General features: G+C 34.7%; 12 protein-coding genes and 1 long non-coding RNA gene across 18 annotated transcripts; 5 read left to right on the top strand and 8 right to left on the bottom strand.

Annotated features, from left to right (window-relative positions):
• Window positions 1-4,668: 4,668 nt before the first annotated feature.
• On the bottom strand, window positions 4,669-7,279 carry LOC108834843 (cyclin-dependent kinase G1). The gene is made up of 3 exons (XM_056988962.1): window positions 5,319-7,279; window positions 5,149-5,237; window positions 4,669-5,052 (listed from the first exon to the last, which is right to left on the bottom strand). Exons 1-3 carry the CDS (start codon window positions 6,870-6,872, stop codon window positions 4,842-4,844), a joined length of 1,854 nt encoding a protein of 617 aa, XP_056844942.1. The 5' UTR covers window positions 6,873-7,279; the 3' UTR covers window positions 4,669-4,841.
• Window positions 7,280-8,263: 984 nt separating this feature from the next.
• Window positions 8,264-10,837, bottom strand: LOC130496933 (4-coumarate--CoA ligase-like 9). The gene is made up of 6 exons (XM_056989650.1): window positions 9,677-10,837; window positions 9,235-9,424; window positions 9,021-9,166; window positions 8,863-8,930; window positions 8,666-8,768; window positions 8,264-8,564 (listed from the first exon to the last, which is right to left on the bottom strand). Exons 1-6 carry the CDS (start codon window positions 10,715-10,717, stop codon window positions 8,439-8,441), a joined length of 1,674 nt encoding a protein of 557 aa, XP_056845630.1. The 5' UTR covers window positions 10,718-10,837; the 3' UTR covers window positions 8,264-8,438.
• Window positions 10,838-15,983: 5,146 nt separating this feature from the next.
• Window positions 15,984-17,153, bottom strand: LOC108809062 (heat stress transcription factor A-4a). The gene is made up of 4 exons (XM_018581187.2): window positions 17,023-17,153; window positions 16,829-16,888; window positions 16,459-16,721; window positions 15,984-16,368 (listed from the first exon to the last, which is right to left on the bottom strand). Exons 2-4 carry the CDS (start codon window positions 16,878-16,880, stop codon window positions 16,147-16,149), a joined length of 537 nt encoding a protein of 178 aa, XP_018436689.1. The 5' UTR covers window positions 16,881-16,888; window positions 17,023-17,153; the 3' UTR covers window positions 15,984-16,146.
• A 1,435-nt stretch (window positions 17,154-18,588) lies between these two features.
• Window positions 18,589-20,348, bottom strand: LOC108807820 (FBD-associated F-box protein At4g10400-like). The gene is made up of 3 exons (XM_018580062.2): window positions 19,402-20,348; window positions 19,064-19,201; window positions 18,589-18,932 (listed from the first exon to the last, which is right to left on the bottom strand). Exons 1-3 carry the CDS (start codon window positions 20,263-20,265, stop codon window positions 18,666-18,668), a joined length of 1,269 nt encoding a protein of 422 aa, XP_018435564.1. The 5' UTR covers window positions 20,266-20,348; the 3' UTR covers window positions 18,589-18,665.
• A 960-nt stretch (window positions 20,349-21,308) lies between these two features.
• On the bottom strand, window positions 21,309-23,129 carry LOC108825450 (cytochrome P450 94B1-like). Its single transcript, XM_056988529.1, has one exon. The coding sequence runs from the start codon at window positions 23,056-23,058 to the stop codon at window positions 21,547-21,549; it is 1,512 nt and encodes a 503-aa protein (XP_056844509.1). The 5' UTR covers window positions 23,059-23,129; the 3' UTR covers window positions 21,309-21,546.
• A 6,431-nt stretch (window positions 23,130-29,560) lies between these two features.
• LOC130496240 (CBS domain-containing protein CBSCBSPB1-like) lies at window positions 29,561-32,168 on the bottom strand. Of its 2 annotated transcripts, none has more exons than XM_056988163.1 (10): window positions 31,981-32,168; window positions 31,384-31,497; window positions 31,134-31,200; window positions 30,898-31,003; window positions 30,761-30,819; window positions 30,560-30,669; window positions 30,363-30,478; window positions 30,208-30,293; window positions 30,022-30,111; window positions 29,561-29,952 (listed from the first exon to the last, which is right to left on the bottom strand). In XM_056988163.1, the coding sequence occupies exons 1-10, from the start codon at window positions 32,139-32,141 to the stop codon at window positions 29,758-29,760; spliced, it is 1,104 nt and encodes a 367-aa protein (XP_056844143.1). In that variant the 5' UTR covers window positions 32,142-32,168; the 3' UTR covers window positions 29,561-29,757. The 2 variants fall into 2 exon arrangements, with proteins under 2 accessions (XP_056844143.1, XP_056844144.1); XM_056988164.1 differs by having other exon boundaries at window positions 31,977-32,123.
• Window positions 32,169-33,268: 1,100 nt separating this feature from the next.
• LOC108805630 (gamma carbonic anhydrase-like 1, mitochondrial) lies at window positions 33,269-35,369 on the top strand. Its single transcript, XM_018577558.2, has 2 exons — window positions 33,269-33,701; window positions 34,792-35,369. Exons 1-2 carry the CDS (start codon window positions 33,320-33,322, stop codon window positions 35,166-35,168), a joined length of 759 nt encoding a protein of 252 aa, XP_018433060.1. The 5' UTR covers window positions 33,269-33,319; the 3' UTR covers window positions 35,169-35,369.
• A 357-nt stretch (window positions 35,370-35,726) lies between these two features.
• LOC108807821 (egg cell-secreted protein 1.4-like) lies at window positions 35,727-36,059 on the top strand. Its single transcript, XM_018580063.1, has one exon. It carries the CDS (start codon window positions 35,727-35,729, stop codon window positions 36,057-36,059), a length of 333 nt encoding a protein of 110 aa, XP_018435565.1.
• A 1,088-nt stretch (window positions 36,060-37,147) lies between these two features.
• Window positions 37,148-39,189, top strand: LOC108811738 (uncharacterized). Of its 4 annotated transcripts, none has more exons than XR_008935343.1 (5): window positions 37,148-37,835; window positions 37,967-38,116; window positions 38,217-38,295; window positions 38,388-38,465; window positions 38,570-39,189. XR_008935343.1 is itself a non-coding variant. In XM_056988145.1 (4 exons), the coding sequence occupies exons 1-4, from the start codon at window positions 37,523-37,525 to the stop codon at window positions 38,729-38,731; spliced, it is 732 nt and encodes a 243-aa protein (XP_056844125.1). In that variant the 5' UTR covers window positions 37,152-37,522; the 3' UTR covers window positions 38,732-39,189. The 4 variants fall into 4 exon arrangements, 2 of the variants coding, with proteins under 2 accessions (XP_056844125.1, XP_056844126.1); XR_008935342.1 differs by having other exon boundaries at window positions 38,213-38,295; XM_056988145.1 differs by lacking the exon at window positions 37,967-38,116 and having other exon boundaries at window positions 37,152-37,835; window positions 38,117-38,295.
• A 2,358-nt stretch (window positions 39,190-41,547) lies between these two features.
• Window positions 41,548-41,880, top strand: LOC108807822 (egg cell-secreted protein 1.4-like). Its single transcript, XM_018580064.1, has one exon. The coding sequence runs from the start codon at window positions 41,548-41,550 to the stop codon at window positions 41,878-41,880; it is 333 nt and encodes a 110-aa protein (XP_018435566.1).
• A 1,215-nt stretch (window positions 41,881-43,095) lies between these two features.
• LOC108806533 (F-box/LRR-repeat protein At5g63520) lies at window positions 43,096-45,643 on the bottom strand. 2 transcript variants are annotated; one of them, XM_018578675.2, is made up of 10 exons: window positions 45,398-45,643; window positions 45,156-45,260; window positions 44,978-45,070; window positions 44,797-44,910; window positions 44,539-44,640; window positions 44,418-44,457; window positions 44,124-44,279; window positions 43,852-44,042; window positions 43,660-43,781; window positions 43,096-43,589 (listed from the first exon to the last, which is right to left on the bottom strand). In XM_018578675.2, the coding sequence occupies exons 1-10, from the start codon at window positions 45,593-45,595 to the stop codon at window positions 43,196-43,198; spliced, it is 1,515 nt and encodes a 504-aa protein (XP_018434177.1). In that variant the 5' UTR covers window positions 45,596-45,643; the 3' UTR covers window positions 43,096-43,195. The 2 variants fall into 2 exon arrangements, with proteins under 2 accessions (XP_018434177.1, XP_018434178.1); XM_018578676.2 differs by having other exon boundaries at window positions 43,852-44,039; window positions 45,398-45,642.
• A 3,304-nt stretch (window positions 45,644-48,947) lies between these two features.
• Window positions 48,948-49,945, bottom strand: LOC130497111 (uncharacterized). Its single transcript, XR_008936134.1, has 2 exons — window positions 49,459-49,945; window positions 48,948-49,314 (listed from the first exon to the last, which is right to left on the bottom strand). It is a non-coding gene; the product is annotated as an uncharacterized LOC130497111 (long non-coding RNA).
• Window positions 49,946-57,052: 7,107 nt separating this feature from the next.
• LOC108811451 (heavy metal-associated isoprenylated plant protein 7) lies at window positions 57,053-60,349 on the top strand. The gene is made up of 5 exons (XM_018583497.2): window positions 57,053-57,237; window positions 57,335-57,623; window positions 58,182-58,384; window positions 59,021-59,111; window positions 59,691-60,349. The coding sequence occupies exons 1-5, from the start codon at window positions 57,229-57,231 to the stop codon at window positions 60,299-60,301; spliced, it is 1,203 nt and encodes a 400-aa protein (XP_018438999.1). The 5' UTR covers window positions 57,053-57,228; the 3' UTR covers window positions 60,302-60,349.
• Window positions 60,350-67,871: the final 7,522 nt, after the last annotated feature.

The raw sequence follows: 67,871 nt of genomic DNA, 5'->3' as shown, positions 1-67,871 counted from the left end.
CATGGCTAGTCCAACCTCATGATGCCTAAAGGCACACATCTGAAAATTCTCTGATGCATTACATTCCCCATAAATCAAAGTGGAATTTATTAAAGTTTTAAGGACATTCATATGAATGGTCTACATATTGAAGCTATAGACAAAGGAAAGAGAGGATTCTTTATGATTTATGAAAATGCCCAAGACCAAAGGAAAGTCCTAGAGACTATACCTACTATATCTATAGGCCATCATTGAGCCAAGATAAATATGATTGTGGGTTAATACCCCAAATCACTTTCCAAAGAGTTCAGAGAAGCCTTTAACATATGGCACGACAAGCTCGGCCATCTAGGCTCTATTATGATGCATAAAATAATCTTGAACTCAACTGGACATTCCTTGAAAGAAAGGAAAAGAGGTCCGACAAGGGCATTGCCTAAAAGGCATTATATTCACCCTATAAAACCCATTGAATTAAGAAGAAAATATGGTTTCCAACAATGGGCAAAAGGAAATAAGAGTACCTAAATTAAAAATCGCCTAAGTGGTCGAGACTACATTCTCTATTGATCTAGAGATCAATATGATATTAGGCAAATAGCCAGGGTAATCATGTTTGATTGACCTACAAAATTTTCACTTAGATGGCATTACCATACTTAGCCATCTGAATTATGATGCAAAGATTTAAAAGGGCACAAAAGCTATCCCATAAGATCTCACGTTTGTGCAATATATATCTATGCACAAGGAAATTTATTGTCCCAAGCACCACGAATTAGAGTATGTTCATGAGGGGGAGTGAGAAAAAATCCCATGATACATGACCATACTAAAATCCGTGAAACATGGTCCACAACCATATTACATATTGGTTGAATTTTATATAAAGACCATTACCTATAAAGTTCAAAATCTAAAAGTCCATATGCTTGGGGACATCATGAGTTATAAAAGATTAACTTGCATCAGGCCATAGATATTATATCAGGCCATATAAGTGATAATAAATATTCCCACCTCATACTAATACGGGTCATGAGTCCAGACATATATCATATTAAGATACTATGAATCAAGATATTATGAATGAATCCACCACAAATATATGTGCCATCTAAGATCATATGATCTTAGAATCTCATAAGGATGATTGGGAATATATGTTGGATATATATTATGAATATACTTTCTCCATAAGTTTAAAAGAAACCTTGAATCAAAATGGGTGATTTAATCATAGGCCAAAGAACAAGGATTACATAAAGTTTATGAATCCCAATATCCAACATTGAAAGGAGAAAAGTAATAAGCTGGTAAAGAATGGTATCAACCATCATTGTCTTGGCAAAGATCCTCGGACTAGAAAAGATTTATAGACGTCCATATGTTACAATGATAGCAAAAATAAATGCCAGACACATTGACCCGAGAAAGAATGACTATGTCATCCCAGCTTAGCACCACACGGTTTTGATGTCTTAAAGACACAACCAAATTGATACAGAGTCTAATATAAAACCGAATTGGTTCCAAAGATAAAAGACCTTGGAAATTAAAGAAAGGTGCAAAAAGAAACCGAGGTCATAGATTATCCAGACAAGGCCGAAATGGACATGCCTAAGATACCCACTAATGGGGCTCGGGACGCTGAGCCTCTTGGTACTGAAGACATTGATAATGAGATCTCAATTAATTATTTGATGTCTGGAAATGGAAGGAACCATATATATATAAATGTGTCGACACATACATTCATAGAAAAAGTGCAAACATGTAGCACATGAATAATGAATCGAGGATCATGAACCCACGCAAGAGTACTCATAATAATGAATAAAGAAAGAAACGTGGGGTTTCTAAAAGTGATATATAAAGGCGTGTTGTATTGGCCATAAATATGTAAACGCCATATGATGCCCAGTGAATAGATAAATCCTGAAAGAAGGATAAAATCTTGAGACAGACCAAAGGAGGTCTATATAATCCAAAGTGGTGGATAATACTACATATGTCACTACATATAATGTCTGGAAGAAATTCAAAAGATGTAGTATGTTATATATGACTCACTGGATGATAATAATATTATTGGTACCTAAAAGGTTTACCAAAATGTATTGAGCTCAGAATCATAAGATGAAAAAAGAAGTTTTCATGAACAGCATTTTCCTAAAGCTATCCCGGGATTGAATTAAATTGCTACATATAAGCAAATGAAGAGTTTTATAAGAACAATTCAAATCAGTCTATAGAGGAATTTTAAATTCATTGTGTTATACTAACCAGCCTAAGATAGGTTAAATGGTTATTCATTAAACCTTAGAAAGGTTATAGACCATCACCACAAATTAGCCAAATTTGGTAATATTTATGGTTGGTCAAAATTCTCAGCATGAACCAACCAAGCTGTGGTATGAATGAATAAGCTATCATAAAGATGAGCTATAAGATCAAAGTTCATCTTTGAACAAAAGGGTGTAGGACCGTATTATGTGTCTATATGCGACCAATCGAGTCCGACCATATTATAAGATTTGGTCCATGATAAAGCTGTAGATCATGGATGTCATTAGACATAAATTTGAGGATCAATTAGATCAATTCTATGTCATGACTATGTCCGGCCTATATCAGTCCAATCGTCCATATATATGTGTGTAAGAATTGCCGGCACACTAAGACTGGAAAATGTCTTAGATCGATCATAGATCATCTATGGACATATGTAAACAAGGATCATGATCTAACCAACATGACCTATGTATAAAGTTGTCTATGGCAAATAATATTATACTCATAAAGCTAAAGGCATGTCCATAAGTCCTAAAGAGATAAGTAGCTCATACTTGATATAATGATGATCCATATTATATAAAGGATCTAAAGTACTAGCCGACCAATATTATGGAAAGGCATATAAAAGTGATTTGGTCAAGAACCATAATCAAACGATCAGAGTATAAAATAGTATATTTTATTTAAAATACTTAAGTGGTCGATACTAAAGTGGTACATTTTCTAAAGTACCATCAGGATTCTAAGAGACATGATATGTCTGAACAATACAAGATTGTTCAAATAAGAATCCATGAACATCTATTCAGCAAGTGATGTTCAAATCAGGAGAAGTAGTATGTGTTATACTCTTTTTCCTTAACTATGGTTTTATTCCAATGGGTTTTCCTAGTAAGGTTTTAATGAGGCAACATTAAGCATATTATGAACTCATATGGTTATGGTATCCAAGGGGGAATGTTATAATATCTATTGTGTGGATGGACCATAACCAAGTACTAGACAAGTCTAACAAATACAAGAGGAAGTCCAAAGAGGTTTACATCTGGTTTACTTTGGTCCGTCTACATTCCGGTTCGAGATCAGAAGACTCAGTTAACCTCGTTATCATCACCTTGACCAAGTCTTCATGTATGACATCAATGTAGTCAAGAGTAGTTAATGTATAGATTTACTTCTTTGTAAAACATTTGTAAACCTTTGTATAAATCACTATATAAAGTGGTGTTGGTTAATAAGAAAGAACATAACATTCCTCATAATTCACTCTCCACATTTCACACAGATTATAACAGTGGATTTGTTTTCTTTATTTTAACTGAACAAATATATATCACTGTAATATTTTAATAGATTCTTATTTTAGTTTATAGCAAACTTAAAACTATCATCTTTCTTTGTTATTATTTTATAAATCAGTATTCATGTTATTCACACTAGTAATTGTTTTTGTGAAGGGATTTAAAGTGGTATTTTATCAATGAAATCATACCTATAATGGTTATTGTAGTCGTTAAATTGTGACAAAATTTATAACTACGATTGACACACAAATACAATTAGGAAACGTGGATCTACCTATTATATCATATTAAAAGTGAGAAAAAATCAAATAAAAATGGAAAATAATAGAACTAAATCATTACTCCCTCTGTTTTTTAAAGATGTATGTTTTAGAGTTTTCACACATATTAAGAAAACACATTAATCATGCATTCTTTTTAGAAATTACCAAATTTCAATGCATTTTAACCAATAGTCTTTCAATAAATTCAGTTAATTTTATTGAAATTTACAATTTTTATATAGAAAACATAAAAAATACATCTTTTTGAAACAAATATTTTTTCCAAAACATGCATCTTATAAAAACAGAGGGAGTATTATTTAGTGAAAGAATCAATTGCTTTGTAAAATCAGTGGTAGAGGGAGTAAATAAAATTATATTTTAGGGATCAAAATTAGATAGGATCCTGATAGTAACAGTTATGAATCTTATGATTTTAATGGATACAGTAACAGTTATGATTTTAATGGATACAGTTTTGATCTAAATGAAAGTTTATTTTTTGAACTATTCTATCCAAATTATAGTTATGCTCTCTCTGTTATCTCAAAGGAATGTCATCTAAATTGAACACACTTTGAACTTGAAAAAAAAACTTAAAGTAAAATATTAAATACCACATTAAATACAGAGAATAAAAATATGGGAGTGAAATAATTTGTGAAATCATATACTTCTGATTGCCTCTTTGGAATGAGTGGGCTTGATCCTTTTGAAATCTGGACCCGTTTTACGTTTCCAGGCAATGTCAATGATTATATAGAGATGCACGTTGACTCTTTTTTTGGACAAATCATGTCAACTTGTAGACACAAAAGAGATAATCAAAAGGACATTATACAGTTTCTCAGTTCTCTAATTAATGTTTTCTCAGTCTTTTAATCATACGAACAAAATCTAAAAAATCGATCTTTAAAAATACAGTACAGAAGGAACGTGATGTACTCTGAAAATCTAACGCTCTTTCCTCCAAATGATACACAGTGCCTCACATCTAGCGCCTAGGAGGAAACGTGGGCATGAAATCTTGTGATTTTGGGAGAGGGACTTCATGAAACCAACTATGGTTGAGAGCTTCCTCCACTGTTAGACGTTTCTCAGGATCCAAAGTTAGTAAACCATTCAGCAAATCAAATCCACGTTCTGAGAGTATCTGACCACCTACAAATGATATCGCTGGAAACTTCTTACGCAACAAATTGTACCTGTACAACACAAAAGAATCAATAAACATTAAAATCCACAACCAACTGATAGTAAGAGCAAGAAACAGCATATTAAGTAGATAAGTTAGTACTCACGATTGTGTAGGAAACTTGGCTTTGGCATTGGGTAACGATGAGAATCCAGGCCAGATTGACTCGTTTGGTGTTCCAAGGACCGCAAAGATCTATACAAAATACGAAGGATTAGATACTTGATCACAGGAAAAAAACAAAGATAAGGAAACTTTTAAGAATAATTATATTACCTTTTGAAGTTGGTCAAGTTCAGTCTTGCCCGGGAACAAAGGCTTTTGAGACAAGAGCTCCGCCATAATGCAACCTATTGACCACATATCAACAGCCGTAGAGTACTGCTTCGCTCCTAGAAGAAGTTCTGGTGGTCTGTACCACTGAGTGATGACCATCTGTGTGTAAGGCTTGATAGGGCTCCCGTACTGTCTCGCCATACCAAAATCACAAATTTTCAACTCCCCAGTGTTGTTCATCAGGAGGTTAGATGGCTTCAGATCCCTGTGGATGATCCAGTTCGTGTGGAGGTAGTGCACACCCTCCAGTAGCTGCAGCATCAAGCACTTGACCTCGCTGGTGCTAAAAGGCTGTTTCTTTCTTTCCATTAAGCACTTCAGGTCGTGTTCCAAGTGTTCCATGACCATGTAAACGTCGCTGTCGTTCTTCCCTCCGACCACAACCTCCTTTACATTCACTATTGAAGGGTGATTGCATGACAGAAGTATGTTGATTTCCCTCAGAGACGTCAAAGGGAATCCGTACTCTTCTTCGTACTTGTCTTCCTTCATCTTGATCTTCTTGAGCGCCACAATCTCCTTTGTTTTCTCATCCCTCGCTCTGTAAACAATACCGTATGTACCTTCGTTAATCTTGTTTAGCTTCTGAAACCCATTCACAGACCTGCTACCAAGTAGCATGTTCATCACTCCCTGAGCTGGAGAAGCCGGTTCTTCAGCTTCTAACTCGTCATTAGGAGAACTACAATACTCATGATCAGAATATCCATTAGCGCTAAGCTTCTCTACGCTCTGATGCCCACTACCAGATCCAGATGAATTGGATTGCCGTTCTTCAGACACCACTAACTCACCACACTCCGGACTCAAACTGCTCCTGTTCCATCTGCTAGTCTTGGGAACAACATTATCAGTATGAGATACTACCTCCTCATTGTGGGAAGTTAAACCCGTCTCCCATCTTGATAATTTCTTAACAGGTGATATATGTGTCACCTGCTGTTCTTCCTCCAACTGACCCTCCTCCAATTCATCAACAAATTCTTGGGACATCACAACATTGACCTGATCCTTCGGAGAAGTCCTACTAGAAACAGTCACATCAACATCCTGATTAAGTATCCCAGGCCCCTGAGCTTCAACAGGTTCTGGTGACATCATCACGTTGACCTGATCCTTGGGAGAAGTCTTCCTAGTAAGAGTTACATCAACATTCTGCTTACATGTCGGATTCGTAGTCAGACTAGTGAAACTAGACCTTGTCTTCTCCCTAGAAGTAGGAGCTTTAGAAACTTTATCTTCAACGTCGTCCCACAAGATAGGTGAAAACTTCCTCCTCTTCTCAGCGGGTCTCTGACCCTCCTCCTCCCCTTTCTCAGAAACCAACCGTGACCGGTTACGCCCATCAAACCTCCTGAGACCTTGCTCGTTAAGCGGTGGTTTAGTTTGAGGACGCCTCTCACCATCTCCACGAGCACCGTTCCTGTAAAAGTCGTGGTCTTTTTTGACGGAAAGAGAACTTCTAGAGACATCAACTCCTCCCCCTGCCGCCATCGTATTCTTCTCAATGAGATAATTGAATCGTACACAAGAAAAATCAAAGTGATAAAAGAAAAAAGAGAATCAACCCAATCAACGAAACCCTAGAGAATCAAATCACGATAAGCAAGATTCGAATCGATCAATCAACCAATTCAAGAAAAATTTAGAAACCCTAGAAATTCAATTTTCCAGGGATGCGATAGGTTTTTTTGATTTCCCTTGATCTCCTCCGATTCACACAAGTTCCGGAAGGTCTTACCGGAGGGAAGGTAAGAAGAGAACGGAGGAGGATTTGAGATGGAAGGAGATCGATCTACGGAGCCGATGCGATCGCCAGAAGCAACTTCGTGAAGCCTCTCTCTCTCTCTCTCTCTAAATAATTCTTTAAGACGCGTTTTCAATATCAATCGTCGCGTTTCTCTATTACTTTCCCTTTCTTTATACGCCCGATGATATGGTCGGCGGCTGCTTCCAATAATTTCCTTTTTTTAATAATACTGATTTATTAATTTATGACCGTTAGATTCAAATCAGTTAATCCAGGACGGTTTGTAACCGTTGGATTCGATGCCTCCAATAATTTCCTTTTTCTTAATTTATGAGTTGTGTGCGAGTGGTATAAGTATTCATTTATGACCGTTAGATCGCTTTAGTTAGTCTAGGCCGGTGTAGAACCGTTGGATTTTTATAGGTGTACACGCTAACTACGCTTTTATTGGTTTGACGGGTGTAGATGCACTCACGTTTGATCGAACGGTCTGTATTTACTTTAAATCATATTTAACGAAAATACAAACCGCTCACTGTACTTGCTTGACTGGTGTAACCGCAGCGGTTGCGGTTGCGGTTGCAGGAGTTTGCGGGTGCGGGTGGTTGCGGTTTTAAGCGTTTTTTAGAGATTTGTACGACTGGTATAACTGTTAGAAATTGTTGCGTTTGCGGGACTTTTATGACTGGTAAACTACAAAACGCAACATCTGTTAAATAATAATTTAACAATATTTACATTTTATGTAATTATAAAATATTAAAAATCATAATAATATGATAAATATAAAAATTTATATTTATAAAACTATATTATTCAATTTTAAAATTTATAGAAAATATTTTAGTTTTGAATTTTATAATATAAATTGAAATATAATATAAATACATTTTACAATTTCTATTATTTCAATTGAAAAATTTTATTGGATATTTTTAGTATTATTTTTATTTATTCTGTTTTTAAAGAAAAAAAATTTACCCTTCCGCAACCGCCCGCAACCGCAAACGCTAGCTGGAACCAGCTTTTGATTTTAAGAGGTTCGGAGCGGTTTGAAGCGATTTGTAGCGTTTTCTGTGATTGTTTCGAAACGCCAACAACCGTTATAAACCGCAAAAGCTGCGTTTGCGGGTGGTAGCGGGAAAACCAGTCGGCATCTTATTCAACCAGACCAATAAAACGCAAGAAATTACAGATTTGCACGGAATGAAATTGAAGCGGTAAAAGAGAACGATGGATAATTTAAACAAGTAAACCGAGTCCATATTCACTGAGAACCGATAGAATCATAATTAAGCCGGCCGGTTATCTCAAAGCTTAGAGGCGTTGCCACTCACGGCGATTTTGGTTAGCTCCCGACGCAGAATCTTGCCAGCAGGGTTTTTGGGGATCGCGTTTGTGAAAGCAACTCTTCTTACTTTCTTATACGGAGCAACCTACACAGACACAAGTACCATAAGCAAAAACATAACATAAAATCTTAAGACCAAACTAAATTGTTATGTCTTCACCAAGAACAGAATTAAAACGACGTTACTTGTTTAGCTACAAAGTCAATGACTTGTGCTTCGTTGAGATTGCTTCCTGGTTTTCTCACTATGAAAGCCATTGGAATCTCTCCTGCATCCTCGTCCGGAAACCTTGAGAATTAAATCCGTGTCCGTGTCAGAAACACACAAGTTACATAAACTGTGAGTGTGTGTGTGTACATAGTTTTGGTTCTTATATACTCACGGAACAACTGCAGCATCAACCACGTCCGGATTCGAATGAAGAATCTGCTCCAGTTCTACCGGTGGGACCTATAATGATATGCTTATTGATTAGTATAAAAACTCCAAAGAGCTGATCATATTCTTCTTCTTGAGACATTTCACTAATATATAATTTACCTGATAAGCTTTGTATTTGATAAGTTCTTTTAGCCTATCAACAATATATAAAAACCCTTCAGAATCAATGTAACAAAGATCACCAGTCTTTAACCACCCTTCTTGATCTAATGTTTCAGCAGTTGCTTTCTCATTCTCCACATAACCTAATCAGTAAAATAAACTCAGCACACACCCAGAGAATGTGAAAGCTCTAAACTATTCAATCACATACCTTTCATGATGATTGGTCCTCGTAGCCAAAGCTCACCGTTCTTCCCCGGTGGTAAAGCTTCTCCGGTGGATGGATCAACGATTTTCGCCTCTATATTCTCAGAGATACGACCAACTGACCCGTATCTTACCGTCTCTTCCGGTCCAAACGTAGCCGCAGCTGGCCCAGTACTCTCTGTCAAGCCATAGCCCTGTCAAAACATTGATTTATAAATTAGATTCCAAGAATCAAAATTTTGAGACTATAAACCTCTTTTAAGATTTTATTTTATAAAAAAAATTGTTTCATAATTTAGGAGCTTATTCTTATGTAAAAAACTTTTTAAAATATTGGGATTAAAGCTAATGTTTTATTGAGCTGTGTCGTCCGGATCCGAACCAGCAGATCCTATCCGAACCTGCAAGAATCTTATAATGCCAAGTCAAAACTACTCTTTTATCACCTGAACAATATCAACGCCCGGGAACTTCCGCTTAAACCTCTCAGCAATATCTTTCCCAAGCGGAGCACCGCCGCAACCTAATGACCGCAACGAACCGAGATCATACTTCTTCGTAAGCTCCGACTTCACCAACGCCACGATCAAAGGCGGAGACACAGGCATACCAGTGACCTTATACTTCTCCACAGCCTTCATCATCGCCTCGAGCTCAAACCTCCCAAGAAGCACGAGCTTCTCTCCAAGCGAGATGGCTCTGATCATCATCGCGAAGCCGAACACGTGGAATAACGGCAGAGAGAAGAGTCCAACGCGGTCGTAGTCAACGGGATCGTTGATTGTTCGTTGGTGAGAAACAGCCGTTGACGCGATTATGTTGCGGTGTGTGAGGAGAACGCCTTTGACTCTGCCCGTGGTCCCGGACGAGAAGAGAATCGCTGCAGTGTCGGTTTGGTTTACTCGAACCGGAATTAGAGAATCCTCCGGTTTTGTTAACCAAGAGAGAAACTCGGGAGAGTCCATTATAACGACTCCGAGAGGGAAAGAAGATGAACGGAGCTTGTTAACGGTCTGTGACGTGGCGAATGCGATCACCGGTCTGCTGACTTCGACTTGGTGACTCACCTCCAGCTCAGATCCGATCGGATTCGCCGGAGACACCACAACTCCGATCGACATCAGAGCCAAGTAAAGCACCGGCACATGCAACGACGCCGGGGAGAGGACGAACGCGACGTCTCCGGAGGTGAACCGCTTTTGTAAAGACGCGGCGAGGGAGCGAACCCCACGGAGAAGCTCTCCGTAAGTGAGGCTATCGCCGGAGCTCGCGTCGACGAGGTAAGTAGCGGATTCGACGTCTTTTCCGGCGGTGGCCGGCGGCGAGGAGTTGCGGAGGAGAGAGAGGACGTATTCGGAGGTTGAGAGAGGTTGGTCGATGGGAGGTAAGGAGAGAGGGGAGCGAAGGCTGTGGTAGATTCCTGTCCGTTGATCGTAGCCGGAGCGATGGTCAATCGTACGGCTGTCGTTGTTCTTCGTCGTCTCCATTGTTTGGCGGCGGTTAGAGAATGGATGGATGGATGGTCTTTTTTGTTTGGCGGATAGTGTTTGACAGAAGCGATGTTTTTCAATTATTATGATCACGCCGATTAATTAAATTAATATATTACATGGTAACGTTTTAAACCAATCGAAGTTTTTTAAGTTGTGTTTTTGTTATTTTTTCTAGAAAAAGACAAAGAAACGTACAACAATCTTTATGTCGTGAAAATGAGTTTACACGTCTCTTTCTGACGAACCATTGGTTATAACTTATAAATGAGCAATATCATTTTACACATTACTACCTAGTAAAAAATAAATAAAACAAAAGATTTTAGAATTTTAAATAGAATAACAATAATTTATTTTTAAAAATTAAGTGAAATAACGATTTTAAGTTAGTTGTATTTTCTGTTTGTCTAAAAAAAAAACTTAAAAGAAACAAAACAATCTTTATGCCATGAAACTAGGTTACACGTGTATCTTCACCATTGGCTATAGACGAACAATATCATCTTTGACATGACTACTAGTCTAGTCTACTAACTAACTCTCTTATTACAAACGGTAACAATTGAATGTTCACTTACAGTACACGTGGCATACAACGTCTGGATGCAACTGGACATGTCCTAGTAGGTGTTGCCTTCAGGAGCAAGGAACCTGAGCTACGAGAACCCTTTAAGTCCTGAGTTTTGTTTCGGATATTTGCCTTGAGGAGCTACGAACCTGAGCTAGAAGAAACCTATAGACATGTGTTTCCCATGATGGCACATACACTCCGGTACGGGATAAGCCACCACGTCACGATCTCTCCGCTTTCTCTGTGACTCGAGATGGCCGTGAGACTAACCATGAAGCTTCCCAGTCAGACGACTAAGCTACATAGGCTCTGTTTCCCTGAAAGATACTCATTCAACAGCATAAGAGAACATTCAAAATCAAGAACCAGGGAAAACATAAAACTGATCTAAACAAGTAAACAACAGAGAATCACATGTTTAAGGAACTTAGTTAGCACGGATCTAAAACGGAGAAAAGTCTCACGGAATCTGATTCTCAATTGTCAGTCTAGACATAAGATGCGTCGACGGTAGAGAAGAAACAATACGCACGTCTGATCTCAGCGACTCAGCGTCTTCTTGAAATGCTTCACGTCAAAAACGTCTGAGAACCCATAAAACAAAAAGATCACTAAACCTAGAAGATATCTTGACTTGGAAGTTACGTTTTTTCTGTTCAGAAACCCTAGCCGATCTCTTCCCGTAACTCAAATTAAAATCCAAAACAAAGCTTGTGCCCGGAATGTCCTCCTCTGGCCGGTAAGGGAAACAAGGTGGGATAGGCGCGCAAGTCAAATTATGAGATGAAGAAACCGAGAGAGGAAGATGGTGAAGAGACGCAAGTGGAGGTAGTGTATGAGAAACGTAATGCCTGAAAAAAACTAGAGAAGAGGAAGATTTGCTGAGTCGGCGATTGAGTTTGGTGACAATGGTGTATAGCATCTCCAACTCATCCTAATATTTGTTCTCTGTTATAATAAAGTAAAATTTTCTTTGACAAAAGAAGTAAAAATTTTTCTAACCCATTTCTTTTTTTTTTCTCCCTAGAATAGAGGTTGTTATTTTTTTCTCTATATATTTTTTTATTTACACAATAATTTTTTAACTTTTTGGTGATTATAACTAAAAGACATTTTTATGAAGAAATACATTATTGTTACCTATAAACACACAACATTTTGTATTTACATAACAGTTCTTAATTTTTACAGTTACAAATAAAATACATAGATATTATTATTATTTTATTTAAAAGTCTAACTTTTCATGAACAAATGATATTTTAATTTTAAACTAAAATTATTAATTATAAATTTAATTATTTAAAGGTATTCATAGATTTTACATACTGATAACATATTTAAGTTAAACTAAATATAATTTATACAATATATTGAAACAAATTAATACTTTGGTAAATTATTTCTAGATCCATGAAAATCATTAAAATATTGTCTAAATAAAGTGGATGGAGGAAGAGCTTGTTGATTTTGTTACTGGCTACAGTGCCTTTGTAAAATCCATGATTTCATAACTTGGACATTTGGATCTTCTATGGAATTGAAGTTTTTTTTTGTCACTGGATAATAATTCATTAGGGGAAAATAAAAGATTTGAGCCCAAGCTTGGCTCCAACCGAAGTTATTACAATAGGAGATGGGCTTGAAGAGTCCTTTTTGCTAAGCGATCAGCCGAAGAGTTTTCTGATCGAGGAAGAAACGAAAAAGAAACAGATGCAATTACAGAGGAGATCGATCGAATATCGTGAACGATTCCGATGATTTCTTTGGACTGTTGATCGCTGCAAATAGCTCTAACGAGCGTTGAGTTATCAGAGAAGACTCTGAGGGAGGAGATATCAAGGGACGTCGCTACACCAAGAGCAGTTCTCACGGCGAGAGCTTCTACTACAAGGGGGGATCCAATGAAATCTTGGGTCGACGATCCATAGATCGGAGTGTTTAGAAGGGGGCCTTCGAAAATCCAGCCGAATCCTGCTGCCTTCGCTTCACTGTTCCAAGCCGCATCGACTTTGCATGTCAAAGAGGGAGTACTAAGGGCGTCATTCCTTGTACCGATTGCTTTGGGAGGTGGCAGAGCCGGTAACTGCCCATCTTTCTTATTCAAGCCTTGTGATTGGGACCATTCCTGGGCTAATCGAATTCCTTTTGTCGCGGTCTCCTCAGGTGATATTGCTCTTCCTTCGAAGAGAAGTGTATTCCGTGAAGTCCAAATGACCCACAAGATCCAGGGGAGTACACTGTATACAATCCCTGTTGGTGGAAGGCATATTTGGGCTCTGAATAGTGTTAGGATCTCCGGGAGGGTATTGTCTGCAGCTATGTGAACTGCCCTATGAAGAGGAACGCTTTGCCATACCTTAGCCGCAAACGGGCAGGTGAAGAAACAGTGTATTGCCGTCTCTCTTTCTTGGCATCTATTACAATTACCATCTGTAATTCCTCCTCTGATCAGAAGGTTTTTTCCCAGAGGGAGGGCATCTTGGAGGATCGACCATAGGAACGTCTTCATCTTAGGTGATGTATTCACTGCCCAAACATCTTTTATCCATTGTATCGAATTCGATGAGATTGATGATGCTTCTCCTGCAGGGGTGGAGGCTACAAAGTAACCCGACTTTGTAGAGTAGACTCCCGAGTTTGACGCATTCCATATGAAGGAGTCTTCTGCTCCTTTCCGGCTCGGTTGGATACACATGATCTGTGAGGTGAAGTCTGGTAAGAGCTCCTCTATTCTTTTTTTATTCCACTTCATGTCGGATGTTAGGAGATCAGCCACTGTTAGGTCCAGATGCTTCTCTTGAATAGGTCCCGTAGGTATTAGCTTTTTGTCTAAGGAAATCCAGGGGTCTTTCCATAGTTTAGTTGTCTGCCCATTTCCTATTGACTTCCCTAGGTGCTTAACCAGTAGATCGCGTCCCGATAGTATACTGCGCCACACATGTGATATACTCTGAGAGTCAGTCACCTCTAGGAAGCTTTTCCTGTGGCAGTACTTTCCTTTTAGAATACGGGCAAGTAGACTGTTAGGAGCTGTTACAATGCGCCACGCTACTTTTGCAAGGAGGGCTTGGTTAAACAATTTAATGTCTCTGATTCCAAGTCCTCCCATAGCTTTTGGCTTAGTCATTTTATCCCAAGCAACCCAACAAATCTTTTTCTTCCCATCCGAGTCATCCCACCAGAATCTTGTCATACTGACTGAATTCGTTTGCACAAACTTGCAGGGAGTAGGAAGCAGGACATGGCGTAGTTTGGAATTGCACAGAGAACTGACTTGAGCATAGTAATCTTACCAGCCCGAGATAAACGCTTTGAGGACCAACTCTGTGCCTTCTGCCTTATTCTGTCGACGATCGAGGTGAACAAATCCCTCTTTCTTCTACCAAAATGCTCAGGGAGACCAAGGTATTTACCCAAACCTCCTTCTTTAATAATTCCCAACCTTGCTTTTGCTTCCGATCTGATCTCATTTGATGTTTTGCAGGAGAAGGTGATAGAAGACTTCTCTTTATTGATCATCTGACCAGAGGCAACTTCATAGACATGGAGGATAGAGAGGAGGGTGTCACAGCTCTTCCTGTTTGCTTCACAGAAGAACATGGTATCATCTGCAAAGAGCAGATGATTAACACGAGGACTACCGCGAGCTACTCTGATGCCTTGCAGGTCTCCATCTCTCCCCGCCTTCTTGCACAGACCCGAGAGTACCTCGCTGCAGAGGATGAAGATGTATGGAGAGATGGGATCTCCCTGTCTGATGCCACGGTGAGGTTGTACTTCTCCATAGACTGAGTCGTTGATTAGATAGGCATAGGAGACCGTAGAAATGCACTGCATAATCCAGTTAGATATGATTGCATGAAACCCTAGTTTTTCCAGCACATTAGCAATGAATTTTCACTCGATTTTGTCATATGCTTTCGACATATCAGTCTTCACAGCCATTGTACAATGTTTTTCTGCCCTTGATGTCTTTAGGAAGTGTAGCATCTCATGTGTTATCAAAACATTATCTGCTATTGCTCTTCCTGAAATAAATGCAGACTGATTTTCTGAAATGATACCTTCTAGAACCCCTTTGAGTCTTGAGGCTAGGATTTTTGAGATTATCTTGTAATAGGAATTGAAGTTATAGAATAAAATTTTGTTTTCTTCTTTCATTGCTTTCAAAGCATAGTTTTTTCTTTGAAATCTCTAACTGATGTTGTCTTTGTTCACTTGACTTCTTTAATTCCTCCAAAATTGCTTATTTGTTTTTTCTATGGTTTTCGCTTCATTTTTGGATTTCTTTATTCCAAGTGGTCGTGAAAAGGGAGATCCACTAATATTTTCATTTCATCATTTAAATTTAGTGAAGAAAAAGATAACATGGGTGATGCTTGAGTTGGAGAATCAAGATTTAGATTATCTTATTTTAATGATGTGTACTCAACACCACATATGTTAAAGAGAACCAATTTCAAGAGTTTGTAAGAGAGGCAATTGATCTCATAAAAAGGGAAAGCATCAAGTAAGTAACAGTTCAGAAACATAGTGGAAGATCTGATGATGAGAGAGGATCTAAGATGGAAAGTAACAGACATAGCAGAGATCTCTTGTAACATTGCGTGGAATGGTTATGAACTTATGATCCTATTAGCTCTGGTGCAGAAATTGATGAAAGCGACTTAACAGAAAGAAAGCATGTTCAGTAGACAAACCATAAAGACATTATAGTCAAACAGAAGGATAGATAGGTGTTTAAGACACAAGGCAGGCAAGCAAGTATCAGAGTATTTAAAAAAAAAAAAAAAGTATCAGAGTATTTTATTAGACATAATAAGAGTGGTGGTGGTCGGTTCACATTTCCTTACAAGATAGAGAGATTCCTGGCAGCTTTCTGGGCCAGTATGAGAGCCATCCTTCTCTCCCTTATCTCCCTAGAGCCCGGTTCTGGTGGTTTGATGTTCTTAATCGGAGCACACCTTTCCTTGAACTGCCTCTCAATCTCCACAGTGAGCTCAGGTTTGCCTCTCACAAAGTAGTCGTGTGCGTATTCACAGTGCTCAGACTCCTCAACTTTACGGAAACGCTACAAAAAACAAGGAACAATGGGAAATAAACATCCAAAAACATTAAGAAGTTATAACCAAAGTAGTCCAAAGAAAAATAGGTTACTTACATAGGTGACGCTAAGCCGGCCGATGAACGTTGGAAACGTAGTAAGTCCATACTTGGGTAGCAGAATATCACTGCAGAACTTGTCCTGATTCCAAAAGATGAAACTCTTACCGTCTTGGCTCCATGACACGATCGAATCCGTTTTAGGATCATCCACAATCTCATACAACACGTCCGCAAAATAACGGCGGACAAGTCCTTTGTGAGAAGCTTCCAAGGCCGGATACCTGTAGTACTCTTTAACCCTCCCGGCCATCGGAATCCCTATTAAAAAAAAATATTCAAAATCACACAAAGCAATTATATAGGAATTAGATTTCGAAACACTTGACTGAAGCAGAGTAATAAATCGTAAAGATCTAAGATCTCACCTTCCGGTGATGATGATGATGATAATTCTCTTGCGTTAATCTTCCCAGCCATCGGAAACCCTAAAAAAAATTCAAATCACACAACCAATTCTTTAGAAATTAGATTATTATTGTTCATCCAAAACTAAACATTCTAAGGAGGGAAACATAAGAAGCAGAGACAGAATACAAAACGTAAAGATCTAAGATCTCACCTAAAGATGATGATGACGATGATGATCTTGTGTTAACCTATATTGGTATTTTACTGTAAGGCTAGGATGCAGTGGGCCGGATTAAGGTTAACCATTCGAGAATTTAAAAATCTTTGCCGGGTTCGGTTTACTGCAAATAATCGGTTGGAGACCTTTGTTTTACTCAACAATCAACATTATTTACGATGATTTTGTACTAATATAATACGGGAAAATTGTCTTTTAAATCCTGAACTTTTAAATTTGGTTCAAAAAAGCCTGAACTATTGCTTGGACCATTTAAGGCACATATTAATTTTGACAAACCGTTTAAAGCCTCGAATTAATTTGACTAGGCCATATTTAATACGTCGTTATCTCGGCTAACGACACGATTAAACGGGATTAACTTCCGTTTACTGTTCTCGTTAAACCTAAGTTACGTCGTTTTGAAATTATAAAAACTCCTAAATTTCTATCTTCTCAAAATCGCAATCCCTAATTCCCCAAATCAAAAATACAAACTCTCTCTTGATTTCAGGATGAGTTCATCTTCAGAAGAACAATCTGAAAGAAGAGAGCGTGGGTTCCCACCGAAGTGTAAGTGTGGATTACATGTGATACCTTTGCTATTAAAGACACAAAAGAATCCGGGAAACTAGGGATTACAATTTTGAGAAGATAGAAATTTATGGATTGCGATTTTGAGAAGATAGTAATTTAGGAGTTTTTCTGGTTTCAAAACGACATAGCTTAGATTTAACGGGAACAGTAAACAGAAGTTAACCCGTTTAATCGTGTCGTTAACCGAGATAACGACATATTGAATATGGCTTAGTCAAATTAATTTGAGGCTTTAAACGGCTTGTCAAAATTAGTCTGTGCTTTAAATAGTCCAAGCAATAGTTCAAGTTTTTTTTGAACCAAATTTGAAAGTTCGGGATTTAAAAGATAATTTTCCCAATATAATACTCAACAATGCTAAAAGTTATTAATTTCATTAATTATAACTAGAAATGGAGCATACTTAATTATTTCCATTTGTGTCTTCACTTTCTTGGACGACAAGACACAAATGGTAAAGTTCGATTTGGATTCTAATATATAAACGAAAAACTTTTTCTTGGGTTCACCCCCTAGGGGTTCACCAACCAATATGAATTAGTTATTTTAGATTGAGTATCTTTTGAAAAAGAAAACAAAATAATTGTCAAATTATATTATGTTTTAAAATAAAAAAGTAAAAATAAATAAAAGTAATAGTAATTGTATAAATGTATTTTAAAAAAACTATATATAAATCTTAAGGTTTAAAATTTATCTAAAAGTTTAAGATTTAGAATTAAAAATTCAGTATTTTATGATTTAGAGTTTGATATTTATGAATTAGAGTTTATGATTTATCCAAGGGTTTAGGGGTTATCGGGTTTAGGGGTTAGGATTAGGGTTTAGGGTATAGTTTTTTGCTGGCGGATTTTAAATTATTTTTCAAAATTTTGTTTTTTGTTAATTATTATTTTTATTTATTTTAAAAATATAATGCAATTTGACAATTATTTTGTTTTCTTTTTTTAAAAATACTCAATCTAAGATAACAAGTTTCTATTGGTTGGTGAACCCAAGAATAACTCTAAACGAAAACAATCTAAAAAATAAAAAGATCCTTAATCAAATACGAGTCGGCATGTGGCCGATGCTCGGTAGGAAAGTGACAACTCCTTTATCATCTCATACTTTGGAGTATAAATATCGTCAGACGAGATTGTTGCAGTCTTCAATTGACAAGCATTTGTCAAGATGTAAACCACAATATCTTTGTCTTGTGGTATTCCACAGTACCCTGACCAGCTGAAAGTTTGCAAACTCGACATAATACATTTGGGAACAGTGTCCGGTTGATTCCACGAAGCCATATAACCCTTTTTATGATCCTGCCATCGAGCAAAAGCAGTTGATTCAAAACCCAGTACACTACTGTGACTTACACTAGGAGTCTTTTTATAAATAAATAAGAAATATTTAATTAGAGACTATAGTAAAAGTGTAAAAGAAGCTTACTTACCATTTCATAGAGGTCTAGCTCTCGTAAGTTAGGAGAATCTTCGAGTAACCGGACAAGGAGACTAGACGCACAATCAGTGCTTACGCATAGCTCCAAATGCTCAAGCTGGTCGAAAACAAACCTGCCATGATATATAGCCTGCATGGGAATGAAAAATGTAGAAAGTCTAAATATTAAATTCAAAGTTATCTTGAGTTTCCATATTAAAACTAATTGGCTATAACTCTAACCATTCAATAATTTTTCAACAACCCATGTAAAATTTTTATTCATTCACTAACAATTAACAAATGAATCTATAAACGGACTACAGAGTTGCAGTTAATTAACTGATTTACCTCCAAAGATAAGGTAAGCCGCTTGACGGATGTGATTGATCCTATAAGTCTCTCAATATCAGGACACTTAACATCTAGATATGCCTCCTCCACCTGAGGCATATCCTCAATAAGACAAGAGTGATTATTATTATCATAATCCTCAAGCTTCAAATACTTCAAAGACGGGGTATCTATCACTAAACCATCTACAAGACCATATTGAAGACCAGTAGAAGGTATTTCTAGTGATAAACTTAGCAAAGAGGGGATGATAACCGTGATCTTTCCCATATTGACATAACCACCATAGAGCATGACCGACAGATTTTCAAGAACAGGACAGATAGATAGGAGCTTTCGAAAAGATTGTCCATCTAAGAGCTTCAGATGTCGAAGTTGCAAAGTTTTCAGAGAGGGAAGACCAACCATACGAGGAACATCCAAGCGAATGTTGCCGCTAAGTTTCAAAGTCACTAGAGATTTAGAGGCGTACAAGCTACTTGGTAATATGTTGTTCTTGTCCAGATGATCAAGATAACAAACTTCAAGCTCGCGTAAGAAGCGAGAAACTGCGATTACAATCCACAGTTTGATATCTTCAGCTTTACAACCTGAATAAGCTAAATCGAGGCGGAGGCTTTCGATGACCGAAGCTCTATGTAATGGTATGCTTCTGTCAAGAAAACACCGTAGTGAACTCTCGTATTCGGACTTGAAACCCTTGCATTCAAAACATCTGCTAATATACTCGAGTTTTGGTAACCACATCCAAAGACACTCCCATCGTTTAGACAAGATGCTGGTGGAGATTGCAACTTTTGTGGGGAGAAACGATAATATCTTGACCAGCAAGTCATCTGTTAACCTATTCATTAGGTCCATGTCTCTCTACAAACTCTCAAGATACTGCTACCGTCCAAAACCCTAGAAAAAGCTAGATTGGTGGATGGTGAGTTCCTTATTGTCAAGACTCGGGTTTTTTGGGCGAATGATTTATAAAGCCCAGAAACCCTAGTGTCCGGTTTGAATTCATCGGTTTATAGAAAACCGGTTCAAGACTCCGGTTTATTGGTGTGTCCAAAAGAAGGAAGAGTTTTATATTTAGATTTTAGCTCGAGAAAGTAGACATATTGCTTTCTTTTTTGTTCTTATGCTTACGCGACCACTACTCTTTATACAATCCCCTATTATTAGTTTACTGAAAAATCACATTTACAGTTGTCACTTATCACATTTAAATAGTTTAATTTCGGACAAACAAAGACTTGTGTACCTTGATTATTTTAACAAAGCCTTGAATAGGGACCTACATTGATTGTATCTTATTTTCAATCCAAATATTTTATTTCGTCTTTTGTTCTGGTCTTCTGGCCAACCAATCAAAATCGTTTTCATATCTCATCTGTTGCAACATCGCATTCATTGTTTATATAATGGAACTGTTAAATAATTTAAGATACTAACAGTAGTATAACAAAAGATGTGAAGAGGAGTATGATTTGTATCTCAAGCTTTGTTGGTCTGTGTTTACAAGATATAAAGACAAATCAAGAAACTCAAGTACAATTACTTGGAAAACTAAAGCTGAAATAACTTGTGATAATGTTACTTGAGAAATTAAAATAACAAAATAGAAAAAAAAATTTTCAAAATTACAAACTCTAAATAAAAATATGCTATCAAATTATTTTGTCTCCCACTGGTTACTTGTCACTTACAGCAAAAAGATGACCATTGGAGCCAATAGTTTAATAATAGGATTTGAATGTAGTCTAAAAGATGACAGTATTGTGATTTGTGTGTACGTATTTTATTGGACATAGGACAAGATTGTGATGCATTTCTGTTCCATCTCTTCGCTGTATGAACCAATCGTTACTGTAATCTGCCCCATTATGTCCTACTATTTGCTGGATTCTTATCAATTTAAAATATCATGTTAAAAGAATTCATTCATATACATACTTTAACAAATTATACATTTCAATTTCAATAAAAGTCTAGATGATAGAAGAAATACACCCACAAATTGTTTACTTTATAGACACACGTCTATCAAACTGATTACTATAAATTTGGTTTAATGTATCAACCACACATTTTACATATTCGGTGAATATTCTATAAGGACAAGATGACTTGATTAATTAAAAGGGGACATCACTAATGCTTTCTCCTCTTGATTTTAACCTTCAGCCCACCAGCCATGTGAGCCGTTAGAAGAGGAACAAATACCGGTCGGTTTTCGCAAACCGGTATAATCTCAAACCGACTCAAAACCGAACCAACCACGTATTTCATCTGCATAAACGCCATTTCTTTGCCTATACAAACCCTTGGCCCGGCTTGGAACACAGGAAACTTGAACGAGCTCACACTTTTCAAAACCGGTTTTGTACCGTAATTTGGTTCCTCCTCAAACCATCTGTTCGGTCTAAACTCGTCCCAGTCTTGACCCCAAACGTTCTCCATCCTTCCCATACCGTAAGGGAAATAAGTAACCTTGTCTCCTTTTTTCACTGGTGTCCCGTCCGGTAAAACGTCGTCGTTTGCTGCATGCTTTGAGTCCCAAGCCACTGGTGGATAAAGCCTCATTGCTTCACATAGACAAGCTTTCATGTAACTCATTTCTCTCAAATCCTCAACCCCTAACTCCAACGATCCCTTGTTTCTTACTTCTTCAAGAATCTTCTTCTCCACGTTAGGGTTCTCACTCAGCAACCAGAAAAGCCACGTCATCGCCGCCGAGGTAGTATCCCTCCCCGCCATGATGAAGCTGATCACCGAATCTCTCACGGCTTCCTCGTCGTGGCCGGCCGCGAGAAACCTAGACAAGAGGTCTTGCTTGTCCGACACGTCACCACAGAGTTTGAGACTTTTCTTCTTTGCCCGGACGATCTCGGACACGGACACGTGCACGGTCTTGATCGCTTCTCTGAGCTTCCTTTCGCTCCCTACGTTCAACAAACGCTTCAGCTTCCACACGGCGTAAACCGGCTCCGTCGCGCGGCGAGCGCTGATCGCCGCCGCTACGTCAAAAGCCTGGACAAGAGCTGGAACGGGTCGGGTCAAATCAAGACAATTCGGATCCCAACCCAAAGAAACTTTGCAAACTACATCAAATGCAAAACGTTTCAAGATCTCTTGAAAATCCACCGTCCTTCCTCCATCCGCGGAGGAGGAAAGCACGGGGACGAGGCGGGTCTCGACCTCTTCACGGAGGATCTCGAAAGTGAACTCCCTTAGGGAACGCATTGTAAACTCGTGGCTGGCGAGTTTCCTCTGGGAGCTCCATAACTCTCCGTCCGAGTTAAAGATTCCACCACCAAGTAGGTCTCCGAGGAGGTCGGTGAAAGGTTTGCCTTTAGGGAAGTTACAAAAGTTCGTTTTGAGAATATGCTCAACGTTTTCGGGGTTGGCCGTGACAATGGTTCGGCGGTTGAGGAGGAGTTCGACGGTGATTGTTTGAGATGGAGAGAGACGGAGGAGGTCGGTGTACCATTGGAGGAGACGGTGGCGATTTTTTTTGAAGGAGAGGATTGAGCCAATGAGTGGATACGACTTTAGTTTGGTGGAGGGTTCTTTTTGTGGTTTTAGGGCTTTAGTTGAAAACGAGCAGATTAGTATAAACCCTAAGATTAGAAATAGGACGAGAACTGCAGTGAGAATTTCCATATTTGGAGTTGTTTGTTTCTTCTTCTGGTAATTTGAGTTATGTTTTTTGTTGTGTGTTCCTGATCTGTATAGGAACTATTATATATATGATAGGATAATCATACAAGTTGTGGCTCCGACCATATTTTAGTCCAGAAAACGACATAGTAAAAATGATTATTTCATTTCTTATACTATTCATCTAATGTAGTTTTAGATATTTTTAGCCATAAATATATTTGTGACCTTTTAAAATTAGGTTTTTCTGGTATAGTCTCAAACCTTACAAACACATTAATTACTTAGACAAAATAAAATAACTCCAAAATAAATAATAAATTTTATTAACTAACTATATAAATAAATTGACATATCAAAAAAAAAATCGATCATCAAATATTTATCAATCGCCATTATATAAAAAAAATAGAAATGTAGGAAACAAATCATCTGACTAATCACATATTCAATAAATCATTAAGTATCGACAACAATATAAAAAGAAAAACATGCTGGGTAAAATATATAACTATCTATTATGCATACATATATCGAAAAGGAAACAAAAAAAATACAAATGAGAAAGGAAATGGGGGCATCAAACGAATGCACTTAAACTTATACAATCACGTGATTCATGATGCCAAGGTTACTAATTGAGCTAATAAAATATTATTTACAACAGTGAATTAGATTTTTTCTCTATCATTTTTACGCCAATTTTATTTATCATATATATGCCACTTCCAAAAGAATACAACAAAAATGGAAAATGTGTAAGCTCGTTGTATTTGTTGGCAAACGTATAATTAAGCTGATAAAGAAAATATTGAACCACATATTCATAGACGTCGACGCAGCAATACAATCACTCATTGACCCAAAAGGAAATAAATAATACATAGATGTGGACAAGGACAAGCCAGTACTCTCAGCGCACTGGTGGCCAAATCTCCAGCCGAAATTTCATCAGAAAATGTAGACACGCCTCAGACACTGAAAGTACAAAAACGTTTAATTTGTTTTTTTAAGATATTTTTAAACTTATAACTTAATGACAAAAATATGTTACAATATTGAATATAGTGGTTTTTGATTCTCTCAAACGAATTTAGCGGTGTCTCTCAAGTCTCAAGTTAATTATAGTCTAACATATATTTGATGCCAATAGAATAATTAATTTTAGGTGATAAGGTTGTTGGTAGCATGTATTTACAAGCAACATGTGATTAAAAAGAATAATCAAATCGCTTAGCCAAACTGGATTAGTACTGTAAATGTTTATTTAGAATCTCATTAGCTTTATAACCTAATCTCATTAGCTTTATAACCTAATCTCATAACTAAGGCCAGTACGTGATGATGACATAATTAAATGAATGATCTGTCAGTCTTGTCAAATAATGATCTTTGATTCTTATGGCATCCTGTAGATTTGTTGAATGAGGGAATATCAAATGTATAGTTATATTATATGCAATAAACATTTGTTTAGTACATAGTGGAACTGGTCTGTGCAGTGATTTTTTTTTAAATGAGAATTAGATTCTCTTTTATAGGAGAAATTCGGATCTGGAACTGAACCACACAATCTTAGGTTTTTCATTTTGATAAGTTTTCTATCGAATCATCATAGCTAATGGCATATTTTAATCATACTATAATTATCTTTTTAAACTATAATATTTAAATTTGATCTCACAGCTATGTACAGTGAAATTTGGACGAGTGTAGGTTTGACTGTTCCGCCAATATAAACATGGATGTGTCGGATAAGATCAAGCACGTTGATGAAAATTTTCAACCGAAATTTAAAAACAAATAATTGCAAGATATTATTGATCACTTTTTGTGTGACTACTGCTCTACTAGTTATCGAACTCATTGGTAGCATTATTGTGCACATGGTTCTCGTGTTGAGAGTTGAATTAGTCTCATCAAGAAAAAGTCAGAACTAGTTCCGGTGACTTCTTTTCAAGCTCATGTTTCCCAAATACCATCCGCGTATTGATAAAATTTTACCCTCTCTCTCATATATATTTCATTTTTAAGTTTAAACAGTCGTTCAAAAAAAAAGTTTTTGATAAACATATTTTCTTATTCATTCAAAACACATCTACTGTCATTTTATGAACTAATTCGTATTTGCAGAGCTTAAAAACTAAATAAAAGTAATAAAAACAGCAAAACGTAGTATTACTTTCCAAATAAAAGATGATTATATTTGTTTTTGCTAGATCAAAACTGAAACATTTTTATTGACTAAATAGCTTACATTTTCGTGTTCTCTTACGCAACTAACATTTTTTACGTATATGGCATGGAAAAAGTTAAGCTTTTTTTGCATTATAAGTACATACATGTGCTTTCGAAAAAAAAGAACAAGGCATGAAGACGATTAGTTATTATGTATGTGAAATATGAGAAGCTAAACCCCATTAACAAATAACTCATATGCAAAATATGGGAGACTGATCTTTTTCAAAAAAGAAAAATGGGAGACTGATGAAGTGATGAGCCACCTGCTCACGTAGTGAGACAAAAAACGGCGTCGGCCAGAGGAGTGGGTCCAATAATTTCATAACCATTACGACAAGTCTCCATTTATTAAAAAACACTGACCAGAAGTAGAGTTTCCCAGAAGTATCTCTCAAGACCGCTCTTCTTGCTTTGATTTGACAGACAATTATTTGTTTTTATGAACGACAAATACCAAAAAGAATTGCCACTATAAAATAGTAGAATTAAAGTGTTTTTCTCTATATTTCGATCTCACAATTTCATTTTTATCATTTTCACCGTCCAACGAGGCTCATGGTTTATCTCATCATGGGTTTTGTTTTGTTTTAACTAGAGGCTCATGATTTGAGTCCACGGTTTTAAAAATAAAAATAAACCAGACATTTGGCCTATATTGCTACAAATAGACGCAACTCTAATAACAATTGGATATGAAAAATTAAGAGCAATGGAAATAGACGAAACCTTATAGCAAAATCAATAAATAGCTTAATTTCTTTTTATAAATTGGTAAAATAGTTAAGAATATAATTTATAAAGTTCAAATTCTAAACCCTAAGCATTAAGCGGAAAATAGGCATTAAAATTCTTATATATAAATTTTGTTTAGTTTGAGATGAAAATTGGAGGATAAACACAACTTGAATAAACATTTAAAAACATTATTTGGAGGATCATACTTCTTACTTGCGGGTCAAATCTTGTTTTGCCTTATTCTTCTTTGCTGAATATTATATTATCTTCTCCACAGTTCAATTTACACACATTACTATCTCAGTACTATTTACTTTATGCGTATTAAAATACTAATCATTATATTATACAGTTCAATTTACACACATTACTATCTCAGTACTATTTACTTTATTGTGAGTATTATTACTACTAATCATTATATTATGAGCCCATCAGGCATCAGCCCGAAAACGACAAACTTCCCGTTAATCATAATCATTTCGTTTACTCATTTGGTTTATTGGTTTGGTTTGACAGGTCAAAACGCTGAAATCGTTGTTAACTCAATCTAAACTCTTGAACCATGAGTTTTACGTGTTACAAAAGTCACTAGTACTTCGATCATGGGAAAATGGCTTATTCCCCTACGAACTAGTTGTTTCCGGCTTTTTCACACACGAACTTTTAAGCCATACCAAAAACCAGACGAACAACGGAAATATTGCTTATTTTCTTATGAACTAATTATTTCTAGATTTTTCACACACAAATCTTTAAACTTTGCCAAAAACCACATGAACTACGCTAATTTTTTAATTAGATACACAAACTATCAATTTTAAGCTAATTCCCCTAAAATCGTAAATTGTGTTATTCAAACATTAACTTAGTTTATGACAGATGTATAGCCGATTTAATTTGGATTGATAAAAAAGAATAATACATCATTTTTTTTTCTTTTTGTCAACTGCTCTTCTTCTTCAAAAATCGTCTTACTCTTCATCATCAATTGAGAATGAAATTTATTATCTTGTAGAAGATTAAACGTTTTACATGATGCATAAAGAAATAAGAGCAGTAACACAGCGGATTGGTAAACTAGTAGTTGCTGCTCTTCTTTCTTTATGCATCATGTAAAACATTTAATCTTCTACAAAATAATAAATTTTATTCCCAATTGAGAATAAATCTTCTACAAGTTAATGTTTGAATAACACAATTTACGATTTTAGGGAAATTAGCTTAAAATTGATAGTTTGTGTATGTAATTCAAAAAATAGCATAGTTCATGTGGTTTTTGGCAAAGTTTAAAGATTTGTGTGTGAAAAAGCTGGAAATAATTAGTTCATAAGGGAATAAGCAATATTCCCGTTGTTCGTGTGGTTTTTGGCATGGCTTAAAAGTTCGTGTGTGAAAAAGCCGGGAACAACTAGTTTGTAGGGGAATAAGCCATTTTCCCCTTCGATCATACATCTCAAAACAAAACCAAACCAAACCAAACCCAGTTTCATAATTTAGCACCTTAATTTTTGATAACAACAACAATGTTCTCATCACTATTTGTCTACCAGAAAACCCCTAAAGATACATATATTCATTCACAAGAGCCTTTTTCTCAATCTTCAGTTTGCATTCTTAAGACGCGCAATGAGCTCATCCTGCGAGAGACCAAGTCAAGTCTCTTAATCCATCAGCGAAACAAGAGAGAAGATAAACATACCGGAAGCAACATCACATATTCTTTAAGAAACTATATATAGTGAAAGATGTTTTGACTTGCCTTTCTTCCTTTTGTTGGAAGGCCTTTCTCTTTGAGAAGGGCATGAAGCTTCTCGACAGTCAAAGACTGAAAGTCTTTTTTCCCTATACGGCTGTTTGACTGATGTAGATAGATATTTGGAAATATTCCAAATATCTTATTATTGTTTTTATTAATTATTTTAGATAATTATCTTTAATATTTTAATTATTTTAGATAATTATCTTTAATATTTTAGGGTTTTATGGTTTTATATATATAGCTGTCTTGGCTTATGGTTGTATCAGTTTTGATTTGATTAATAAAAGTTAAGAGTTTTCTCTTTGTTGTTCCTTGTTTTCGGTAGATCATTGGTGATCTCAACGAATTTAAGAAGACATTGATCTAGGCATTCTAGACTAAATAAGATCTTTGTGATTATCCTAGTTTTCCGGGTATTCTAAGAATCAACGGATCTCTAGTTCTATCTTTAAAGCTTCCGCTACATCAGGTGGTATCAGAGCCGTGTTTCTTTGGTTTCTCAATCGAAGAACGATTCTGGATGTCATGGTGAGTATTAGCATCTATCCTATCCGGGGCGAAAGTCCTTTTGTTGAGAGAGAAGAGAACCATGAAATCTATCGAGAGATTTATGGTGATCCGATCTACGACGTGTATGAAGATGATGTTCAAGTTATTGAGTTTGTCTTCAAAGAGGGATCTTTTGAAAATCAGAGACGTGCAAAAATAGGGCGAAATTGTGTTGATGAAGATTTCGTGCATGATCTACTGCGTGCAAAGTTTGTGCAAAAACGATTTGTGAATATTCATGTTATAAACAGATCCGTGCAAAGTCGTGCAAAACATGCTATTGAAGATTCGAGGAAGAGTTTTTCTTGGAAAACAAGATGGATTCAAAGACTACGAACAAGATTCGAGGACGAATCTTCTCCAACCCGGAGAGAATGATGTAGATAGATATTTGGAAATATTCCAAATATCTTATTATTGTTTTTATTAATTATTTTAGATAATTATCTTTAATATTTTAGGGTTTTATGGTTTTATATATATAGCCGTCTTGGTTTATGGTTGTATTCAGTTTTGATTTGATTAATAAAAGTTAAGAGTTTTCTCTTTGTTGTTCCTTGTTTTCGGTAGATCATTGGTGATCTCAACGAATTTAAGAAGACATTGATCTTAGGCATTCTTAGACTAAATAAGATCTTTGTGATTATCCTAGTTTTCCGGGTATTCTAAGAATCAACGGATTTCTACTTCTATCTTTAAAGCTTCCGCTACATCATTGAACCTTCTGTGCAGAAAAAAATAAATATAACATAAATAACCGAGCTATGAATTCTTCAAAACTGGAATCAGATAGTGATGATCTAACCCTGTCTAGATACATTAGCAGGTCTTTTAGTAGAGCCTCTGTCGTCCAGAGCCTTATTTGCAGGCCTATTATATTAAGAGAAGGTAAAAGATGATCAAACCATTGTTGAAGCCAACAGTGAAATTTGCAAGACAGCGTTCGAAACTGCTGCCGAAGAGAGAGATATATTGGCCCTTATTGGGCCTCCTGATATTATTACTGTGTTGGTACTTTCTGCGATTCCAAATTCTCACAAGCCAGGTAATGAACATAATGGTGTAAAGATGGCTAGTTTGATCCAAGTGACTAAGTGAGGTGCTTGTTCTGTTTGATTTTTTTTTTTGTGACAAGGTGTGATTAGTTTAGACAAGATTCTAAGCCTTTGTTCTTGAATTCCTCATTTGCTGTGAGTTAATTTAAGATTTTTCTCTGTATCAAGATAGGAAATCTCAGAAGAAAAAAAAATCACAAAGATGACTTTGTATATAAAATTTTTTTTTTGGGTCAAATTTGTATATAAAATTATTTCAGACAAAATCTTCAAAACCCTGTTTCTGTTTTCAATTGCATCACACTATTTTTTGTTTGTAATCGATCTGTAAGAGGACTTGATTGTCCTTCCAAGAAGTCACTACTGTCCGGCTCTCTTGAGATAAGCCATAAAACCAAGACCAGCTACTAATGCTGCACCAGCCGCAACTCCACTGTACGCAGCAGCCCAAGCGTCCGTCTGTACATACTCCATTGCTTCTCCTGATACTGTTGCTCTTCTCCTTCTTCCTCTTCCTTTACCTCCTTTTGAATCATCCAAATATAATTTCAGACTCTGCAAAATTATATAATGATCCAATCAAATTCAGATTGCAAACAACTCATGTTTTATAAACTGCTTTACCTTCCAACCAATTGATTTGGCATGATCTATGGCTGCTTGAAGGTCACTATCTGAAGCCAACAATACTTTATCGTGGTCTTCATCTTCATACTGTAGATTATAAGTTATAACCATCAAACACTTCAGGCGAGACAAGAAAAAGGTTTGAATCATCATTGTCTTTTTGAAGAAGTTATTATTACGTACAAAAATTTGAGGTATGTTGTCTGAATCGATATCACTCCCTACTCTCTGAAGGATCGCTGTTATCACTTCTGTCAAACTACGAGTGTCTGCAGTTTTAAGAACCAAATCCATGTGAGTACGTACACACACAAGATTGAAACTGTTTGCTTGCTTACCGCTAATGAATCTGTGCATTCTGTGGTTCTTGTCTTCGATCTTGAAAGAAAATGTATTTGCTAAAGGGAGTGACCTCCCTGTCTCAGCTTCAGAAGCTACTTTCAAGGAGCTCTCACTGAAAACAATTGTTCCCAACAAAGTCAGCAAAACTAGGCAAACACGTTTTAGCGGTTAAAGCTAGTAAAGTGTAAGTGACCTTCTCGTGTCCTCGTCTTCCTCATTGGGAGATAGCTCCATTGCTGAATCCCAAAACTTTTGCATCATCATGTTTGTCTCCTCATTACCTATTCCCGCAGTGGTTCCAGCCTGATCACATCAAAACATAACCACACTATTAAAAAGACGTCTCTAGAAACAAGAGAACAGTGAGAAGTTTAAAAGATATGAGACTACTTACTGTGGCGACAGCAGCGTGAGTTACATGGATTACATCAACAACTGCAACTACATCTCCTTCTGCAATACAAGACTTTTTGCCTAGTTAGTCTTCATAAGACTTATGATTATGATCCAAAATGTAACAAATTGTTTTACCTTTGTCCGTTACAGGAAGGTGTAGAAATTTTCCCTCGTGCATGATGTGTAGAGCTTCAACGATTGGTGTGTCAACTGTCGTAGACTCTGGATTCTCAGTCATAACCTGCGCATTCACCAATAAGAACAAACTATTAAACTCAACTGGAGATAGGAATCAAATTTGATCCAAAACTTAGCCTGGAAACTTAGAAAATACATAAACCTAAAAAAGAAGACTAATCACTTAATCCTACCTGTTCCACAGTAGTCTCAGATGGAGGAAGATTCTCAGCCACAACCCGCATCAGTATATCCTTGGAACTAGACAAACAAATAAAAAACAAAAAACTCTTAGAAGCTAGTAATAATAATTCACAAGGAAGACAAAAGAGTTCAGTCACCGCATAATCTAGTTAGTAAGGTAGTTAAGAGTCATGAATGAAAATAAATAAATACATAATTAGACCGAGCTATTGGGCATCAGACAGTTAAAGAAGAACTCACGTAAAAATCCCTCGAAGCTTGTCCTCGACCATCACGACTGCACAGCTTGATTGATTCTCAACCATCTTCTTTGCTACAGTCAACACTGTATCGGCTGGTGAGACTTTCAACACCCTGAAGAAACACCATTATCAAACTTAAACCACTCAAGAATGTTGTTGTAATAAGAAATTAATTGTTATATTCGGGTTTATTATGAGCTTCCAACTTAAAACCAATTGGCAATTAGTGGATTGGCCCTAACCCTTTATATAGTAGTAGAATAATTCTTATATTTCCGATGTGGGATGTTTCTCATCAATACCCTCCCTCACGCTCAGACATCTAGGTCTGAAGCGTGGACAATTGTGGGAATAACATCCACAGAGGGTCCAACACCGGTGTAGTAGTAGTTGTAGTAAATTAGGTCAAAGGATCTTATCGCTCTGATACCATGTTATATTCGGGTTTATTATGAGCTTCCAACTTAAAACCAATTGGCAATTAGTGGATTGGCCCTAACCCTTTATATAGTAGTAGAATAATTCTTATATTTCCGATGTGGGATGTTTCTCATCAATATTAATTAGGAAAAAAAAAAGGAATGAGATTACCTACTTTGAATCATCTGGTATAAGTGTTGATAAAGAAGGTCTAAACATCCGGTCTCTTAGCGTTTCAATGAAGTTATTAGGAACTGAGGTGTTAGTTCCCCAACTTCTTTCAACACCTTCAACGGCAGCAGCTATGGCCTTACCTTTCTCAGCTGCTCTCTCCATACGAGCAATTGCATCGTAACAAAACTAGTTTGATTCAACGCCTATTATTACCAGCAGAACTGGTCGGGTCAGAGCGAAGTAGGGGGGGGGGGGTTAGATTAGTGGTTCCGTCGTGGATTCTATTTTTTTTCTCAAATGTTCGTGAGAAGGATGAAGACGGAGGAGAGATTTAGATTCTTTTCCCGTCCGTCCCGGGAAAGTGATGAGAAAGCGGAAGGAAATGGTCTGTGTAAAACGTGCAATCGGGATTCTTTGATTCCTTTTGTGCGAATTTGGTTCACCTCTTTCTCCTTTTATTTTGGGCAACTTTTATCTTTGGTCATTTACGATTATCTCCTCGAGATTTGCGATCAAACGACGCGTGAAGCAGTGATTTGTTTCCCATTTTGGAAAGGGTGTTATCGTCATTGGGCATTTATGGGCGTTTAATACACGACTCTGAGAGTTTTTTTATTTTTTTTGCTAAAACTGTATGAGAGTTTATTATTACATTCTGGATTTCATTTAATTTTTTATTAGTTAGATTTGTCTTTACTCTTCTATCAAATTTCTTGAGATTTCGTCTACGACAGGAAATTAGAGCTGTTTTTACATCAGAACATTTTAATTACGAGATTGAATAATGTTTTAATAGATCATGGATTTGTTCAACCCCATGGTTTTGAAAAGTCTCATATGTGTGTTATAAAACTCACCAGTTTCATTTATAACGTTAGTAATTTGATTAGTTTCTTCGCTCCTCAACGTTGAATTGTCAAATTAGTAGTCATAACGAAATACTAACGAACGATCAACGCACCAACCAGAATATGACTTCATGACCTACGTTCTTATTGGGCTAACAGTAATTAGGCCCATTAAAGTCCAATTAGTATCTCAATTAATTTCAGCTGAATCTCTCGAACGGCCACTCCCCTTCGCAAATACCAATGTCAAAACAATAACCAAAGCTTCTTAAGCTTCATTTTTATGTTTTTTCTTCTCGTTTTCAATACCAATCTGTGCTTGCGAAAGCAAAGGCCACGTTACAGGAATCGGGTTAAAATCAAATTTGTAACTAGGCTTACTGAAGTAAGGCCCATCAAAGCCCAATTTGTATCACGTTTAATTTCACCTGAATCTCTCTCTCGCTCTCCCCTTTCTCCGCAAATCCTTGGAAGAATCCAAAATCTATATCAATGGCGACTTCACTAGCTCGATTCTCTCGCAGAGGACTAGCTCCCAACCTGATCCGCCGTTTCTTCGCCGCGGAAGCGGCGCTCGCGAAGAAGACTGAGGCGCCCAAGCCAAAACCGACGCCGTCTCCGTCGCCTGATCGTGCGAAATGGGACTACAGGGGACAGAGACAGATCATCCCTTTAGGACAGTGGCTTCCGAAGGTAGCCGTCGATGCCTACGTGGCACCCAACGTCGTGTTGGCCGGCCAGGTCACGGTCTGGGACGGCTCTTCCGTCTGGAACGGCGCCGTTTTGCGCGGGGATCTCAACAAGATCACTTTGGGGTTCTGCTCGAATGTTCAGGAGCGGTGTGTTGTACATGCCGCGTGGTCTTCCCCAACAGGTTATTGAGAGTAGTACTCATTATTGTCTTTGCTTGAAGGGAATAGTGTTGTAGCATCTTTGGCTATTGTTGTCACGCTTTGGGTTTAGTATAGTCGAGGTTGTGTTTGTGATAGGAAATAAAGAATCTTTAATGACGTTTATGTGATTGAGCTTAGTATCTAGAGTTGAATAAATTAGCTATACACACGGTATATACATGATGGATCGTCTAGGAAGCTGCCTAGCAGATATTTGGGGACAATGTCGAAGTAAAGGTTATGACTTTTTGAGAGGATTCTGCAAAGGATTTGGCTTTTGTTGATAAAGTCAAGAGCTTGTGTTGTTTGCTCCAAGTTTGAGGCAATGGGTCAGTGTCAAAGAGAGACCAGTCTGTTTTGATTAGAACAATCATGTTTTAGGTCTACTTGTCAAGGCTAGAGCTTGTCTTGGTTGTGTTTCACCATTATACACTAAAAAGTCTTTCACCTTTTTTTCTGAAGCTCTCGCTTTTGATATGATGATTCAAATTTTGATTCTAGGGTTACCGTCCATTTTTGATTGTTTGCTCCAAGTTTAAAGGCAAGAGTCTGTGTGAAAGACATGCCAGCCTGTTTTGGTTAGGCTCTGCAATGTGGAATTTGGACTTCAGGACACACCAACATTATCTAACCAATCATGTTTAGGTTACCATAGGTCTACTTGTCAAGGGCTAGAGCATGTCTTGGTTGTGTACTTGTGTGTCACCGTTATACACCTAAAGTCTTTACCTTTTTTTCTGAAGATTTAAATTTTGATTCTAGGGTTACCGTCTATTTTATATTGTTGCTCCAAGTTTAAGGCAAGGGTCAGTGTGAAAAGACAGGCCAGACTGTTTTAATTAGGCTCTCTGTAATGTGGAAAATGTATTCGAACTTCAGGACACACCAATAGTATCTAATCAATCATGTTTCCGTCACTATAGGTCTACTTGTCAAGGGCTAGAGCATGTTGTGGTCGTATTATCACAATTATACACTAAAGTCTTTACCTTTTTATTATGAAGTTCTTATTTTTGATAATGATGGTTCATAATTTGATTCTGCGGTTACCGTCTGTTTTTGAATTTTCAGGATTACCAGCAGACACGTTGATCGACAGGTACGTGACAGTGGGTGCATACAGTCTTCTTAGATCATGTACCATCGAACCAGAGTGCATCATCGGGCAACACTCGATTCTAATGGAAGGTTCGTTGGTCGAGACCCGGTCAATCCTGGAAGCTGGTTCGGTTGTGCCACCAGGAAGAAGGATCCCATCAGGTGAGCTATGGGGAGGCAATCCAGCAAGGTTTATAAGAACGCTAACCAACGAAGAAACCTTAGAGATCCCGAAACTCGCTGTAGCCATCAACCATTTAAGCGGAGATTACTTCTCTGAGTTCTTGCCTTACTCCACTGTCTACTTAGAGGTAGAGAAGTTCAAGAAGTCCCTTGGAATCGCTGTTTAGGAAGCTTCGTTTTCTTTCTTCAAAGCTTCTCTTATGGGTTTCGCGTGCTTACGTCTCTCTATTCATATTGCAATAATTAGCTGAAGAACATCAAAACATTGAAATGTTTGTCTTGTTTTTTTTTTTTTTGGTTTCTTTGTAAACTGATTTTGGCTGGATAAGGCCAGAGTGATAATGGCGATGACTTCTTGTTTTGTTGTCTGGGGACAAGCAAAAATTTGCAACTTAAATAAACAAAATAATAAATAAACTAAACAAATGAATAATCTTAAATGTTTTATTGTAATTTTGGTTGGAAATAGCAAGTAACATTGTGAAGAAACATAACTACTTCAAACGTTTTACCATATTTTGGTTGGTCAAATACAAATTATGTAATTTATGTTACACGAAATGGGTTACTTGAGAATCTTCAAGTCTCTTCCGTTGCCTATGGTGTCTAATTAATTACGTACGTTAATAACCCATTTCTTATTCTATAAATAGTAAGATTCTTCAAATAGCCATAACACACAACCACTAAACTGAAAAGAAGCAAGAAAAAAAAAATAGGGAAAAATGGAAAGCAAATCAAGAGCTATTGCTTCCTTAGTACTAGTTGTTGTCTTAAGTGTTTCAGGTTTGATGACTCCACTAGTAGTAGTAGCTCATGAACAACCACCACAGTCTCCTATGGACATAGAGAAATGTTGGTCATCTCTCTTTAACGTCAATGGATGCGTACTCGAGCTCTACAAATCAGTATTCTCTGGGAAATTTGGAAATGTTGGAGTCGCGTGTTGTAAAGCATTTTCGACCATTGATGCTAACTGTTGGCCTCATATGTTTCCTTTGAACCCTTTCTTTCCACCTCTTATCAAAGACAATTGTGCACACATTGTTCCACAGTGAAGTGGACCATCGTTTAGCTTTAGAAAACTTTATATTCATGTTCCAAGTCTTATGTAATGTCAAATCAAATAAAATAATCGTTTTCGTAGAATCCATTGAGATTGTGCTAAATTAGTAAATCCATAAGAGCTATGCTCTTAATACTAATTCAAAGAAAGTGTTTTTTTTTTTAAAATGGGCATTCATATTAGAAAACAAGGCACAAGATGTGATTTGTTAGATCACATAATTTGAGAAAGTTTGATGCATAAAGAAGCAAAGAAATAGCTAGAAAGTATTGTGTTGGTCTCTTTAAATTGGATTTCGTAGATAAAAATGTATACTAACACATCAATCACCAGGTAACTATGTTCTGGTACATGTAAACATGTCATATAAATGTTGATGAGTATAAAATTAGACTAGTGTAATTCTTCTTACATAATCCCTCTTGTCACGGCCTAAATGTTGTAATCAAATGCATGCAGTCATACTGCAGACAGACTCATGTGATCTTTGGTTGTATCTTTTTAGGCATATAATGAAATGATTTGTAAAATGAATCCAAGAGGTTGCGTTGAATACTGCAAGCTCAAAGTACCCAAATGTTTTAGACCTTCCGTTAGAGAATAGGGATGCGTCAATGTCATAAAGACCAAGCCAGCACTGTTGGCGTTTTTAGTGACTGATCACATTAAATTATATTAGTAACTTTCTTGGGGTATAAGTCGTGTGTTTCTTGAGGAGAAAGTTATTGTCGCTGATCAACTCGATTCCCATTTTCTTGGCCAAAATGTGATTTTACTGAATATATTTCATATTAGTATATTTCTTTAAAAACTGGGTCGAGCTAAGACTGGGTGCGAGAGACCATTGTTTTCGTAATTGCTTAATTGAATGTTGAGACTAAAAACAATATACTCGAATAAGGTTTTCAAGTTGGTATCATAAAGGAACCAAATTTGAAGTTATAAAATGTAAGTGGGTCAAATACTTTCATAACTTTCACATCTCCCCTTTCAAAACTTCAACAAAAACACACTTGGTTTACAGTTTTCAACTCAACTTAAGTGCTGTTCGTTTGGTTGCCGCAGCTCTGGCGTCTGCGTCTGCGGCAATAATTTTCGCACAAAGTTTGTTCGTTTCATCGACGCAGGTACCGGCGTCTGCGTCTGCGTCTAGACGCAGCGTCCAGCGTCAAGACGCCGAAAAAACTAGCGGTCGCGTCTTTTTTTATGCGTCTACTTTACCTATTTACCAATCCACCCTTAATTTAATTTGCTAATTACCAAAATACCTAAACCTATTGACGCAGACGCTTCTCTTCTCCGATAGACGCCTCAGCTTCTCTTCTCCAGCTCTCTCTCGATCTCTCGATCTCAAACGCAGCTCTCTCTCTCTCATTGTCTCCATCTCCGACACAGACCGCTCTATCATCTCCGGCTCGAGCACTCTCTTCGCCAACACAGACCACGAGCTCTCCCATGTCCGGCTCGACCTCTCTCTTCTCCGACGCAGACCACGAGCTCTCTCATCTCTGGCTCGAGCTTTCTCTTTTTCGACACAGACCACGAGCTATCTCACCTCGACAGAGATCTCTCGATCTACCCATCTCCCAGCTCATCTCATCTCAAGCTCTCTCTTCTCCATACCTTTTCATGACTCTTCTCTTTCCTCTTGTTATCATCTTCCACAGGTCTTCAGAGCTCTCTCTCTTCTTTGCCGCAGCTCGAGCTATGTCATCCTCTCTCTCTTCTCCACCTCTCTCAAACTCTCGACCTTCTCTCCATCTCTCAGGTTACATCTCTTAGAAACTTTCTTAAGTCTCTTTCTGTTTTATAACTATGGAAGCTATCATATCAACTGCAGCTATAGTAACTTCTTGGAGAAACCAGTTTAAGAGTATATATTTCTATCTGTTTTTACAGGAACCCTTTGTTCAAAATAGTGGTCTGAGCTTCTGGTCTTACCTTGTAGCTGTGTGTCTTTACTTGTGATGTTTCTGAATTTGAAACTGTCTAAGCTTTTCGTCCTGGTTCATGGCTGATAAGAGTTTCTAATACATGATAATTGCTAAGGTGGACTCTTCCCATTATACTTGTGGTTGTTAGTAGAAAGAGTAGCTGTCATCTCACTGTTTTTCTTCTTCATCTCATTATACTTCACCAATGGAGGAAGCTCCCACTCTTCCACATCCATGGTTAGTAGTCTTCTGACCGGTGAAAGCCTATCTGGGGGAAGTATTACTGAACAAGAGGTAAAAAGAACGTTTTCAGTAAAGTATATTTGGTGTTTCAGAATGTAAAAGTGCTGAGGTGTTTGTGTTCTGTGTTCTTTAAATATGCTCAGAATCAGAATCTTGAACTAGAGGTGAGAAGACTGAGACTCGAACTGCAACAGTTTAAGTGTACCATGGCCCGAGAAACTGTAAGATACTTACTACCATATTTTCAAAAGTATGTGTCTTTGAGATGGGTTTGTGTCTGATGTTGATGCTTTACTGATGGGTTTCTCTTGTTTGGTATTTGCAGGTCTCAAGCTCTCCCAAGCTTCTCTCACTCAAGCTCTGTCAAGCTTTTCTCACTCAAGCTCTGTCAAGCTTCTCTCACTCAAGCTTCTCTCATTCATATCTCACACAAGAGTGGAGAACAACACGTATTACAGTAAACAAGAGACCTGTTGAGATCGTTTGACTCGCAGCAAAGGCTAAGCTGTTTTGATTCTAACGTCTTTACACAAACCAGAAGCAGCAATGTTACCAAATTATAACTAATACAAATTCATCAGAAGCAAGCACCCAATTACACAACTGAATACTATGATTCTACATTGCAGATAAAAACTGGTGGAGTCCCATCTACAATGGGTTTTTGCTTCATTATATCAACCAGATTTAACCCAATTCAACCTATAATCCTCTCTTCATAATTCGACCATTTGGATATGGCAAAAGCTTCTCTCAGCACTATTACTTGATCAATTACCATTATCTTTCTCTTGACGATCATGAAAGAACCAGAATTCAAAATCATTATCTTTAAAACATATTTGTCTTATTTGTTTGAAGTGATAATTTCAAAAATTAAATGTATGATTTTATCATATTACTTTAGTATAATTTTTTTAGTATGATTGATTATGATTATAAGTAGTTTGATGTATTATTTTTATTTTTATCTAGCTTATGATTTATGACATCAAATATTTTTATATTTGACCAAAAATTTATTACCAATTAAACATAATATTCTTATGGATGTAAATATATTTAAACTACATTTTATTTATTTAAAATACAATTTTACAAATTTTTAAAAATAAAATATGAATAAATAAAAATAGTCGCAGCGTCAACCAAACGAACAACCTAAAACAGCGTCATGCGTCGGCGTTTTGCGGCTGCGTCAATTTCATGCGTCTTTAAAACGAACAACAATCAGCGTCGGCGTCGGCGTCAGCGTCAGCGTCAGCGGCAACCAAACGAACATCGGATAAACGAGTTTGACGCAGCTATTGACGCCGACGCCGACGCCGACGCTGACGCTAAAACCGGCAGCAACCAAACGAACAGGACTTTAATGTGGGAAACATTTAATACATTGAACCTCGATCGTGAGTTACATTTTGAAACCAAATTTATGATTTATATGTTACTCTTCTACTTATTAAACAAATTCTTACTTCCTGATCTAAATTCTAGGTTTCTTCCAATATCGAAAAACCATCTAAACATCTAAAGTTCAAACCAAAGAAGAGATATCTGAGTAGTAAGAAAGATGGGAAGAAATTTTATTGTCTCTGTGGTCTTAGCCACAATCTTTTGTGCTACTATCTTCGTCACTCGAGGAGAAGCTCAACTCCATAAGCAACTGACGATTCCTGGATTTTTTTCTCCTGGGTCACATGTTGATCTGATAAAATGTTGGTCGTCTCTCTTCAGTGTCGAAGGATGTGTACTTGAAATCTCCAAATCAATTTTCTCAGGAGAATTTGAAAATGTTGAAGCAGCCTGTTGCAAGGCATTCTCAACCTTAGACGCAAATTGTTGGCTTCACATGTTTCCACTGAATCCATTCTTTCCACCATTTCTCAAGGAAAATTGTGCTGGTATTCCTAACGGGAGAAAACACATAGTTAAAACCCTAGATTTTTAGAGTATTCTCTAGCTATGAGAAGGTTTTATGTTTAATTATTTTTTGACCATGGATATCCTCAGTAATTTCAAATCTCTGTAATAATTATCATTCATAAGTTTTAACTTATGATTGTGATTTTGGTGATAGCAACACATATAAACAAAGATTGAGACGGATTAAAATTGAAGAATGTGATCTAAGAAAAATCTATACTATATAATCTGAAAGAATTTAAATTTATAGACCAAACTAAAGATTTAGTCATAATTAATTATGAATGTCAAATCAAGCAAAAATAATTGTTTTCGTAGAAACTATTGAGATTGTGCTAAATTAGTAACTCTATTTTCCTCTTGGCCACTAAAACGTGGAATGACTATATAAATATAAGAGCTATATTCTTAATACTAATTCAAGAAAGTGTTGTGTTGGTCTCTTTAAATTGGATTTCGATCCGTAGATAAAAATGTAAACGAACACATCAATCACCAGGTAAACTATGTTCTGGTAGATGTACATGTCATTTAAATGTTGATGAGTATATCTACTGTAATTATCCTTACATAATCCCTCTTGTCACGGCCTAATGCATGCAGTTATACAGACATATTCATGAAATGATTTTGATTACATGAATCCAAGAGGTTGTTTTTAATATTGCAAGCTCAAGGTACTCAAAGTCTCAAATGTTTTTGAATAGGCATGTGTCGATGTCATATAGGATGAAGCCTAGGATTTATAGACCAGGAAGTAAGAACTGCTGGCGTTTTTAGTGACTGATCACATTAAAAGATATTAGTAACTTTCTTGGGGCATAAGTCGTGTGTTTATTGAGGAGAGAGATTGTCGCTAACCAACTCGATTCCCATTTTTGGCTAAAATTGAAATGAAATTCACAAAATGTGATTTTTGAATATATTTCATATTAATTTATTATTTATTTATAAACTGAATCGAGCTAAGACTCAATGCGAGAGACTATTGTTTTCGTAATTTCTTAATTAAATGTTGACACTAAAATCAATATACCGGAATAAGGTTTTTCAAGTTGGTATTATAAAGAAACCAAATTTGAAGTTATAGAATGTAAGTGGGTCAAATACTTTCATAACTTTCACATCTCCCGTTTCAAGACTTCGACAAGAACACACTTACTTTACAGTTTTCCTCTCAATTTAATGTGGGATTATTCAATACATTTGAACCTGGATCGTGAGTTACATTTTGAACAAAAATTTATTATTTTCTGTTACTATTCTACTTATTAGACAAATTCTTACTTCCTGGTCTATAAATCCTAGGCTTCATCCTATATTCAAAATCATCAAAACATCTAAAGTCCAAAAAAAAAAGATATCTAATTAGTAAGAAAGATGGGTAGAATATTTATTGTCTCAGTAATCTTAACCACAATCCTTTGTGCTGTCACTCAAGGTGAAGCCCAACTCCAGAAGCCACTGACGATTCCTGGATTTTTTGCCCCTGGTTCACCTGTTGATCTGATAAAATGTTGGTCGTCTCTCTTCAGTGTCGAAGGATGTGTACTTGAAATCTCTAAATCAATTTTCTCAGGAAATTTTGAAAATGTAGAAGCAACCTGTTGCAAGGCATTCTCAACCTTAGACGCAAATTGTTGGCCTCACATGTTTCCACTGAATCCATTCTTTCCACCTCTTCTCAAGGAAAATTGTGCTGGCATTCTGTAACTTCTCGGCTCACAGTTGAAACCCTAGATTTGTAGAGTATTCTCTAGCCATAAGAAGTTTTTATGTTTAATTATTTTTGTTGGCGAAATACGAGCTTAATTATACCTATCTTTTGATTATGAATATTCTCAATAATTTCAAATCTCTTAGAAATTATCAATCATAAGTTTTAACTTATGCTTGTGAGACACATATATAACAAAGATAGGAATCGAGACGGATTAAAATTGAAGAATGTGATCTAAGAAAAATATGTTAGACAGAGTCTCGGTCTGGAATATAGAGGCTTTCATGATCACTAAGACTAACAGAAGGTAAGTCAACTTAAAAGGTGAAGCGGCGCCACATTAGACGCAGGCACGTACGCCGGTTGAAAATAAGCTCATATTTGTCTTTCTCCCAGTTAGAACACAAGTGAATGTTATCAAAAGATATTTCGTCAACGAACATCGTAAACAAGTTTCAAGTGAGGCTTACGTTTCATACTGCGACGTGAATCCGTACAATTCTTGGTTTCTTAACATTAATATTATCAATTTCTGAAATAAAGTCTAATTTGAAACTACATTAAAATGGAAGTTTCTATTGTATAAGTCTGAACAAAATTAAATTTATAGTCTAAACCAAAGGTTTAGTCATAAATTATTTTTATTAATAAGAATACTTTTATAGTAAATATAAATTATCAAAAATTAATGTAATAAGTGTATCAATGAGAATATTTTTTATTGTCCTCTTTTGTAGAGAAGGCAATAAAAGGACACAATAAGTCCATAATTAATGTGAATGAATTGATAAGTGTATTTAAATAAAAATTGGCAAATTAGCAATTCACTCGAACATTAATTATATTTGTTCAAAAAAGTTAGCAATTCTCTAAAACATTAATAATCTTTATTCAATGTAGAAAAGAACCTCAGCCTCGGTCATCAATACATTTTCAAGAAAACATGTATAAATCATCACTGTTTTCAAACTTTCTGATGAGTTGAGAGATGATGCGAGAGAGATGTCCATGGGAACAATTAATCATCCCCCACCTTGTTATGTGACTCCTCCATCATCACCACCGATGGATGATGCGAGAGAGGTGTCAATGGAAACAATTAATCATCCTCCACTTTGTTATGTGACTCCACCACCACCAACGATGCAAGATAATTGACAAAAGTAAAATGATTTGTCAAATGTACTACTATACTATGATTGACAATATGCTTTAATATTTACCTATATAACTTTAAATAAAAGTTTTGCTTCAAATTAGAGTCTTTAATCTTCTTTAAAAAACATAAAGAAAACATACATGTTCGGTTTAAGAACATGCATACGAGACAATAAGATAAACAGAACTAACAACATGAAGACATCCCTGTCCCTGACTGCTACTTTCTTCCTCCCCCACTAACAAGCCTCTTCCAATCTCACCGTCGCAGAATACACCACCAAAACGCAACTCCGGGAAGTTCTCCAAGAACGGCGAGCTGTCTGCGTTTGGACGACCAAAGAAAGAGTCACCACGTCCACTACCAGCAAATACAAAACCTCCAACAACTTCCCGTTTATTCGGTTTGGACATAATGTTTCTAAGCTGAGTAGAAACATCACTTAGTGATGCTTCAGCAACTTTGACATCAGGGATGTAAACTTGGAAATGGTCACCCGTTTTAATTCCACCGCCTTTGACTGTAAGATACTGTTCATCGGCTCTGAATAAAACCAAAAATAAATACATAAAACGGGACTCAAAAGAAAGTAATGAAACTTATGAATCTTTACCCAGTCACTTGATGAAACACAAGTGAGGCAATGATCTTTGGCTTCTCCTCCAAACCAACAGAGTATTTTCTTCTTTTTATCACTCCAATGTATGGACCAGCCTCCCAGAGAGGGTTTCCTAACTAGATTACACATCACTTTAAGCTACCAAGTCTTGAGAATAAGATTAAAGAATGGTTTTCAGATGCGTACCAAACTCTCCTCTATGTCATCTAGAATCTGTTCTCCATTAAGAACCTCTGCTTCTCCAATTCTTTTTGCAGTCATAAGTGTGGCAGGCCATCTAGGGAGACTGTTAACGGCATTAGCCACCTTGTACCTCAAATCAACCGATGACATTCCTCTTGATATTGCAGTGCTAAACTGAACTCTTCCAGCCTCTGCTTCATTTAGGTCAACAGTTTGAGAAAAGCACAACAAATGTCTCTTAATGTTGGTAAAAGATGTTAAGACCAGAGACTTACGAATGGGTCTGTGTCTATCTCTTGCGAAGATTAAGCCTGCAAGAACCCTGCTCTCATCTTTATGCAACTGAACAGTTCTTAATTCATCAGCACGTTTATGTAAAAACTGGCCCTTTTGATCACCCACAATAATGGTTTCTGCGGGCATGGCATAGTCTGCAACGCAAACAACTTATTACATTACAATAACAGCAAAAAAAAAAAAATGATGTGTCAGTAAGTCACTAAATGATCATCTTCTTCTTGCTCCAGAGTTCGGAAAAAAAAAAAGTAACCATAAGGCAGTACTCATACCCAATTTTCGAATGATAGGTTCTGTGGCGTGAGTATCCTCCTAAAAAATACAGCATGAAGACACAAACACACATTAGCATAGGCATTGAATACAAGTGGGAGCCAAAAGTATAGTTCTCACCCCGAAGAGCATAAGACAGGCTGGTGTGGCATGATCTGAAACCGCAGACACGAAATTCCTGATATCCATCACAAATTTGTCTCCAACTGTCGCTTCAGATTCCTGCAACAATACCAACTCTGTTTAGAAAAAAGAAAAGCATTATGATACATATGGATAGTCCACTAAACTATATGTTTCTTTCTTCCTTTCCCTCTTGTAAGAAAACGAAGCAAATCCATTTTGAGGACACAAAAAGGTTGTTAGATATATATACACCTCTTTCGCTTGAATTACAGGAATAACGTCGACTTGAATTCCTGGAAAGTAGCCAATGGTCAACAGTATAGCATAAGTTGGACAAAAGTACATGCCCTGATCATTCTGTTTGACCTGTACCAATGACTATAAGCTTAGAAAAAACAAAAATCATTCTTGAGGAAATGAAAACAATCAAAACCTCTCCAGCGTTGTCGTTACAGGCTTCTTTTCCCAACACTCCTTCAACTATGGATACAATAAGAGGAACCCTTGATCCCACTCTTTTAGTTATCTACATAGACAGCACGAGCATTAGAATCAATGTACACAGAGATAAAAAAAAAAAAACAGGAAAACAAGAAATGAAGAAGCATTACCAGCCTCAAAGTTACTTCCATGTTCCCACATGTAATGTTTGCAATAACGAAATCTGGTCGAATTGGTTCAGACAAAGCTTTATCAACTGCTTCTTCTACAGCTTTCTGACATCAAAAAACAAAAAAAGAAAAACGAACATCAATTACACTAAAGATTCCTCTTTTATTACATGTGACAAATTGTCAAATCACAATTTCAAAATTAAAGGCTTGACAATTGAAATTAGGGTTTCTCAGCTTACGAGTTGATCGGAGTTTCTAGAGAAAGCGGAGACCATTTTGGGGCGAGAGAGGATGTGATTACAGACGATGTTCCATGATCGGTTTACGCAGGAAGCGAAGGCGAACGGTTTCGCGGGTAATCTTCGGAGAATGTTATGTAGAAGATCGTCGTTCATGGAGGCGATGAACGACGTATCTGTCTTCTTCGATTTCTCCATCTTCTTCTTCTTCTTCTTCTTCCGCCGTGAGATGATTAATAAATTATCCGGCGAATGTATTTGGGCTTTTTCTTTTATAAATTATATTGGGCTTTTTTTTATAAATTATATTGGGCTTTTCGAAAATTAAGCCCAGTAGTTTTTCTTTGACATCAGGCCCAGTATTATAATTTGTTCATTACATTTGTTTCTATATTTGATATATGATTTGTAAGAAGCTTATATAATTTTCAGAAAATTATATGCGATCACAAATAAAGTATAGTGATTTGCTTTTTTCTAAACCTTATGATGATTTGTGGATATAATTTAGTCGCGCCATTATATATGATGAAATACTTTTTTAACATACAGATCAATCTAAATATCCCCTTTACTTTGTTTTTTTTGCTTATCAATGTGCAGTGGAACAAGTTTACATACTTTCAATTTTTAATTTAGAGTTTCTAAACTGAATAGCTAATGGAAACTTATTCAGATATCACTGACAAAACAAAATAAAAGAAGAAAGAAAACACATAAACATTGAGATAAGAAATCTTATCTTTAAAATGTCTCACAATGTACTTGTTTTTGGATGCAGACACAAAGTATCTTTGGTTCTGTTCATTATATCTTTTTAAGTTCTTTTAACGAAGAATCTTGTTTTCAATTTCAACATTTGTTTCATTAAAGTGATATTGGGTTTTGTTAGGATGTCTATTGGTTTTTTCTCTAAAAGGCGTTACGAAAGGCGACCAGCCTCGTGAGTGTGCATGTTGGATGATGGTTCATTGTACGTATTTATCCAACTTCAAATCCGGTGACTTATGTTATGCAGCCGTGTAAAGTTACGAGTAAAATTTTGTATTTATGCTGCACACTCTCAAACATTTATATATTTATGCTGCACACTCTCAAACATTTATATATATACACTTTAGCGTATGGTTAAAAATTGTGTTTTAGATCGATGGTATCGTACTAGTCCATGTAATACATGAAAAAGCTACAAAGGCCATGAAACATTTGTAAGAGGTCATATCAAAGAAGATTATATCAGACTCATGCACGAGGAGAATAGTATATCTATAAAAAGCTATGATCTAAAATTCTGAATGACATTATGTTCAATGTTTTGTTACGTGATATTCTTTTCTATAACGTGAGTGTCATTGCATCACAATTACCATCTAACTGTACACTTTCACCTATTTCTACTAAAGAATGCCAAATAAAAAACTTACATATGTAAAGAATCCCCGCATAACAGAAGAAAAAAGGAAGAAGATTAGTAAATAAGCCATTACCACTTTGGAAATAAATAATCTAATTAGTGCGTTAGATGAAGGAGGTTTTATTTATTATTACCACAGTTAACTTTGGTTCAGGCCATGGTAATACTAATCTATTTAATTAGGTAATCATTGGACGCTCTTTTGACTAAAAACTTCTGTAAGACTGTTTATTAACGCCAACAACTTCCACCGTTGAGTTTGAGGTGGGCACAACGCAAGAATGATGTGGATGAAGGAAAAACAAGTGCCAACAAAAACGGCTGTTACGTCATTACTATAGCTGACTCTGCGTCAGCTCTTGGATTCGTTTTCTCTGCTGAAAGCATTTAATTTTACCATATCCATCATTTATATCACTGCCACAAAAGAGCGACAAAATCTCATTTTTCACCAAACTGGATTATTAAAAATATGAGCATACCGGTTGTACTCATTACCAATTGGGGTATTTTTGCGTCAACTGACTAAAACTGGGGTAGAATGCACATCATCGATTTTTTTTATGTGTCTATATATAATGGCTTGTGTATACTTTTCTTTTTTTGCAAAAGACTTGTGTATACTTTCTCCACTATAAATTTATCTAGCTATCTTACGACTTATATGTATGGACAATCTAAAAGATGTTATATATTTTGTTACAACCAGTGGTGGATCCACGTTGCTCAAGAAGGGTGCATTTGCCACCATAAAAAAAATTTATTAAGATTTGCCTTAACAAACTAAAGATGCCACCATGAAAATAAATTATTTTGATTTTGTTATGAAAATTTTTCTCTGACATCAGGCCCAGTATCATAATTTGTTCCTATTGCATCCTTTGATTATATGATTTGTAAGCTTATTTAATTTTCAAAAAATTATATGCGATCACAAATAAAATATAGTGATTTGCTTTTTTTCTAAACCTTATGATGATTTGTGGATACAGTTTTAGTCGCGCCATTGTATATGATGAATTTTTTTAACATACAGATCAGTCTAAATACCCCCTTTACTTTGTTTTTTGCTTATCAATGTGCAGTGGAACAAGTTTACAAACTTTCAACTTTGAGTTGAGAGTTTGCTAAACGGAATAGCTAATGGAAACTTATTCAGATATCATTGACAAAACAAAATAAAAGAAGAAAGAAAACACAGGAACATTGAGATAACAAATCTTATCTTTAATATGTCTCACAATGTACTTGTTTTTGGATGCAGACACAAAGTATCTTTGGTTCTGTTCATTTTTTTTTTGTAACCATCTTTGGTTCTGTTCATTATATCTTTTTAAGTTCTTTTAACGAAGAATCTTGTTTTCAATTTCAACATTTGTTTCATTAAAGTGATATTTGGTTTTGTTAGGATGTCTATTGGTTTTTTTCTCTAAAAGGCGTTACGAAAGGCGACCAGCCTCGTTAGTGTGCATGTTGGATGATGGTTCATTGTATTTATCCAACTTCAAATCCGGTGACTTATGTTATGCAGCCGTGTAAAAATTACGGGAGTAAAATTTTGTATTTATGCTGCACACTCTCAAACATTATATATATATATATACACGCTTTAGCATATGGTTAAAAATTGTGTTTTAGATCGATGGTATCGTACCAGTACCATGTAATACGTGAAAGAGCTACTAAGGCCATGAAACATTTGTAAGATAGGTCATATCAAAGAATACTATATGTATAAAACCTATGATCTAAATGAGATTATGTTCAATGTTTGTTACGTGATATTCTTTTCTATAACATGAGTGTCATCATTGCATCACAATTACCATGTAATTGTACATTTTCACCTATTTCTACTAAAGAATGCCAAATAAAAAACGACTACTCACTACAAGAAAAATGGCTTTTACTAGCGGACGAAAAACGCTATCTATCGATACGATAGCGGTTTAAGAAACGATGTATCATCGCCCGTAATAATAGGTCAAGCACTTTAGATAACGGTTTTTAGCACTGCTATCTTTTCTCCTGCTAGGATAGCGCTTTTGTATCTGCAATCAAATATTCTTTAATAGCGTATAATTTTCGTTATTATTTCTATCATAAAAAACTAAAAAAAAAAAATTAAAAACATAATTAAAATTTAAACTCGTTTATATATTTAATTTTTATTATATAAAATAATTTATAATTAAATTGGTTTACAAAAATATAAAAAATCTAATTAAATGAAAAAAGACTAAACCAAATAAACCAATAACTTAAACCATGCTTAAACCTAAACCAAGTTTAAACCTAATTGATAACTAACTAAACCTATGTAGCCGCCGCTCCACCATCTCGCCGCCCTGTACATCCCGTCGTCTTCCTCCTCCATTCTTCTTCGCCTCCTCCTCGCGTCTCTGTCTCTCTTCTTCTTTCCCGGATCCACCTCCACCTCCTCCACCACGAGCTTCCTCTGACATCTCCACACAATAGCTTCTTCGCCTTGTCTCCTCTATTCCTAAACCAAATCAGGAATACCAGTTCAAAAACAGAGAGAAAGAGATAGAGAGAGAGGCAGAGATACATACATACATATATATATATATATATATATATATATATATATATATATAGAGAGAGAGGAGAGAGAGAGAGTTCGAACCATGGAGGTGTGGTGGTGGTGGTGATGCTGGGACGGCGAACGAACGGAGGTCATGTGTGGTGGTGGTGGTGGTGTTGGGACAGAGAACAAATGGAGGCCATGTGGTGGTGGTTGTGATGCTGGGACGGTGGGGAAGTCGTGTATTTGTGGTGATGATTGAAGAAGATAGAGATTCAAAGGATTAAAGAAGAATTAGAAGAGATTAGTTTTAGATCTGAAACCAAGAAAAAAGAGAGAGAGATATCGTGAAAGAAGAAGAGAAAGAGATGTGAGATCTGTGATTGCTAGCTATAGGATCAAAATTAATCGATGGTTAAGATAGCTATCTTTGTGTTTGAGAGATTGACCAATGAGAAAAAGAGACAAATATTAACAAAACATTAATTTCTGGCCTTTGGATTGAAATCCATCAAGGGCCAAAATTAATTCATTAAAAATTGTTATTCATTAATATAATAATAAGTTAAATATTTATATATAATTTCGACAAAAACATTTATATATAACTAATTTAATTATAGTTTAGGGTTAATGTTTCTAAAAATAGATTTAAATTTTCATAATTTTTATAAGTTATGATTCAAATTTTATAAGTTATTATTCAGTTTTATATAAGGGGTTGGACTATGATTAGGGTTTGAAGTAAATGAAGTTATTTAAGATGTTTAAAATAAAAGAGTATAGTAAATGAAATTAGTTTAAAAGTTTAAAATTTGAATCAAAATTTATCAGTGTATTATTTTATTAGAGTTTAAAATATATTAAAGTGGGTTTGAGGGTTAAAGGTTTAGGGTATTGGAATTTAAGATTAATTATTGAAAAAATAAATAGTTTGAGTTTATATTTAATGTTTGAGGTTAAATTAAAGATTTGATATAAAATAATTAGATTTTGAAGTTATGTTTAGAATTTAAGGTTTAAAATTTTGTTTAGGGTTTAAAACTTTGTTTAAGGTTTAGAGATTTAAAAAGTTAAAGATAGCGCTATTAATAATATGCTATTAAAAATACGCTATCATAGCGTTTTTAAATATACTATTCTATCATAGCGTTTCTAAAAATACAAACGCTATCTAAAACTAACGGATATGTCAACTATAGCAGAAAGTGAAAAAGCGCTATTGTGGTCTGCTATTAAAATGCATTTTTCTTGTAGTGATTGCATATGTAAAGAATCCCCGCATAACAGGAAAAAAAAGATACTCCCTCCATTTCTTTTGTACAGGAAATTTTTCGTTACAAAATAAGTGTCGTTTTAGTATTTTAATGCAGAATTTATTAACTTTATTATGTATTTTATTTTTCTATTGGTTGAGATGTGATGCAGATAAATATTTGGAATATTTCCAAATATATTATTTATTTAATTAAGGGTTTTGATAATTATTTTAATGTTTTAGGGTTTTATAGTTTTCTTATATATAGTCTTTTAGACCCTATGGTTGTATTCAGTTTATGATGATTTAATAAAAGGAGTTTTCCAGAAGAGGTTTTGATAAACCACTGAGAAGAGTATTCTCAAACCCTAAAGAGGTTTTGATAAACCACTGTGAAGAGTATTCACAACCCCTAAGAGCTTTTAATTAAGCACTGTGAAGAGTATTCACAAACCCTAGATTCGTATATTCTTGGAATAAACGGATCTAGTTCTATCCCTAGAAGCTTCCGCTACATCAGTTGGTATCAGAGCCAAACGGTTCTATTATCTTGATCGCAGATGTATCTACAACAACAACAACTAGTTGAGATAGTTGAGATCTTGGAAAAGCTTAAAGAAGATATCAACAAGTTTCAACAAGATCTCAACAAGATTAATAAGAAGTTAGAACAAGATTTCTGCAAGGCATTAAATAAATTCGATGAGGCATTAAAGAAAAGAGAAGTAGCACGAGCTCAAGATGTGCAGTTGGATGATGATGAAAACGAGGAGAGCTTTATCGAAGAAGATATTTGTGTTGTCGATTCTGTCTATAAAGATGAAGTTTGTGCAAAACTCGGACGGGACGAGATCTGTGTAAAGTCTCTGCAGAACGATTTTCGTGCAAAAATAGGGCGAAATTGTATTCATGACGATTTTGTGCAGAATCTTAATTATCTGTTATGTGCAAACTTTGTGCAAAAACGGATTTATGAAGATTCAAGTTACAAACAGATCCGTGCAAAATTCGTGCAAATATGCTATTGAAGATTCGAGGAAGAGTTTTTCTTGGAAAACGTTTTGGATTCGAAGACTACGATCAAGATTCGAGGACGAATCTTCTCCAACCCGGAGAGAATGATGCAGATAAATATTTGGAATATTTCCAAATATATTATTTATTTAATTAAGGGTTTTGATAATTATTTTAATGTTTTAGGGTTTTATAGTTTTCTTATATATAGTCTTTTAGACCCTATGGTTGTATTCAGTTTATGATGATTTAATAAAAGGAGTTTTCCAGAAGAGGTTTTGATAAACCACTGAGAAGAGTATTCTCAAACCCTAAAGAGGTTTTGATAAACCACTGTGAAGAGTATTCACAACCCCTAAGAGCTTTTAATTAAGCACTGTGAAGAGTATTCACAAACCCTAGATTCGTATATTCTTGGAATAAGCGGATCTAGTTCTATCCCTAGAAGCTTCCGCTACATCAAGATGTATGGGTAGTGATATTTTTGTATGGAAAAAATGCAAAATTTAATGATTTCTTAATCCGTATGCACAATTCTAAAACGATACTTATTTAGAAACAGAGGGAGTAGTAAATAAGTCATTACCATTTTGGAAATAAATAATATAAGTGCCTTAGATGAAGGAGATTTTATTTATTATTACAACAGTTAACTTTGGTTCATGGTAATAATCTGTTTAATTAGGTAATCATTGTCACGCTCTCTTGACTAAAACGTCTGAAAGACTGTTTATTAACGCCAACAACTTCCATCGTTGAGTTTGAGGTGGGCACAACGCAAGAATGATCTGGATGAAGGAAAAAACAAGAGCCAACAAAAACGGCTGTTACGTCATTACTATAGCTGACTCTGCGTCAGCTCTTGGATTCGTTTTCTCTGCTGGAAGCATTTAATTTTACCATATCCATCATTTATATCACTGCCATAAAAGAGCGACAAAATCTCATTTTTCACCAAACTGGATTATTAAAAATATGAGCATACCGGTTGTACTCATTACCAATTGGGGTATTTTTGCGTCAACTGACTAAAACTGGAGTAGAATGCAAATCATCGATTTTTTATGTGTCTATATATGTATGGTTTTCTTTTTTTTTTGCAAAAGACTTGTGTATACTTTCTCCACTAAAAATTTATCTAGCTATCTTACGACTTATATGTATGGACAATCTAAAAGATGTTAAATATTTTGTTACAACCAGTGGCTGATCCACGTTGCTCAAGAAGGGTGCATTTGCCACCATAATTTTTTTTATTAAGATATGCCTTAACAAAATAAAGATGCTACCATAAAAAGAAATTATTTTGCCCCCAAAAATCTATTCGATAGTGTTTTTGCCCCCATGATATTTATGTTTTGGATCCGTCACTGGTTACAACAACAAAATATCTAAAAAGAATTCTGAAAATTTTTGGAGAAAGAATTCAAGTTAAATTAGTTGTACATAGGAAATGTTCTAAGAAAATTCAGAGCCTCGTTTGGTATCACGGTGCTGATGAGCTTCAGTTTCCAGTACATATTAAGTGCCCGAAAACATAACGAATGGTCAAATAGGCAGTCGTATTTTTACTATATCAGCTTTTCTTTTTGAACAAAATATCAGCTATGTTATAAGTTATTTATTTCATCACATGACTTCTCACCATTTTACACCAAAAATGTTAGCACTTGCAAAATTCTATTTTTGCTTTTCATATATTATCAGTAATTATTTCTAGCATTATTTTTAGTATGTTTTTTCTGTAAATTCTCTTTTATGTTTGTTGTGTTTTGTAACGTACTTCAGTTTCACGTGCTCTACTATCATTGGATATAGAAAGAAACAAGGGGAAATAAACGTATGAAAGGTAGATATACTCAAAAGTAGAGAAAAGAGAAGAATCCAAGTCCGCAAAGTCCATGTGTAAGCCTCGGTAGTGCAAAACTTCCCACAGTGTGCATCAAAGTTCCTGCACCAACGTGTGAAGTCTTACCTGGCGCCACGTCAGGATACAGTGCATGGGAAAATTTAGGTGATAGCATCAATAATAAAACAAACTCATTTTTAAACTCGTTACTGGCATGTTAACAAATATGAGAAACATGTAGATGATGGTAAACATATAGATGCTGGTGGAACACGCGACAGATTTATGTAATAAGTTGGGGTTGCAACTGATATCCCTAAACTGTATAAAATATAACTTGCCACTGTTAAAAAATAAATTGTAAGCATAAGATGATGGACTAATGGTTTTGAGGGAGTTTCGGCTCTAATATAAATCTGGATGGTTACATGGAATTTTTTTCGGGTTAGCGTTAAATTGCAAGAATACATGGAATATCGTGGACCTTGTAAGACTAGTCGGTTGACTTAGGTCGCCGAATCTCTACAGTTATAAAATAAATAAAATAAATTGTTATGTCTAGTTATTCCTAACCCCATTATATTTCAAATTAACCATTTTCAACACCCCTTATATTGCATCTGAAACTGTATTAAATTGGTGTGCACTATTAAAAATCTAGCATTGACCGGATGTAATTAAAAATTAAAAATTTTATACATATTCGGTTAAAAAATTATTCTCTCTAAGTGAATATATATTTTTATAGGAGAAAATAATAGAGTTTTGAGGTTGTTATATATATGGATCTAAAGGACCGTAAAGTTATTCATTTAAATAACAATATACAAATCTTTTTTTTTTTAAATCTTAAATAGATATTTTGTCAATTTATGTTGTTTACTTTACTTTTTTGAGTTTGATTCCTGTTTGTTCACAACACTGTGGGTGATTGGTTCAGCTTTATCTTCCTATTTTAACTTTATTTATTTTTAAAACATTAAACTTTACCAATCATGTTGTAGCTTTATTTTTGTTAGTCAAAGCCTACAACAAATTACTATTAACTTTTACCAATCATGTTTTAGATTTATTTTTAAAGCTACAGAAAAAAATCTAAAGCAAAATTTTTTTTTATGATTTTTAGGCAAAAAACCTACATCCTTGTTTTATAGACTGTAGAAACTTTAAAATGATAAAAACTATTTATGATATCAAATAAATTAGATAATCATAATAAAAATATTTATAAATATTTTACTTTAATTCTAGGTGTTTTCAAAACTTTTGAAATATTTTAAATAACATAAAATATTTTTTATATATCATATTTTAAATAACAGTAAACTTTGATAATTTATAAAAATCATTAATATAAATTATTTTAGTTGATAAAAATAATTATTTTATATATACATCACATATTTTGTTTTGAAATATCTACAACATATAACTTACAACTACAACAAATTTAACTACAGCAAAAGTCTCTGCAGAAAAATCTACAGCAACAACTTTACAGTTACAACAAACTTATCTACAGCTAAACTATTACAGCTAAATTTTCATAGCCACAGTCGAACCAATCATCCCCATTGTGTTATGTATAATGTAACTCTCCTTTTTGAGTATTTCTTTCTAAAATTTTGTATTTGGTCTCGGAAACAAAATGTCTAATACGCCGCATTTGTAACTATTACTGTATAAATGCATGGACTTTCTTAGCAAAAAGATAAAATGCATGGACCAAAACGAAGACACATTTGATTTTCACCTTGACAAAGATAACCAATAAACAGCCATCGCTTACTTTTATGTAACGGAAGTTCACCTAAGTGGCTCATTTATGCTTACCCTAAATTCAACAAATTACTTAATTCCTCATCGTTTTCAACCAATATAACACGACTATTATCTTCTTGTTGCAAAAAAATGAAAACATCATCTGAACTTTTTAGTCGAGGTAAGAAACCAATTCTATTCAATCACTATCTGGGAGAGGGGAAACATTTGCACTTATAAGTTGAGGTAAGAAATCAATTTGACAAACATAAATCAGGTGCTTATGGTTGGTGCTTGTGGTTGGCGGTAAACGGTTCACCGTTGTGAATTTTGTCATTTAGATTCGAGTCCTAGCTATAATCAATTAAAATAAAATAAAAAGACAGTTTTCCTAAATGCCTTTGCCGGATTCTCTAACTTATTTCCGGTAGACAATCATTAACCTCTATTTAAATCTAATACAAGCGTATTTAAATATTAGGTCAGCAAAAAGGAAAATTTGACAACACACTTCTAGATTAGTTTAGAATGCCAAAGAAGCCTAATCAAAGGAATACAAAGATAAATTAATATATTACCTTATTAAAACTATATTCATAGACTATAGTCTGGGGTTTTAACTATTTACTCCAAGAACGATAAGTATAATTATTAGTTTCATAATACCATATATTTTCTATATAGATTAACCATATATTCATCAGTAACAAAAATATTGTTTTTTCCACGAAAGGAACACTAACTCACGTTGGTTAATTCAAAGTTTTACTAAGTTTATTTATGAACGCTGATTCGAGTACTTTCATAATGGTTTCAGTCATAGTTAGTCGATATGACAAGAATATTCAAAATTTTAATAAAACTGGTGATTAATTATGTTTTAAATAATCGATATCATAGTATATATGTGCGTGTGCTGTATTGAAATAAAGGCTAACATGTGCCATTTTGTCACCATTGTTATCCCTTTTGTAGATGGATTTTAAAAATAAAAGTTCACTGGGACTTTATGTTTAGCAACAACGCCCATAGGTATTAGTTGTTATCACGAATGCCGTGTTTGCTCACTTCACCATGAACATCTCATGTTTAATAACATGCATTTTATTCCGTTACTCAATTGTGTGATATATACATATATATATTTTAAGTCTAAAATTAGAGAGTAAATAAGTGCTCTAAAATTGTAAGAATTAATTTATCTTCTCATTAGGTAGATATTAGTGTATAAATTATGTGTTTTCTTAAATCCATGGACATTTCTAACCCGTAACAATACAAACTTATGAAGTAACTATAATTTGAAATTTATTGAACCTAGGGAGGATATTTATATTTAAAATTTTCAATGTAGTTATATATTAACCAATATTGAAATCTTGAATATTTGTAAAAGTAAATAATTTTGAAATTAATTTGGTTTCCACAGTGGTAACGCTCAATTTAAATAAATTTCAAAAATGTAAACCAACCATAGTTATATTAAAGATTTAAACCATTGATTAAACATGCTGTATTTAAAAAAAAATTAATATTTAATTTTTTAAATTACGTGCTTTAATGTATTTATATTTTTCCAGAAAAAAAATACGTGAGTGGGCAGGCAATCCATTACCTATCAATCTCGAGAACTAGAATTGCGTTTTGACAGTTTAATTACATATATAGAGAAACACATATTGCGTGAGTATTAAGTGTATTTTGACTGATAAACTATTGAATGAAATATAAAATTACGTACTAAAATAGTAATCAATTAACTTCAAACAGATTCACGTATAAGTCATGTTTAAAAGGGAATAAAACAAAATAATTTACATTTCTTTTCAGATCTTGAGGTCCACAGTTCCACCTTTGTACCAACACCCAAGTGGTTCTTTAGAGAGAGAGAGAGGGAGATAGAAAGCGTGAGAGAGATTTATAAGTTTCTCTTTGGGCATTGCGATTTTTTGTGAACATAGAAACACTCAAAACTTAACCAAAAACAAAAATGGGAGAGGTTCAAGAAAATCCCAAACTCTTATATCATCTATTCAAATCTCAATGAATAATAATAATTTTGTTCTAACTAAGACTAATTATTTCTTTGGTTCCAGGAAGAGAAGAAGCAAGAAGTACCAGAGGAGAAGAAAATGGAGGAGAACAAACCAGAGGAGGATAAAAAAGAAGAAGGAAAGAAAGTTGAGGTTGGTGAGGAAAAAGGAGAAGATTCCGAGAAGAAAACTCAAGAAGGAGAAGCTACTAAAGATTCCAAAGATGAGTCTCCACCGGCGGCGCCGGAAGCTCCAGCGCCACCTCCACCACCGCAAGAGATTATTCTCAAGGTGTACATGCACTGTGAAGGCTGTGCAAGAAAAGTCCGCCGTTGCCTCAAAGGTTTCGAAGGTATGTATGAAGAATATGTACTATATCTAAAAATACATATTTTTATCATTTTTGCATTTTCATCTACATGTAATCTTCTATAAAGAAAAATAAGACATTTTCGTGTTTTCTATGGAATACTTTCACAAAATCCAATTTGCCATCTGCTTTTACATCACAATCTGTTTTTATGAAATTAATCTTCTGGTTCAACTAAAACAATTACAAAACAAACATTCTAAACAAAAAAATTACCGTTTGATTTTCTTTTCTAAAAAATTACATACTAAAAATAAGCATCAAATAAGTAAATCACTGTAACTATATCTTGTTTCTGCCAACTACAGTTTTTGGTTAATTTGGTGTATAAGTATAGTTAATATTCATTATAGATTTTGTATATAGGACAACATCAACATAACGTTTGGGTTATGCTTTAAGTGTTATTATTATAAATAAATAAAAGAATCAAAGTATATATTTCTGTTTAGTAAACATGGTAAGATTTTGATCTATATGTATTCGACATAAAAAATAAGAGTTGAATCTTGGTGTTTTTTTTTTGTTTAATTGATTTAGGAGTGGAAGATGTGATGACTGATTGTAAAGCGGGTAAAGTGGTGGTGAAGGGAGAAAAAGCTGACCCATTGAAAGTATTGGCCAGAGTTCAAAAGAAGACCCACCGTGAAGTGGTGCTTATTTCTCCTATTCCTCCACCATCTCAGCCACCAGAGAAGAAAGCGGAGGAGGAGAAGCCCAAAGTGGAGGAAAAGAAAGTGGAGGTAATTTTTTTATCGTAGTTTTTTTGCTTAGTAATTTTGATATTTCAAAAAAGCAAAGGTAGTTTATGGGTTACTTTTTTTTTTGGGTGGGGGGGGGGGGGGTTAATTAAATGAATATTCATATATTTTTATTATCATTATTATTATTATTGTTATTATTATTTATTTATTTAGTGTAACTAATAATTAACATATCATTCAGTTAAAATTGGAATATTCTCTCTTTCCAGTGAATTCACATGGGTGTGTACTGGTAGGGTTGATATATTTTCATTTGATACTTTAATGATATAACTAGATTTTTTTGGCTCCTATATTTAATTTTATTTTAACGTCAATAGAATTCAATCACAAAAACAATTAAGTGATCTAGTATCACTGGAAAACACGTCTATGGAATTTACGCTACCTGATCAAACTAGATTTTTATTTAATTTACATGTATAAGATTTGCGCTAAGTAGTCGTTTTATTTAAATTTCTAGTGAATTCACATTGGGGTATATACTGATTGGGTTGGTATATTATTTGATGGTTTAGTGATATAAACTATATCTTTATTTAATTTACATATATGGAATATGAGTTAAGTAGTCGTTTAAAAAAAAAAAAAAAACCGGCGATTTTTTTATATCAGCCTCCCGTAGTGGTTACGGTGGTCCTCAAGGTTCACATGCATTGCGAAGCTTGTGCGACGGAGATCAAGAAACGGATCATGAGAATGAAAGGTTAGTTTTTTCTACTGATTCGTTTATATTATCTTATATATATACTAGTTAAGATATTGAACTTTTTATAAACATTCATATATAGTATTTTTTCCGAAAATAAAAATCTTTGGCTTTTATTTGTGAAAGCAACACTTCGAACTTTAAGGAAATTTACTGAAAAAGTGATAAAAGTAATCATTAAAATAAAAATATGTTTTTTCCTGGGATTTTAACTCTTTTTCTTGTCTGTCTTAATTATGATCGGTAGATAAAACGTTTCAATATCTTGCATAGTCATCCACTTGTCACCAACTTTATATTGTCTTTCATTAGTTCTTTTTTTGACTACCAGCTTTCGTTAGTTCTTTAGTCGTATCAAATTTGGTCCATGCAATTTCAAATCTAGATGATATTGCTTCGACTTTAAAACACATGCACATGTATTATTTATTTATTTATAGTCATTCCAACTTTTTGAAAGCATGTGTAATGTTATCCTTTTTAGCTATATGTAGTTGGCTCAAAATGTATTTAGCCCTTCACTTTAGTAGTATAATATTTTATTATTCATTTTTGTTTGAAACAAATAACTTTTAGGAGTGGAATCTGCTGAATCCGATTTGAAAGCTTCTGAAGTGACGGTGAAAGGAGTGTTTGAACCGCAAAAGCTCGTAGAACACATTTACAAGCGGACTGGAAAACATGCTGCAATTATGAAAATTGATCCACCACCACCACCGCCACCTGAAGAAGCGGCTGAGAAGAAGGAAGAAGGGAAAGGAGAAAATGACGGTGGAGAGTCCAAAGGCGAGGAAGGGAAGGACGAGAAAGCAAAGACTGATGAAGAGAAGAAAGAAGGTGACGGCAGCAAAGGAGAAGGTGAAGCCGGGGGAAATGGCGGTGGTGGGGAGGAAGAGGGAAAAGTTGTGGAGGTGAAGAAGATAGAGAATCCATATTACTCCTATTATTACCAGCCGCCGCGTGTGGCAATGCCGCCTCATGCCTATCAACCGCATGCATATCCTCCTTATGCATATCCTTCTAATGCATATCCTCCAAATGCATATCCTTCTAGTGCATATTCTCCTCATGCATATCCTCCTCATGCATATCCTCCTCCTGGATATCCTTCTAGTGCATATCCACCTAATGCATATAGCCCTCAGATATTCAGCGACGAGAATCCAAACGCATGTTCCATTATGTAACAAAGAAACTGCGAATGCTAAAGAGTATATGGAAAATATTTTGAACAATTTGATTAAGCAGTTACATGCGGCCTTTGCTGTCTCTCTTTGCATGCGGTTTTCTTTTTACTGTGATCACTCGGTAATTACTGGTTATTTTAAAGGCTATAACCATAATCAAATCAGAACAGTTTATATTACAAATTCAATTTAGTATGTCGTTCATAAAAATATGTAAAAACAGTCTTCGGGAAACAAATAATTAATTACGTTTCATTTATTATACGATTAGTTTAAGCCAGATATCTTGTTTAATAAAATACCATTTATCATTACATTTGCAGTGCTTGTTTTTTACAACTACACCAAATGCATATCCTCGATATCAATAGCATCTTTGACCATTTAGGCGTTTGCCAAAAATAATAGTCTTGTCTTGTGTAACAAACTCTAGAGTTCATATCGATAGTCCCACTTCCAGTGGCGGAGCCACATTGCTCGAGACTCGAGAGGGGAAGGGGCAACTGCTCCCTATGCTTTTTTCAAAGTTACATGTAAATCTTAAATAGTTTCAAATATGCCCCTTTTGTTACCACTTACCGCATTGTATAGTATAAAGCTCTTTTCATCCTTCTCACTATTAAAAGAATAACCTTTTAAAAAGAGAAAATAAATTATCGGTGAATAAATATCAATAGTTAGGTCACTTAGGTGAAAGTACACTTTATCTTGCATCTATCAAAATAGCTTGGTCCATTTATTGCACGAATAAAATGATTCCTTAGTTTATTCATGCCATCGGTGTTTGTCAATTGTGTTATGATTATTATTATTTTGACAAAGGAATTGTGTTATGATTAACTCTTTATTTTTCCTAAAAGTTTATGACTATTTATTCTGAAATAATTTGTTGTCCATCATGTGTTTGTAGAAATTATACGGTGGCCCGTAGTATCAATCAACCATATTAAATAAAATTAATTAAGAATCCTATGGCTTTTTAATTGTGAGATTACATGACTTGACAGAAAAATAATTCCCCCAAAACTGTATTTTATTACTTTTATACAATGTGGATAATCCAGTTTAGTTTTATGAATTATCTGAATACGAACAACATACATACTGATACACCATATCAAAAATTTAGATCGATATGCTAAGAGAAAACAAACAAGCAATACGAGTATTTGCACATATATACAGTAAAACCTCTATAAATTAATAATGTTGAGACTATACCAAAAATTATATTTTTTATTAGTTTAGAAAGATATTAATTTTCGATATATTAATGGAACCCAAAATTCAATTTAAGACTATAAAATTATATTATTTTATAGAGATTTTTATTATATATTAATTTATAGATTATTAATTTAAAGAAATTATACTGTTGTAGTACAGCCAAAACATTTTTCGGGTCCGGCTCTCAGTAGTAAGCAAACAGTGAACACAGCTAGTGATGTCTTCGCATTGTATGCAAAACAACAAAGAACATTCTATTCCAGCCAAAGTAGTAGACTCCAGAACTCTCTCTCTCGCCCACGCAGCGCGTGATGCGTGAGGTATAATATAACAGTGAGCCATGATGTGACGGTGTTAGCAAGTCGACCTAATGTGATGGGTCCGTGCCATCTCTCTGAGGACGTACAGTTTTATGAATCAGCCCATGTGACAGCCAGTGCGCCACCACTTCCTCTAAACCTGTGCTTTCGTACTCCAACTTTTGTCGCTTCTTTTATTGGATGCACCGTTTTCGTTTTCTTATTAAAATATACACTTGATTCCTCTTCGAAACACACAAGATTAAAGAACAAAAAATAGTACGTTGCTCTGTAATTTACTTCGGTAGAAAAAAATAAGTAACCATTTCTTTAAAAAAATAAAGAACCAAATTTTAAAAAATACTAGAATTTGAACCCGCACGTCCGTGCGGATATTTTTCTTTTATAAATATAAAACTTTGATATTATCATAAACGTTATATATATATGGTTTACATTTTAGTGTTTTATGTTGTGTAATTTTATAATCTTGTTTTTTAGATTTCTTATTCGATATTATTAATATATAGTGATCTATTTTAGATTGTACGTAGTTATTAATTGTTATCATATACAACAGCTATGTTAGGCTTTGAAAAGTTTAATGCAAATATAAATAAGAAACAATTAAATACAATAAAATATCGATAGTTTCAAAAAATATAAATGGTGAAAGTTTTATGAATATATAGTAGTTAGGATGAAACTAATTAATGTTGTTAGACATAAAAATAGGAGTGGAAAATTTGAAATATTAAAAGTAAACCAATGGGATTTCAAAAAGATCTTATTAATATCTATTTCTAGTAAAATATGAATAGGTCCAAAATTTAAGTGACAACATTTATAAGTAGATAAAAAATAGGACTCTGTTTTAATAGATTAAGATTAACCAATGTCGGTAGATCAGTTCGCTATTTTTCCTTTCTGTAGCAAGATATACTAGTATCAGTATAAGTTGTTGGCGGTAGAGAAAACTATTGGCCAGCGTTAAATTTTTTTTTTTTTTGTAAACAACCAGCGTTAAATTTTGCATCAAATGAAAACATTTTAGCTAACATAAGAACTACTATTAACTACTATAAAAAAAAAAGAACTAGTATCAACTGTGATAGAAATAGCGATTAAACATCGTTTTTCATAGAACAACAAAAAATACTTCACTGCCATTGGTATTAATTTTGTTTTCAAAGTATTAATTGTAATATAAATAACATAAAATTACTAGTTTTGACGTTTGACCCATTTTCTCTCGTTGGCTAATTTATTACAAGGGCAGGCTGATTTGGAAACTCTATTTTCTCTGTTTTATAGTATTGTGCAATCGGTAGTGCGTAATATTTTTCTTTCTTCATAATTTTGTATAAAATAAATTGCCTTAGTTATGTAACTAGTTTGTTAAATTCATATCCTTTTTTTTTCTGTCAAACAAATTCGTATCCTGATAATCGTTTACTTATCACAGATTCACAAATTACAAATTCTCAGAGTATATGTTTCTATTTCACGAATGTAGGGTGGATGGATTATAGCATTTATTAGTTTTGCTGGTCTTTTTCTTCTTTCTGTTAACCTTTGGGACCATACCATCAACTACGTCGATAATCGAAATCATGCATGTTGACACATAGAGAGACACGTAGATATGCGTGTTTCAGACTTACAGGTTTCAGGTTACGTGTAGTTTGCATGTACGTGTATTATATATACTCCTTTATGCAATACGTAACCTAAGCGATATCTAAGAACCATAATCGAGCATGGACATGCAGGCAGGCATACATCGGTAACAACTGTATTTTGCATTAGCAGGCCTGTCCATTAAAAATAATAATGTCATTTGTCAACCTGAGAAGTTACTAGTGAAAACTGTGAAATTAACAAAACTATACAACCGCAAGTTTGTTTCTATAATTAAAATAACAGTGCTCTACTTCTGCTCTGGAACACCTTATACGCTACAGACGTTCAGTTTTGATCCCAGTACGAATATTTTAACAGACAAAAATCACAAAACTTGCGGTTTTAATTTGGAAGAGAACAATGTTGTTATCATATTGAGGTACTTAGCTGATTTTCAGTATATTAGTATAGGTTTGATTGCGACCTAACCGTGAGTCCGTGACTGAGTCGAACATTTAATCCAACTCTAAGAGTATTGGGTTCATCAATTTCTGTTAATTCACCCGAATTTCATAAAACTCCGATCCGTGCTGGTTATTAAACCCATCCTTATCAATGCTATTTAAAGAAAACAATTTAGTAATGTTATTGTTTGTTTCAATTATTTATTGAGTTTTTAATTTTGGCGTCAACTGCCCCCAAAAAATATCCTTTTGTTGACATCTTAAACATCTAATCTATTAATTTAGGGTCCTATTTTTATCTACTATTAGAAGTTGTTATTAGTTTTTGGACCTATTCATTTCTCTAGCTTTAACACACACGTCAGTTACCTAAAACCACGTTACATAATATTTACATTATATAGTCAGCAAGTCCCAGTCGTTCAAAAAAAAGTCAGCAAATCCCCACGAAACTAATTTAATAATACTGTATGAACTGTTATCCAATATAATCGATCATAATAACATAGTTTAACGAAATAGTACATTATCTAATCAACAAATATATATATTAACTGACGTTTTTCAGTGGTAGTTGGTCTACTTATTTATTTTTACTCATCAAGTTCTCTTTACCACACACCATAATCAATGTTTCTCCTCACTTGATGTCATTTACACCCAGCATAACTTCTTTTAAGGTATAAATTAAGACATAAGAATGAAAACTCGGTATCCATTGGAGAATAGAAGAATATATATTCTATCACTGAAATAATTTTTTTTACTCTTTTATAATACTAACCATTCAAAAACACAATGGACATACGGGTAGTTTAATCAAAACTGGTTCGTTTTTGCATTTGAGAAATTTCAAATTTCAAATAACGATATATCTAATAATATTTCAAATGTAGCAACAAACTAATCTTAAAATCAGTATATACTTAAAGAATATTCATTTTCATTGTTCCAAAAATTTATCAAAACACATTAAAAAGAAGTCTTTTCTTTTTTACATTAGTTTTTCAAAATATTTACAGAAATGCCACTGTCATTTAGTCTGTTATATCAAAACAATATCATGACCTATTGATAACTGTTATGTCCAACAATATATTTTATTTATTTCAGAGATTATTCTATTAAATTAAATTAATATTAAACACAAATATAATTACAAAAAATTCAAATATGGAAATTTAATTTTCCAAAAAGTTAAAAAAATACCCGCCCTTTCGAAGGGCGGGTCATATTATCTAGTTAGTATTAATTTCCACATTCTTCAGTTTATCCTATTTTGTGTAGACCACGGTTAATTATCATTTGATACGTTGCTATTCGAAACTCTACTTGAAATAATTTATAACTAGATTTTGATCCGCGCTTTTAAAGCGCGGAATATTTTACGATGAAAAATCCCACTAATAATTTAACAAATATTTTGGTAATTTTTAAAGAGTGTGTATTTAAAATATTTTTTCATTTAAATCAGTATTTTTAAATTTAACCCGATTGTGATTATACCGGTTAATCCGGAGATCTGACAATTTAATTTATGTTTTTAAAATATTCATATTAAAAATCACTAAAACCCAAGACTAACCGATTGAACTGATGGATGACCGATATGTAATCTAATTGGATTTAAATTGTAATAGTTTCATAATTTGTAATCTTATAATCGAAATTTTAAAGTTCATTATTTTGCAATTTATGAAATTATGACGTTTCTACAAAATTTTAAAGAGAAAATGATAGATATAAAATAATTAAGATTAATTATTGTATTATTTGGAAACATTGATGGTAGTATAAAAATATATTGTTTGAAAACATTGATAGTAGTATATAGAAATAAATATATTGTTTGGAAACACTGATAGTAGTATAAAGAAAGGAACATTAGTGATTAAATGTATGTTTAACTATAAAGTATAAAAGTGTATTTAATTTAAAAACTTACAAAATAAATGTTAGGTCCAACAGAATGTTTCTGTTTTAATAAGATACTAGATTTTGACCCGCGCTTTTGAAGCGCGGGATATTTTACGATGAAAATTTTTACTAATAATTTAATAAATATTTTGGTAATTTTTAAAGAGTGTGTATTTAAATCAGTATTTTTAAATTCAACCCGATTGTGATTATACCGGTTAATCCGCAGATCTGACAATTCAATTTATGTTTTTAAAATATTCATATTAAAAAATTACTAAAACCCGAGACTAACCGATTGAACTGATGGATGACCGATATGTAATCTAATTGGATTTAAATTGTAATAGTTTCATAATTTGTAATCTTATAATCGAAATTTTAAAGTTCACTATTTTGCAATTTATGAAATTATGACGTTTCTACAAAATTTTAAAGAGAAAATGATAGATATAAAATAACTAAAATTAATTATTTTATTATTTGGAAACATTGATAGTAGTGTAAAATATATTGTTTAGAAACATTGATAATAGTATAAAGAAGTAAGTATATTGTTTGGAAACATTGATAGTATTATAAAGAAATAAGTATATATTGTTTGGAAACATGGATAGTAGTATAAAGAAATGAACATTAGTGATTTAATGTATGTTTAACTATAAAGTATAAAAGTATATTTAATTTAAAAACTTACAAAATAAATGTTAGGTCCAACAAAATGTTTTTGTTTTAATAAGATAGATATGCGCGATTCAACTCACAAATATCAAAAGATTCTTATAAGTTTAACATACATATAGTTTCAACCATAGACGATAGGCCCGGTATAATATAGAACAACTAAGATTAGCCGATTAGGTGATAAGCCAACCTGTTATACTTTGACATCTAAACGTCTCCCATACCCGAGATATCTAACTAGAAATCTAGTACATGTAAAAGACGTACAGCAAATGTAGTACAATATCTTTTCTTTTTTTCTTGCTTAACATCTTTTTGTTGGAGGTCCACTTACAGGATTAAAGATTTTAATTGCTTCAAACACAATCTAGGCAGTCTCTTATACACTTATCGTTTTGATTGTTGTGGTTGGTTATATCATATATGATAATAACTAACATTTATTATTCTATAACACTTCCTGATGAACCAAATTAAATATATATATATATATAGTTTCTTGACGTAGTTATGAAAAGCATATATAGTTTTTCTCATCGTTTGCATTTGGCTTTTACATATAACAAACTACAGAATAAATGTTGATTAGTTCATATTTAGTTCTAAAGTAGCCGCATCGGGGTAACTTGCAACATAAAGGAAAGAAAAACAATTCAAAGGCTAAGAGCACCCTAATGGAGATTCTAGTTTTAGAATTCTAAAAGTGTATATATATGTATGTATATGTAATTTCTGAGTTTTAAATCTTAAGGGAAATCCAATCCAGAATATTTGAAATTAGATACTTTTATATTGGATTTCCAGTAAAAAATTAACTCTGTAATTAAACACATATATATACATGTATTTTTAGAATCCCAACGCTATAGTCTCCCATTGCGGATGCTGTAAGACACGCAAAGAAGGATGTAGACCCATAATAGAGGGGAGGGGGGAGGGGGGGGGGGAGGGAGGGAAACTAGAAGATGATGTTGTTACTAGAGATATCAATTGGACTTTTTATCCATGGGTGACCATGTGCAATTCCATTTAGATTAACCAAATTAGATACACAAATAAAGCATGTTCGATTAGGTTTAAACCAAATGGACATGGACGGTCCAATGATATAAAAATCTTAGAGTTTTTATTTTGGAAGAAAAAATCAAATTTTACCGCCAAAACCGTAAATTAAGTTTTTAACCAAAATCATCAAATCGAGTTTTTGAGTTTTTCTGTCAAAACCGTAAATTGAATTTTCCCGTCAAAACCGTAAATCTAGTTTTCTTGCCAAAATCGTAAAGTCGAGTTTTTGAGTTTTTCCATCAAAACTGTAATCGAATTTTCATACCAAAACTGTAAAATTGAGATTTCTCT

This window comes from Raphanus sativus, chromosome 6, assembly GCF_000801105.2.
Source record: "Raphanus sativus cultivar WK10039 chromosome 6, ASM80110v3, whole genome shotgun sequence".
Lineage (NCBI taxonomy): Eukaryota > Viridiplantae > Streptophyta > Magnoliopsida > Brassicales > Brassicaceae > Raphanus > Raphanus sativus.
The sequence above is the reverse complement of the archived record's forward strand: the minus strand, read 5'-3'. Positions and strand labels throughout refer to the sequence as shown.

Excerpts from the sequence above, each read along its gene's own strand:
- LOC108834843 (XM_056988962.1), bottom strand. The coding sequence starts at position 6,872 with ATGGCGGCAGGGGGAGGAGTTGATGTCTCTAGAAGTTCTCTTTCCGTC. Across the intron at positions 5,238-5,318 it reads AACTTGACCAACTTCAAAAG|ATCTTTGCGGTCCTTGGAAC; the intron begins GTAATATAATTA and ends TATTTTGTATAG. Across the intron at positions 5,053-5,148 it reads GCCAAGTTTCCTACACAATC|GTACAATTTGTTGCGTAAGA; the intron begins GTGAGTACTAAC and ends TGTGTTGTACAG.
- LOC130496933 (XM_056989650.1), bottom strand. The coding sequence starts at position 10,717 with ATGGAGACGACGAAGAACAACGACAGCCGTACGATTGACCATCGCTCC. Across the intron at positions 8,931-9,020 it reads TCAAATACAAAGCTTATCAG|GTCCCACCGGTAGAACTGGA; the intron begins GTAAATTATATA and ends ATATCATTATAG. Across the intron at positions 8,769-8,862 it reads GTTGATGCTGCAGTTGTTCC|GTTTCCGGACGAGGATGCAG; the intron begins GTGAGTATATAA and ends TTAATTCTCAAG.
- LOC108809062 (XM_018581187.2), bottom strand. The coding sequence starts at position 16,880 with ATGGCTGGGAAGATTAACGCAAGAGAATTATCATCATCATCATCACCG. Across the intron at positions 16,722-16,828 it reads ATCATCATCATCACCGGAAG|GGATTCCGATGGCCGGGAGG; the intron begins GTGAGATCTTAG and ends TTTTTTTAATAG. Across the intron at positions 16,369-16,458 it reads GCCGGCTTAGCGTCACCTAT|CGTTTCCGTAAAGTTGAGGA; the intron begins GTAAGTAACCTA and ends TGTTTTTTGTAG.
- LOC108807820 (XM_018580062.2), bottom strand. The coding sequence starts at position 20,265 with ATGGACCTAATGAATAGGTTAACAGATGACTTGCTGGTCAAGATATTA. Across the intron at positions 19,202-19,401 it reads GGCTTACCTTATCTTTGGAG|GCTATATATCATGGCAGGTT; the intron begins GTAAATCAGTTA and ends ATTCCCATGCAG. Across the intron at positions 18,933-19,063 it reads AGCTAGACCTCTATGAAATG|GATCATAAAAAGGGTTATAT; the intron begins GTAAGTAAGCTT and ends GCTCGATGGCAG.
- LOC108825450 (XM_056988529.1), bottom strand. The coding sequence starts at position 23,058 with ATGGAAATTCTCACTGCAGTTCTCGTCCTATTTCTAATCTTAGGGTTT.
- LOC130496240 (XM_056988163.1), bottom strand. The coding sequence starts at position 32,141 with ATGGAGAGAGCAGCTGAGAAAGGTAAGGCCATAGCTGCTGCCGTTGAA. Across the intron at positions 31,004-31,133 it reads CTGAGACTACTGTGGAACAG|GTTATGACTGAGAATCCAGA; the intron begins GTAGGATTAAGT and ends GTGAATGCGCAG. Across the intron at positions 29,953-30,021 it reads CCAAATCAATTGGTTGGAAG|AGTCTGAAATTATATTTGGA; the intron begins GTAAAGCAGTTT and ends ATAATTTTGCAG.
- LOC108805630 (XM_018577558.2), top strand. The coding sequence starts at position 33,320 with ATGGCGACTTCACTAGCTCGATTCTCTCGCAGAGGACTAGCTCCCAAC. Across the intron at positions 33,702-34,791 it reads CGCGTGGTCTTCCCCAACAG|GATTACCAGCAGACACGTTG; the intron begins GTTATTGAGAGT and ends TTGAATTTTCAG.
- LOC108807821 (XM_018580063.1), top strand. The coding sequence starts at position 35,727 with ATGGAAAGCAAATCAAGAGCTATTGCTTCCTTAGTACTAGTTGTTGTC.
- LOC108811738 (XM_056988145.1), top strand. The coding sequence starts at position 37,523 with ATGTCCGGCTCGACCTCTCTCTTCTCCGACGCAGACCACGAGCTCTCT. Across the intron at positions 37,836-38,116 it reads ACCTTCTCTCCATCTCTCAG|GTGGACTCTTCCCATTATAC; the intron begins GTTACATCTCTT and ends ATAATTGCTAAG. Across the intron at positions 38,296-38,387 it reads GAAGTATTACTGAACAAGAG|AATCAGAATCTTGAACTAGA; the intron begins GTAAAAAGAACG and ends AAATATGCTCAG.
- LOC108807822 (XM_018580064.1), top strand. The coding sequence starts at position 41,548 with ATGGGTAGAATATTTATTGTCTCAGTAATCTTAACCACAATCCTTTGT.
- LOC108806533 (XM_018578675.2), bottom strand. The coding sequence starts at position 45,595 with ATGGAGAAATCGAAGAAGACAGATACGTCGTTCATCGCCTCCATGAAC. Across the intron at positions 44,458-44,538 it reads CCTGTCTTATGCTCTTCGGG|GAGGATACTCACGCCACAGA; the intron begins GTGAGAACTATA and ends TGTATTTTTTAG. Across the intron at positions 43,782-43,851 it reads ATGACATAGAGGAGAGTTTG|TTAGGAAACCCTCTCTGGGA; the intron begins GTACGCATCTGA and ends TGTGTAATCTAG.
- LOC108811451 (XM_018583497.2), top strand. Across the intron at positions 57,624-58,181 it reads TTGCCTCAAAGGTTTCGAAG|GAGTGGAAGATGTGATGACT; the intron begins GTATGTATGAAG and ends TAATTGATTTAG. Across the intron at positions 58,385-59,020 it reads TGGAGGAAAAGAAAGTGGAG|CCTCCCGTAGTGGTTACGGT; the intron begins GTAATTTTTTTA and ends TTTTTATATCAG.